At 49.4% G+C, this 54,708-nt stretch overlaps 1 long non-coding RNA gene across 1 annotated transcript; it reads right to left on the bottom strand.

Annotated features, from left to right (window-relative positions):
- Positions 1-4,694: 4,694 nt before the first annotated feature.
- LOC149351489 (uncharacterized) lies at positions 4,695-17,663 on the bottom strand. Its single transcript, XR_016290605.1, has 2 exons — positions 17,269-17,663; positions 4,695-5,091 (listed from the first exon to the last, which is right to left on the bottom strand). It is a non-coding gene; the product is annotated as an uncharacterized LOC149351489 (long non-coding RNA).
- Positions 17,664-54,708: the final 37,045 nt, after the last annotated feature.

The raw sequence follows: 54,708 nt of genomic DNA, 5'->3' as shown, positions 1-54,708 counted from the left end.
CTGTATGCTTCCCGACTGAGCTCGGCTTGCGTTCCTGTGCGGGCACTGCAGACGCCCCTGGCACGGAGCTCAAGTTTACCGTGGCAGCTGCGCATCTTGTCCGAGGATGCGCGTGCTTAAGCCTTAAACGTTGAGTTAAAGGTACGCCAATGTCTAACGCGGTTTTCGGTCGCTTCCCGACAAGTCAAAGCTGGCATGGTGCATGTTTTTTCCCTAGGCGATTCATTGGCCCCTTTTTCTGAAGGAAAGCGAACGCTAGCTGGCGTTGGGAAGAGACGGCAGGCGCAGCCAGGTTGCGCGGCCGAGACAGGTGGCCGTTCCTGGGTCCCCCGGCGCAAGGGCGGGGGGCAAAGACGTCGTTCCCAGCGGCGCATTGTGTGCGCGCCCTGCCAGCCGCGAGAGCGGCCCAAGGTCGGCCCGGAGAAACGCCGCTGTGACCCTGATCCGACACGACGTGATCGCCTGGGAAGGTTGCGCGCGACAAGGACTCCCTCATGGCTGCCGCCACCACCGCAGAGGCACGCGCCCACGCCGCCCAGCCCCGCCTGCTGGAGTACGCGCGCGTTAGGACGGTGCAGGCAGCGGAGCCGTAATCTAACCCTCTAGCCGCGTTCTTGCGCGGCTTTTCTTTATCTACTCACCGGTGATTCCTCCTGCAAGCCGTGCTGACAGGTGTAGGCCCAACGCGAGCAAACTTTCAGAGACTATAGCTTCTTGTTTCTGCAGGACTGGCCGCTATGACTTGTTGAGCAGCTATTTGCATTAACGCTTCGTTTTGCCATTGCATTCGCCGGGGCCCAAGCGCACATCCGATGCTCATGCATGAATGCAGCTTCGGCGCCAGCGTTGCATACATTGTATCTCGGGAGGATAGCCAGAACGAATGCATCATTTCGGGGTCAAAGTTCGTGACGCGCGGCAGCGGCAAGCGGACTCGTCTTCCTCGTCACGCGTGAGAGGTGCGGCCTTGGCTTAAGGAAGGACGCTTGCAGCTCTCGAGGTCAGAAAGTTGCAAGCACCTTCGAGAAATGGCCACTCGCTCGCTCGAATACACACACGAACCGTGCACCGGAGGAAGTGAAGTAAGCCAAGCCGAAAGGTTTCTGTGACAAATGCTATCTAGCTGGGAGAAAAACATCCTCCACCAATTGCAAACGAGGCCGCCCACGTTGCTTTGCCAGCGTTTGTTGTGCGGTCCGGCGTTGCGCCTCACGAGCGTGCCGCCATATATGTGTGCCACGCATACACATGAGCTGCATCGTCGCGAAGCCTTGCCAACGGAGAGAACGGGGGGGAGCAGCCACTCTCCGTGGGCATCCGTCGTGGCCCCATTGTGCAGCAACGTGCACGCGAGGCTTCGGCAGCAGGACGAACATAAGTCACAGACATTCGAGTTTGTGACGTCGAGGGCACATATAACAAGCGGTTCGAGACAGCGGCGCCAGGCAGGGATGAGGGAAGCGAAACGCCTAACGGAGCCTCGCTCGTCGCACAAAAGGCGCGCGTATAGCACTTGGCGTCTGCCGAGGCGGACTGAAGCGGGGCTGAAGAAAACGCCGACCTTGGAGCCGCCCGCGGCCCCGGCCGTTCCCATGCGTAACGGCACACAGAGAGAGCCTTTGCCGGAGAAAGTAGCGGTCGGGTATCTTTACATAACCCCAGTGGGCCCATCGCACTTGCCCCCCCGCCCGCTGCTGTTTTCTTTTCGCCCCTTTCCTGAGCGGGGCCGCGCTGTCATTCGAGACAGCCGCTCGGCGCTCGGAGGGGCTGAAGGGCGAACGAGGGCGCACGCCTTTTTTTCCGTCGCCAAAGCGCCCTGCAAGAAGAGATGCCGCGGCCTCGCCCGGGCGTTTCCGCTGAGCCCCCTTGGGCAGCTTTTAACTCGCTTAGCTGCGAGATACGCCTGCAGTGTCGGGTCAGTCTCAAGATCAAAGGAGCTCGTGTCAAATATACCGCTGCGGTTGGAACGATCTGACGCTTCCTACAGGCCTGCGATACCTTACTGTAATCTCATTTTATTAGAACTAAAAAGCTAAAGTCGGAAATCAAACACACGACCTAGACGGGAGTTGGGGCGTATTTCTGTCCTGCGCGGATTTACTTCATCCTGCTACCTTCTTTTTCCCTTGAACAGTCGGCATCTAAATAAACGGGTACAGTTTGTACTAAAAGCGATTTCAGAGTGGATGTCGTACCACGGACTCTTGTATATACCACCACACGACAAGGGTAATCAATCCCTCTTATTCAGTACACGCCAACAGTACCTGTAGCGCGTAGCCCATCACCCACCCGGAGGATGCACCCTCAGGGCGGCGGAGCAGTCTCCCAAGAAAGCTTAGTCAGACATGGCTAGTCTGTCTTCCTGCACACGAGTGCAACGACGACGCAGCGCAGCCTTCTCATCTTGGAGGCACGGCGCTCCGCGAAGCGCATGCAGGCTTCCACGCAGCGCGGCAAGCTGATCCGCACTTGGCAGGCGTTCAACGGGCGTCGACGGAGGATTATGTGGGCGGCGGACGGCCTTCGTTCCTCCCGCTGTTGATGCTAACGCTTCGAGCAAATAGCGCCGCACAGCCGTGCATTCCCGAAGGGTTCGCGCACGGCTGGAACGGTGGAAGACGAAACTGCGTGCGCGTCGTGAATGCCCGTGTACAGCCAGAAGAATTGGGCGGCCAGACTGCAGTCCGCAGGCATGGGACAGAGCACGCAGAGGCGTCACTATTTCCTCGAAATGCTCCGTCAGAGGATGAAATCTATCCGGGAGCATGCGGCGTGGTGCGAGTGATGTGAACAGCGATAGTAGCGTTGCGGATAGCGCGGATTCATTGCAGTCGCGCCTATAAACGCTGCGGTGCGCAAGCCGGACCTCCAAGAAGCCAGCAGCGACAGCTCATAAGAGCAGCGTTCTTAAACCGCCCACGCGTGAGCTTGGTGCAGATTGAATTGCGCACTGGAGGCCAGCTTGTTTCCGCTGTAATTTTTTGTTTAGTCAGCGGCTTCAGATGGGTGGGTGTCAAGTAGGGTGATATTTTTATAGCAAATACTGCAGCAGTATATGCGATATGAGACACTTTCTTTTTCTAAAATAGAGCGATGCAGAAACATTTATTCTTTCCAGAGCTACGGAGCACGTGAATTTCTGCGGCACTTCAGCGAAGTTAATTAACGATTACATCGACAACAAACTGATCTAACACAAAAGAGGCACAGGAGACGAGGTCGATGGGACTGGCACAAACCTCAACCTCGTCTCCTGTGTCTGTCTATTGTGTTAGCCAATTTATTGAGAATTTAAAACCATGAACCAACTCGCCCAGCAAGAAGTGGTTTCAATATAACGATTATATGGATTGGTTACATTTACCGCTATAGTCATAGCCGACTGAAATAGCGAAGCAGTCTGTTTTACTGCTTCCGATTGGTGAAATATGGCGGCTGGCTTCGTGGGTTACACTTCCTGTACTAAAGTTGGGAATAACAAACGGTAATTTTGTTATTCCCGTCAGAGGGTCACTTCGCGCCGTCGCTTTTAACAGCGCGTTTTCTGGCTCCGACAAACGTCAATATATGACACCCCACCTTCAATATATGACACAGGCTCGCTGAAGTCGACCTCTGCTGAACTGCATTGAACCAGAGGTGTAATTTATAGCTGTAAAATAAAGTACAACATGTGTTCAGTAGAGAAGAGCTTTTTTGCGTTTTATATCTGAAGAAAAGAGAGCAATAGCTTGGAAGGCGCGAGAAAGCACTGCTCGTCTGAAGGTTAAAATTTACATGCAGTCGAGGCTGCGGACATATACAGTATGTGGAAATTTACCCGCAAATAGAAACAGGAACTTCTTTGTTAATACACTGTGAAGCGTTATCATGAACATTTGCAATGTTATCTGTGCAGTCAATTTCGATCTTTATTTCCGTTTGGAGTCTCTCAATGCCAGCGACAGCAGCGTCAGATCGTGCTCGAGAATTTTGAACGCGATTAACGAGGAATGGTTCGGTCGAGCAGGATCAATGTCAAGCTCGATCGAAAATGACTGCGCGCAGTGGTCGGCCTGCAGCGTTGACTACACCGCGATTACAAGCGCCCTCATGACAGGGTTACATATTAGAAGGTCGGCTACGTAGTCATTTCCGGCGCGGCTCTCACAAAAGCAGCTGGAGGCACACAGGCCAGAAAATGTATTTCTAGACGACACCTATCTGAAAAATCGCAGAGGAAGTCCCGCCGTAAACCTGCACGCCGCGCCAACGTCGCCCGGTACGCACTAGCCCGCTTCCTTTGTTCGGCTTCGGTACTTCGCCCTCATAAATACCGGACTGCAAGAGAAAAGGAGAGTTCCTCAAAGCGCATATAACAGCCAGGAAAAAGGCAGCTAGATCGGACTGGGTACTGCGCTGTAGCCAAAGGTGGCGTACGAGGGTCGTGGTGAAAAGGTTAAGAAGGGGAGGATGCATGCATCCCGCCGAGGAGACCGGCTTTGCGGGCAGTGTGCAGCAGTGTCCCATCGCGGGAAGACAGTGCCAAGACCAAATCACGCGCTCGAATTCACACAACGCCAAGCGCTGACCGATCAGTTGGCGATCGAGCTCCTCAGACACAATACAACAACAAAAAAATAAGAATAAAAAAAAAGCATGCCGGAATTTCCAGCACGACCGGGTCTCGTGACGAAATGATGTGTGCACAGTTTGGTTTCACTGTATACCCTTTTATTGTCTTTGAACACGCGAATGGGCGAAAATGCAGAACATACCTACCTGTCAACGACAGCCTGCCTATCGACTCTGAAGTAAATTAATGCGATATGTAGCGAACGACGGCCACCTTCCTGTGGCGGCTGCCAGGGTGTCCCCACCGAGAGCAACCATGCGGCCGAGGCACAGCCTGCAGTTCAACTCCGTGGCGCCAGACTTTAGCAGGGCACGCAACGGCGGCTCATGCGCATGCCTGGAACCTAACGAAGGCGCCCTGTCGGCTGGCACGGCCTATCGAGGGGGCCTACGAGAAGATGACTGACGATGACGTCCATGCATCCGCGCACACAGCAACGCTCACGCACGCCCCACCACTCGGTCGGCGGATACCTAAGGAAAAAAGAAACCAGAAGGAAAGCAGACACGTGCCGTTATTGTACAATGAAAAAAAGAAAGAGACAAACGAAATAAACACGGACGCAAAAAAGCCCTGTGTACGTGAAAAATAGATATCGCGCGCACACTGTTATCAAGCTATAAACAGTTTCAAGCTCTGAATTAGGCGTAAGCATCCGCTGTGTTGGAGGAAGATGCAACGTTGCCCGATTTATGCTGTGTAGACGAAGGAAATCAGGACTTCAGCGCTGGTACCTGACCGTCGTCATTTTTTTTAATTTATTAGCTAGAGCGCGGAAATATACGTCCCACCTTGGCAGCACTACAGAACAAGTATAGCGAAGTCTATTTCGTAATGTCTTTCAGGTGGTTTTGGCGAGAAATAAGCCGGCACCAGGCGAATATAGGGACAGTTCCAACATCAGGAAGAAAAAAAGAAATACGCCCCGACTGCGAAGAGCGGTTTGTACAAGCCACGACGTGATAAGAGCATAGAAGCGCAGCGCTTAGCGTCTGTCGCGATCGGGTATACCTGCTGTGCGCAGCTGCGCGTCCCCACATCGCGGGGCCGGAAACTGCGAGGCTGCGCCGCACACGCAAGTGCGCGGCCTGAAGCGCGCGCCTGTTTTTCCCGTGGTGACGGAACGCGTCTGGAGCATCCGACCAGTCGACTGTCACATGTGTGCGCTCCCGCCTCACTTGTAACAATGCGACGCAAGGGCTTCTTTCTATACGATGTATCGCCGCTGTTGCGAAATGCCACGGCTCTCGTGGTTATCGCGGGAGAGGCGCTGTCGCCGGGAAGCCATTGCGACTGGTGCGCGGCGCCGTCCCGCGCGGGGAAGCTTCTCAGGGCGTATATATTTGATCGACCAGAGCGAAGCAAAGCTCTTGTCGGACGGCGTCACAAGGCCATTTGAGCCTCAAAAGCACCGGTGATCATTATTTACCTCCTTTCGTGTATATTATTCGAGACACAGAACAACATTTGAGCGGTTATCGCGGCGCTACTGCACGGTTTGATGCCCAACAGAACACACGCTGCCAGCGACAGCGGAAGACAGGCTCGAACGGCGTTAATGTGCGCCTCGCTGGCATACGTGCGCGGGAGCACGACAACGCCAACGTAGAATTTCGCCGACGGCCTCCTTGGCGGGGTCGCTTCGGCGCGGCCGATTCGCGCAGCGGGCGGTCGCAAAGCGAGGCCCGCTGGGCGCACGGAACACCTCCACCTCTGTCATCGCTCAACCCGCACGCGCGCCGCGGCCAAGCAGTTGGCTTCAGCCCGCGCGTGCTGCTGGGCGACGGGCCTCTTTGTTCTGGCGACCGGAGTCATTTGTTAGACGCCCTGGACCAAGGCAGCCCTCTCCGGGCACGCGCGCGCCCCTATCTGGACCAAGGCCGCCGGCCCCGAGGCTCTCCCCGGGGCGGCCGCTCAGGGAACTGGTTCGTCCGATCAGATGGGGTCGAGCTTCCTCCGCCAGCGTCGCCGCACCCCTCTGTCCGAGCAGAGATAGGGCGGCCCTCTCTCTGTCGCAGCACAAGAACTCGCCGGTCAGACACGTGGACCGCGTCGCTATAAAGCGAGTTAATTCGGGAGAATGCCGCCGGCCCGCACAGATGCATCTCTCTGCTTTCCAGAACGGTTCGACTCTGCGGCAGAAGGTCCGAAAATACGGTCACGGTGAAGGTATTCGGCGTCGCCAAATCAAACCACAAACGAATGATCGCGGCGAAAAAAAAAAAAAAACTGTCCGATCCCGGCTCGTGGACACTATTACGGAGTATACCCTTTCTTCAAATCCCGGGCGAGCGGCCCCAAATGCCGCGCCGAACGCGTGCGGGCACCGCCCCGGCGCGCCGTGTCAGCCAGGCGACGTTCACAAAGGAAAGATCGCGATGCACAAAGATCAGAGGTGGGAGGCATCCGCGGCGCATTCTCGCCAGCAGGGGCGCATCTGTGCGCAGCTGCTGCTGGCGCCGACAGAAGGCCACCGCTGGGCGGAAGGGGAAGACAACAGGCGATGACTGCGGCACGACAAAGGCGGCACAGCCAACACACGGCGGCCGATCGCATAGCAGGAATCGACGCGGCTCGCAGCTGTAACCCGAGGCAGCAGCAGCAGACGTGCCGTGCACGCGCATCCGGCCGTCCGCGGCTACCGCTCTTCCCGCGCGCGGCGGAACCCGCTGCGAGGCGACAGTGTGTCGTAACGAGTGGTCGATAAAGCAGGCCAGTACTGCCTTCGTCACTGTACGCACCCTTGCCATTAACTTCCAAACTCAAGGTAGAGGAACCGATAACTAGCTGTTTGCAACGTGGAAAGGAAGGAAGGCTGAATCGAAGCGCCTCGGAAAGAATCTCCAGGGACCTACCTTTGTCAAAGCGCTTACATTTGACAAGCTGACGCGGCAAAATGTCGCTAGCCGTTCTGAAACCGGCGCAGTCGGGTTCAACCCTATACTTCCACTTTTCGACAAACAGTAGCGATATTTTGAACGCTCACTGTCCAGATTACTGCTGCCAAATTAATGCATAATCTGAACGAACAAACGTAGCGTTTGTTCGTTCAGATTATGTATGACCAACTGGCCCCACAGTGTACTCTGTTAAAATTAATGCACCTCGATACGAACGAAGCTGGCGAATTCCGTAGACATTTCGAAGGAAAAGAATAATTCCGGTAGTTCCTTCACCGCGGTGAGGGTAGAAGCGTACTTGCCAGATATATGTGATCCTGAGCTGCGAGTTGGATGCACGGTTGGATGCACGCGAAGTCGTGCCCACCAGAGCTGTGAATGGAAGAACTCGCTTCGCGGAGCGGCGCAGTGCTGTTCCTAAGAGGACAAGGCTGTGAGCCTGCCTTGCTGCATTCAATGCCACCTCAATGAAAGTCATCTCAGCTCTAGAAAACGTTCCAAAACCTTGAAATCAGTCCTCCTGGTTTACTATCTGGATCCTTGATAGTCACTTTACTTTCTTTATTCGACAGGCGTGCTTTCTATTTAGTAACCTAATATTAATGGATCAAGTCCGCGAACTGAATAACGGAAATTAATGGCTAGCTTGCGAGTCGCAAATGAGCGAAAAGATCCGCCGCAGAACAGCGGCAGGGTCGGGTCCTCCAATAAAAACTGAATGAGATGTACTTTGCAGAAATGAACAGAAAGTCGTTTATCCTTGCAACGTGAAATGCCCGCCAAAAGGCTTGCGCGTCTAGCATGAAGGACGGCTCGCTTGCAGCCAGCCAGCGGCTGACTGACAGCACGACTGTTGCGAGGGTGGAAGAGGGAAGTGCGGGCAGAATTACGCACACGGTCAACGGTCCGTCCTTGCTTTTTTTCTGTATAATAAGAAACGCGCAACTTAGCAGCCCAACAAATCTAGCCTTCGCTGGTCAAAAAAACTTCAGTCAAAATTAGCCGAGGCGCGAGGGCGGAGCGGACAGCAAAAATGCACTCTGCGCACTCGCTGTCGACGCCTGCTGCTACGGCAACGCCTTAGGTGCTCTACTCTGGGAAAGGTTTAATCTGTTTCCAACAGGCAACGATCGTTGGCGCTAGCGGCGGTGTTCCTGACAGCGCCTCTTTCGAGTGCGTCAGCTGCGCGTGCCTGCAAGGGACGGGAAGCCAACAGCCTCGACCGGTGCATCGCCTGTAGCGAGTCCGGCGCTGCAATCACGAATAGTTCCCCTCTGCATGCGCGTCTACTGTGAAAAAAAAAAAAAGAAAAGGAGGAGAAGCGCACTACCGTCGGTTAAGCAGCCGCTGCACTAGAGCGCTAAGTCAGGCCCGGCCTCCCACAGAGGCCGCTGCTAAAGCTCGGCTCGCTGCAGTTCGTTAACTAGGAGCGGTCACCCCCCTGAGCGGCATCGCCTAAAACACTGCCCCCGGGCGCCATCGAAACTCCACTGTTGCCTCCTACGGACAAATAGGGATCGATAGCTTTGTTGTGCGGCGGCGAAAACGACCCCTGCTGCCTGATCGGGCCGGCTTCACGTTAGCGCGGCTGCATATGCACTCTGTAGCCGCTGCTCCGCTTAGTTTTTTTTTGTCCGCAGCTGCATGCGATGCACTAGCTCCCTCTCGGCGCTTTCACGCTCTGGCCTGTTGTTGGAGCCGAAACCCACTGAATGTGAAACACTGCGCTGTTTTGTAACGAGGGCCTTCTCCTCCCATCTCCCGTCACTGACTGTCGGCGTGAAGAGAAAGTCTTCATCGTGCGCGTGGAAAAAGGCAGCGTTGCGGGACGGCCGCATGGTAATATTGTTTTGCACGGTAGCGCTCGGGTGTGACACTGGCTGTGCGCACATGCGTCAGCGAGAGCGCTGCGGTGTAAAGGAAGTCAGTGTGGGCGTCTTCTGCACGCGATTTTTGCGGATTATCTAGCTGGAAGATTGCCACAGCCATTACCGCAGCCTGGAGCAGCTCGTCGCCTGACACGAGCAAGTTTGCTAAAAAGCATTACTGCCCGCCAAAAAAAGGCGCACACACAACATAAAATAGCTCAGGACACAGTCTGTATGCAAGTGAACGTTTTTATTGAAAACAGACCGCCAAGTAGCAGTCACGTGTGCGCCAAGCCAGGACAGGTCTACGTATGATAACTGAAAAAAAAAAAAGTCAATTTCCTTTAACGCATGCGCTACGGATCATCGTTTTTTGTTGTCTGGTAATTACCCTTTCGAACATGAATTACCAACAGGCTCACCATTCAGCCTTGACTGACTATGTTTACCCGACCCTACAAAATACAGTTAGGTGCATTAGGTTTTCCTACGTATATTTGTGCAAACAGTGTATTCCTAGCTATTTCTGAAACGTTATACGCTTTGCACTTGCAATGCTGCAGTGCTTATGGCTGCCTTTTAGCGGGATTTTGTGATATGACACCTTCAACGGGCCTTCTGCAGGGTAAAGTTTAAACAGTGACACTTCGTTTGCACCGTACACCACACTATAGATCGCTACGGCATGCTGTCGAATGGACGCGCCCGACGAACCTGCGCCGAAGTGGTGTACACAAGCATTCGCGCCAAAGCCACCGGAGCAAGTCCACTCTCGCCGATTCTGCTCCATCGCGCGCTGTCACGCTTCCCTTTGGGGTGGTTGATTTTTCCCTACGAGACGTGGCGACGCCGGAGTACGAAGAGAGCTGGCCGTGCCGGAGATCACTAATCGAGATTTCAGTGCATGCAGTCACGTTGCACCGCCATTTGTTCCCTAGCGTAGAACTTGGCTTGAGCTGAGCTGCGTCAGAGCACCATTGCGGTACCGCGTGGTACAGAGCAGGCGCCCTTTAATGACCTCGCCGCTAGAGGCTTTTCTTGCTGCGGAAGGAGGCTAGCGCTGCCTCGGTGCGGATGGTATACTATAGCGAGGAGCATTCAGATTAGGGGCTTTCAGAATAAAGTGACCATATATCGGTTAGGGGCAAAGGGGAATAGCGCGGCACCAGTGGGCATGCGCAGGAAAATAACCTTAATGGCGTTACTGTCCTGCGAAGTGGCATCCCGCTATTCCCCTAACCGATGGGGTCACCCTATTTCTAAAAGCCTATTATGTCCGCTGACGCTATTGAAAGCGTGCTTCTGTGTCCGAACAAAGCGCCCCGATGTCACACGTATTGGCCCCAGCTGAAAGTTAGGGTGCGTACTGTTTGCACTCAGAGACAACTTTAACGCCCATTATATGGAACATAGTGGACACCACGCTTCGGCAAACAGGGGCCATGCACCACACAAGTTTAAGACAGATAAATCCACTATGCGGACACCACATACCCCATACTGTCTGTTTTGCTTCGGCGTTACTGGGCCTTTCTCACCAAGCCACAAAAAAGGCAGGCGAGAAAAAAAAAGGCCTGCAGCGGATGCAGTAAGAACTCTGGCATTTTCATTTACAAAACAACAGCAAACACGGGCACTTCGCTAGCTCATGCACACAGTAGCCTACCGCTAGCCTCCACTCTTCTCTTATCGCACATTAAACAATCCGTACTCTGCACATGCGTTTGTATGCATGTCCTTCCTATCTTTTTCTCGCGAGAAACCTTAGTTTGTATAACGCGAATGTAATCAGTTCTGTTTGTACAGGCTGTTCACTAAAAACGTTTGATGGAGAGGTTGCTGTACAAATCCAACCGGAATGCTCTCCTCGTTAACTTCCCTGTTTTCCTTCTTTCTGTCCCTCTGTCACTGCCCAATAAATATGTCGGTGATTCCTATGCTACTCGACGCCTAATGTTTATGTTTGCGCTGCGTGTGAGCCGTCCGCTTATCCGAGGTCACCATTCCTTAGCTGTCTCGCGTTTACCAAGTTCTCACAAGATCCCGAAAACATGGCGTACCGAACTGCAATTCTGGGCACCGCACAGTCACTAGCATCCGTAGGCATCGAAGTGAGCCGAAATTTGACACCCTGAGGTAGTACACATCTTACCGCTCTTACCTAACCACCTCACCAAGCGAGCTTCACTGCAAGATAACCGTCTTGCAGGAGAAGCACACATGTCGTTATCTGGAGCGTCATGTACGATCTCACTTTCATTGCATACAAGAGTGACTCCACAGAAATTTGCCTGAAGTGAATTCAGCTGTTCTAAACTGTCATCCGCGCAGTAGCGTGAAGTAGCGCAGAACCCCTGGCTCTGGCAATGAGCTGACTGGTATCACTGGTGGTGACTCCTTCGACAGGAGCTGCGGGAATGAGCACCAAAGACAGAGCAGCCGTCATTGCTGCTGCACTGAGGCGATATTTTATTCTGGACGTTAAGCCTGGACGCCAACCCCCGCCTTTAGGGCCATGAAACTAGGCGAAAACCTGGGGCACCTTGAATGGCACTGTTCCTGATGACATGTGCCCCTAGTCACCTTGGACGTAGCGCTTTCAACGCAAAGAGAAAAAGAGTAAAACAGACGGACAGAAAGGCCTTGAGCCCACCGACATTACTGGTTCACTCATTCAGGTTTTCGATATACGCGCAAGAACTCCTCGAGAGCAACCGAAAGGTGGAATCTTCGAGCAAAAGTGCATGCAAAAACTCGATGCTCGGAACAAGAACAATACATTCGCCTGCAGCCGAAATGGAAGAATGCAACAGATTATGCGTGTCGAGGTAATTTTCGGCAAGGCAGACTGCCATGTGAGATTGATAACTGCGTAGCTGTTTGTAGGCTTCCCCTTTGGATCAGGCGGTGACAGCTGTCACCTTGACAGTAGTTCTATGACTTCTTTCTCGCTCATCAGTCCCCTGTCTCGTTCTCTTCCACCAATGATCCAAGCTCTTGATACCCATTTCTCTTTCCCGCAAATTAACTGCACCAGGGCTATTCTTATACCCTAAAGCTTCCAGCGATTAGCGACATCTGTCTTAGCACAATCAGCGACATCTGGCAGCGGTATGTTGAAAGTTTGAAGACAAGTGACGACGAACTGTTGCTTTTAAGCGAAATCGCAGATCCCAGTTCGTTTTATTGCCAAACGTAATACGAATAGTTCAATTCCGAAGGAAGGTGTGAGAATGAAGCTCAGAAAACTGTTCATTTCAGCACGCGTAAAGAGCAAACGTGATGACAAGCGTGCGCATTTTGTCTTCTTGCAAGAGCAACATTTCGGTGTCCCGTAAGTGACCACCGCAGCAAACGGCGCATTATTATGGACACTGATGGGTTCGATGCCTGATTTGCGCTGGCTGTTTTAGTCTACAGTAAAATATGGTGCCTTTTCTTTCCTTCATGCTTTCAACCTACGCGTGTAAGCTGACGCGATGTTCGCGTGCAGTAATATAAACGCGTATGTGTAAAAAGGCGACATGTGTTGTACACGAAACAGCACGCACGAAATCTCTCATTCCATTTCAGGCACTCGCCTCCCGTAGAGCAAATCGAAACAGCGACAATAAGCGCCACAGAACACTGCGAGAGGCACCGTCGCGAGCGCTCTGGTTGTCGCGGCCGCTTTGCAGAGACCCTTGACTGGAAGCCCGTGTGCTGAGACGCAGTGTGGCAGAGCCGGGCCGCGAATACGTCGGCCAAGTGATATTGCGGTGGGTGAAACGAAGGGTGAAGACACTGATGTTTGCAGGGCGCACTTTACAATGTCACATAGCACGTATATGCGAGGCCCTCAAGAAAAAAACCACGCACTTGACATGCAGTTCTGTGCAATATTCTGTTAACAAGATTCTTAGCGACTAGATGGATAGCTGACTGGCCGCCGCGTTGTATTCAGGCGAAATGAACTTCGCCGGCCTGCTATGAATTGAGTTTTTTACCCACTGACATTTCAAGCGCTGGCGTAAATGACAATAAAAGGTGAGAACACATTAAATAAAATGCCAACAGGAATACCGTGTTAAACGTTCTAGCAGCTCCTAAGACACCTTTCACTATGCGTAAGCGTCATGTGAAAAATAATACTACGTTTGCATAAAAAGCATTCAATAGATGAGGAAAAAATAGTGCGGCACGTTAGTGTCTCGATGAATAAGTTACGCTGCTTCTTATTTGAAGACGAGATAACTGATCAAATGGATCATTATATCGATACATGGCGCGTGAATGACAGCGTTAAACAGCGAGATTAGTCGAGGACAACGAATTGTTAACGTGCTTAGCCTAGCATGATTTCAAACTTTACCACCTTCGTACTTTGCAGTTCGTGGGCAGGGAATGCGATAAATCGAGCGAAATGTTTGCAATTAGCTTTTGTCATGTTGCATCTATGAACAGATCACAGGAACATAGAATTTGACTCGCGTAGGTGCTGGCACTTGGAAATCTAGTGTTGGAACTACAGCATATTCTGAATAATAATAAAAGATCGCTTTATATTGAATGTCTTACTCCGACTGTCTTCCCCGTGCTGGCGCTATGCTCTACAAGCAGCTCTACGTCACTTTAGAGCGCATATAAAAATTTTGCAGGACACGGCAGTAGCATGACTGCTAACAAAATGAAATGTTTAGGAAAAAGGTTGGTGTACTTTTGCAACCTGCGTCTCACCCCCATGCTGGTCAGACGCAGACTGGTGCAGTATGAACTTTTTCAGTGAATGTGGGGCGTCGCTAACAGGCACTGCTTGCTCGTCCATGTCGCCAGTGAGGCCGGCGTTCGGACGCTCTACAAATATTGTTCCTCGCTGTCTGCCCGAACGAGAGGGGTACTCCTTGTGCATAAACGACATACCACTGAGGCGTTGTCAGGTAAGTGGAGTTGGAAAGACCCAAGCCATGTGCGAAATCGATTCACGGGGAAGAGATACACCAGCAAAGAACGCAAGCATGGCTCTTGCAACCACCCGGCTAGCCATCGTCATGGCTCCTGGAACACTCATCTCTCTCTGTGCTCCACTCCAAAGCAACTCCTTGCAAGTACGAAACAATCGTGCCTTTTTGGGCCCGCGTGGAGCTGCAAACTTTTGCTCCGCTGAGTTTATTTTTAGTAAGTGCGTAAACACACCCCACGAGGGCTGCCCGCCATCACCTGTCAGTCCCCATACTATGACGCTGTGTTATCCGCTTTAAGAATAAAGACAGAACGGGTAACGGAACCCTATTGCCCACCGACACAGCATTTATAGATTAGTGCTTTCTGTGCGTAGCTGTTTCGCTGCAAGCTCTGAGACATGCCACTTGTATTCAATAGGCTAAGTTCGGACATGTTCGTATAGCTCTCGAAACGGCTGACGTTTTTTAGCTTGTTACGTTTCCCTGCTGGAGGCAAGCATTCTGACAAGCTTCTGAGGACAAGAAGCTACGCCCGAAGAATGTTCAACATGTAAAGTTTCGTTGTCACTGGAGAGGTAGTGAACAGTCCAGGCTATTAAATGATGGTTAACAATTCCTAGCCTGCAAAACTAAAACTGTACCTCGGAACGTGTGAACATTATAGGAGTCATCACAGAAAACAAAGGAAGAGTGTTTTTCGGTTCATAGGTTTACAAAGTGACCCCTCATGGGACCTAACCAAAGCGATGTCGCCTCCTTTGGTCGCCCGCACATAGTAGACAAACAAAACAGCGTCTGTGAAAACGCGGTTGCCCCACAATTTGATGAGACGGCATTTTCCGCGCCTTCCCTAATTCACTAGTGGACCGAAATGCATCAGCCGGTTCTCGTTTTGACGCCTTCCCCGAATTGCTTGTCATAGATACGCAAAAATGACGTCTTATAATGCTGTTGCATTCGCCTCATCGCACATGCACGTGACGACATTTTGGAACTGTCCTTCGACAGGATGGTTTTCAAGCCGATTCGATGCTGGAGGCGACGAGTCGAAAGGCTCTGTCAAATATCTCTTACAGGATGCACGTCTTCTATGAAGCCGTGCATATCACCCTCCAGTTCGGGGCGGTCTCATTTCAACGACGCCTGGTACCATACACGGGTCATGAACGCGATGCTCGGCCGGCACTTCAGAATATGTCTTTTCGCTCAAGGCGTATCGTAGTGACCTGAGTGGCCAACTGAGGAGCTCTGGACGAAAGCCGAGGGTGCGCTGCGATTTGTGAGCTGGCTTTCGGCTGTGCACCGACTGTATACCGACCTTGGCAGCACAGCAACTCTCTGGTGCTCCATAACTATACAGCGCTTCCACTGCCAAACGACGGCTCGGTGCGCCTGCTTGGTTTTCCTAAGCCCAGGCGCGGGAATACCACACGTATATGCACACCTCGCAGGAATTGGCTGTTCATGACATATGCTGAGGTCTAGCTTTCTGAAGCTGGCTACCTGTTGCGAAGAAAAATGCAGATTAACGCCGAAAGCGCCAGGATTTCAAACGCACTTCACGCTACTAAAAAAGCACGTTGCCAAGATAAGCATCGTCTATTACGGAATTACCACTGGGTGGTGCATCCGTAACAGGCGGCATGCTCAATGACACGTAACTGTCCTTAGCTATCAGCCTATCACAGACAACAAACGCCTGCTACTCTCAATCACATCGTCAGTATGCTGAGAACGTTATTAACAAGGTAGCAAGTACTTTATTTTGCACACGGCTGAAAAGAAGGCAGCAGGGCACGTGGGCTTACTTATTTACGTGAGCAAATGCGCCTGGTTTCAGCGCTGTTTATCTTTCGAACTTATGCCGCCAAAATCGGATGAGCCCACATTAGCGAAAAGATTTTAAGCCCCGCTGTTCTGCTGAGTGTAGAGTTATTTGCTCTAAAGGTGCTTTTTGAATGCGCGCAACTTTGCTGGTGTTTCGATGCACGCACGCGGAGCTGTATATGGTGCTTGATTCAAAGATTTCTAGTCTTTGTGGACAGATGTGTCGCTTTGGCTCGAACAAAAATATTACCCGGCCCTTCGACAGCGACATCAACGAAGTGGCACTGCAAAGCAGCATTTCTGGCGCCGAACGTCGACAATTATTTCAGACACGATCCGGTACCGATGACGCAGCAAAATTCCATGACACATTCAGACTGCTACGAACAAAGCGCTGCAAAGATCATGCTCCTCGCTCATTACGCTCAAAGGCCATGATATTATCTGTCCATTTAAGGAAATGAACAGACAATTCCACGGCGCCGAAACAAGACGCGGGCCCCTGCACCCAATAGGCGGAGGCCATGGGGGTGCCCGCAACTTGGCGCGCTGTTCGGTCCGGGCCACGCGCCCCTCTAGTGTGACACTGGGGGCATCTGGGCGCCAAACGACGACAAACGAGGCCGCGCGCCTTCCCTGGCCTCTTCGTTTCGCGCAACGCTTTCCTGCTGTCGTGTTGGTCGCTCGGCCCCGACTGAGAAGGAAACACGTTTTGGGCGAGGTATTTTTTGCTTTCTCCGCTCTCCTCGGGGAGCCTCCTCGCCCGTGTAAGAAGCTGTTTCCTGCCCCTCCGGGCGGCCTCCGATTAATCTAGCGAGATGCAAGACGAGAATTCCTTTCGCAACGCCTTTCCCCCTCGGTTGCCTTGAAGCGTGCTTCACCGTGCAGCGGCGGCGCTAGGCCTAGCAGCGCTGCAGCGCGGCGCCGCTCGGCCTCGTGTGCGTTTCGGGCGCCGTTCCTCGCCGCGTCAGCGGACAGGAACGGCGGGCCCGCCTCGTGCATCTCGTGCCCGCGCTCCGGCCTGCCAGCCGCGCGGCCGTGACTGGCAGAGGCGAGCGATCGCGAAGCGACTCCCATGCCAAAGAAGCCAGCCCGCTGGACGTGCGGTGACTCACCTCGGCGTTGGCATCGCTGACGCTGGGCTGGCGGCGAGTGTCGACTGAGTTGCATTCCATCGCGAGCATGGTATGAAGTTCCTACCTGGGTTTGACTCACAGTAAGAACTCCATACCTCGCTCGCGATAAACCAACGCCCTTGCAGGGAAGCCCATCCCGGAGAGCGTGCCGACCGGCGAGGGTGCCGTCCGTGCGCATCACCAACCAAGACAGTATCCTGGGCGCAGCGGGGAGAGCATCCGGGCGCGGACACTTCGCGTGTCGACCGTTTTCCGCGACGTGCCCGAGAGAAGACAGCACGCGTGAGGCTGACGACCACGATGACGACGCTAGCGTCCGTAGCGCCGCGTTGCGAGCGTCGGGAGCGGGAGGCTGAGCGCTTGCTGCGCGGACTGCGGCGTCAACACTGACGTAACGCGCCGCCGGGACTGTTGGGTCGTTAGGGCGGCCGCCGGCACGCCCTCTGGTTGCCACATGCGCCCAATGGCGGCGGCCGCCCGGGCCACGTCACGCGCACCCTCTCCCCTCGTGGGGACAACTGCGCGCCGAGGCAAAGGGTTGCCAACCTGTGCGCGGCGAGGGAAACTCATTGAAATTCCGGCGTCGTCCGAGGGCCCCCCAGCGCGGGCCCTCGGCGCCGCTTTTCGGTGTCGCCTGTCGTCCCCGCCGCGCCAATGGGGCCTCTTTGTGCCGCCGCTTCCTGTCCGGCGCGCTCACCTGCTCCCAACGGCGGCGCAAACAATAGCGGTGGCAACCGTTTATTTTCCTCAATGTTAACGCCTTCCTCCGGTTTTCCTCCTTTCTGCTTTTTTCCTTGCGACGGGTAAACCTCAAATCAAGTAGACGACAATCTCAAAAACGGCAGAGCTCTGACGTTCACTGAAACGCGCGATTGTCGTAGCGAGCGATGGCAGTAGTGAGTTCCCATCGTTTTCTGCGCGAGTGAATGCCCTTTGCTGAAAACAAGAAGAAAGTAGCACTGCAGGGGCAGTATTGTTCAATACATTTTGCAGGCGATAGCAGCAAGTACTTGCCGCATTCTGTGCTGTATGCATTTTTCGAGCGCAAAGTATGCAGGGCTTTACTACTCAGCATTTCATGTGAACTTCCGCTGTCTTAAATTATAAAGAATTTCGCTATTTACAGCTCGCTTTCAATAGAAACTTTTCTCCCGACTTCTTTTGCTTCTGACGTTCTCCGCGCTGAAGGCTCGTTTCTGTTCTTTCTCTGTCCTGAAAAAAAAAAAAAAGCGAAATTAAAGCATTCTAAGCCTCTCACTTACACTACATTTCCATATAACAATTTTCCTAGATCACAATCACGAACCAACCAGCCCCATTACAACCCTATTGCAGCATATCAGAGGCCATGAAGTCGTTTCTCTTGTTGCTGCGTACGTCGCAGTAACTGCTGCATGTTCGACAATACAAATCAGGGTGGCGGGGAGGCGCAAGCCTTTTTTTTTTTTTGCTTTAATTTCTCGCTGTTTTCTTGCCTACTTTTTTTTTTAAGACACCAGTTCCAGACCATCACTTCAGTTATATCATGGCAAAAGTACTCTGAAGACGACAGTGATCTGCCAGTATTAATACGAGCTTTTTTTCTTTTCCTCGCCAAGCCGCGCACTTCTCACAGTGTACTGCAAGGCGTTCCCGACCTTGACTCAACGACGGACAGCACAAGTTCGGCATCGAAGCCAGCACCCTGAGAAATGTCTTCTTGGTCTTATAACTGATCACGAGGGTGAATTCACGGCCAAAGGAGTTCATGGTGAATTGTAAAGTCACTTCACGAAGTTGTTTTACACCGCGAAAGTATATGACACGGAAGGGCTGATCGCAGTAATAAATATGCAGGCGCTTCACACGCTCACCTCCTTGAGTCAATGGGTTCAGAGAGCTGAATTGGAACAAAAACAAAGTTACACATAAGTGGATGTCAGCGTTTGTTTATTTATTTATTTGCTTATTTTTTATTGCTCAATCCACAGCACCTTGAGGCATTACATGGGGGAGGGGGGAAGTAAAATTAAACCGTGACAATCGATAAAAAGTAGGTAAAGGAATTAAAAGGCAAGCAAGTAAGGAGCAGAATATACAACCCTTGATGAACCGACGACTGAAGTATAAGGACATAACCAAAAACAAAATGGTAAACCAAAAAAAAAAAACGAGGAAACAACATAATTTACAGCCTTCTAAAGGTACAAGGGTTTTTCTTTCCTTCTACTTTCCCGAACCATTTGTTTTTCACTCGGAGGGGAATCGTGTTGTTGAGTCGCCAGAGTGCTTACAAGCCGAACAAAATCGTTGGCCTTAGAAATAGTGATTTTTTTTTCAATTTATTTTGCTTTTTTCTTCTTTGGCAAGCATCTCGTGACGTCAGGAAATTTAATTTTAAAATACTTCTTAAACATCACGCTCACTTGCAGGCATATTTATTCTTTCTATACATTTTTTTTTTCCACTCTGTCGATGGGTGTCCGCTTAGCCAGCATATGTACTCTGAAGGCTGTGCTCATGAGATTAGTGTGTGCGATCGCAGTTACAGGAATTCGACTCTTCAAAATTGCCATCATCGCGACTTCAGTATCGCTTCGCTCTATCGCAGTTCATCGCGTTGCCACAATGCAGACAATTACGCGCAAGCAAAGAAAATTGTGCATAGGGACAAATTGGAAGGAAGCTGCTGGGTAAAGAGCGAGGAAAGTTGCGAGCAGCGACGCTAGGAAGGGGCGTCACATGGGGGAAAATACGGGGACGCCTCGATTGCGGCGTATGTAGGAAAAAAGCAGTCGGCTGGGAAGGAGGAGGGGAAGACACGCGCATACAGAAATCTTTCGTCGGACTACGTCAAATGGTGCCTACAGCCGTCCTGACGAATGTAACGGATTCGACACAGAATCGTCGAAATTGCGGATCTATGCAAATGGAGGGCGAATTTCCGCTACACTGCGAGAAACGCGATGAGTTGGAAAGCCAAGAGAGAGGGGAGCAACATGAAAAAATAAATAAAAAGTAATAAAAGAGGTATGAGGTGGTTGTTTTTTTTATAATTTTTGTAAGACAAGCAGTTCGTTTTTTTTCTTCTTCTTCTTACCGCGAATTCAAGCCGTTGGCGCAAATATAGATGCACCTACAGGGCTGGCTGCTCCTTTATTACGTAATCCCGCTGCACTCGCTCCGTGGCCTCCTTCAGGTGCGGCGCCGCAGGCTGTCCCGGAAAGGCCACAAAGGGTGCGAGACGCATGCTCCAGAAGCCAGGCCGACCGCAGCCGTGGGAACGCAGGTTACCGCGCGGGCGCCCCGGGATCGCCGAGGGCTAGACGCTGCACTCCACTCACGTCTCGATCCCTCGGCTCTGGCGCAGCGCAGCTCGGTTAACTGCGCACGCTCGGTTGCTTATACTTCGCCTCGCGGACTCTTTTGAGGCGTCTTGTTTCGCGGCAATTTCTATTCCTGTATTTTTTTTTGCTTTCTCTACAGATGGCCTCCGGGATGGTTCACATCGCTTCCTCCCCCCTTGGCGTCTCTGTGCTTGCGGCGTCGTCCAAGGCGTGTACCACCTTATTTTTTTCACAGGGAAGCTTCACGCAGAGCGCGTGTTTTATCGCGTTCGTCTCTCATTTTGGACCCGTAAAATTTAAGCGCCCATTTTTTTTTTTGACGTATCGCGCCATTGCACTATGTTTAGAATTCTGTACCCACGTGATGCAGTTGCATATCCAAACAATATAAGATAAAATATAATAAAAGGCAGCCTCGCTTATGTTTGTCTGTACGATTGCTTCTCCCCTTCAGTTCCATTGCTTCTTCTTCTTCCTCTTCTGTGATCCCTGCATTCGAAGGCATCGTCAGCTTCTTCTTTGTTCCGGCGGCAGTTTCTTAGCTTCCCCTTTCCCTCCTTCCTATCTTTTGAGGCAACCTTCTTAAACCCTGCTATTGAACGAGTAAAAGGGTTCGAGGATAAAAGAAAACAGCAAGAAATACAGCAAAGGAGGCCGTTAGAGCGCAGCGCTCCAACCAAGGTTAAGGTCTAGGCGTCTGGGGAGAAAGCAGATCGGCCCCATTGTGCCGTCTATCCGTCCCGCCGCGCTCTTTCAAGACGCCGCGGTGGTGTTTGCCCTTGCCCGCTTGGGCGTCCGCGAACGCCTTACATAAAACCTTCTTCCCTCGCTCCTTCCCGAGAAGGGGACGGCCGATCCCGGGCTGGGAAAGGGTTGGATCGCGGGCGCGCCCCGGCGTGTTGCATCACCACCACCTGCTCCCGTCTCCCCCCTCCCCCCCGGCCAGTGGGGGAACACATCCTCTCGGCGACCTGCCCTGACGCTGGAGACGTCGCTTCCCGACGGCGCAAGAAAGCGGCCGCATTGAGGCCGGCTTCCTCCCTCGGGGGATCTTCCACCGACGGAGGGAGGAAAGGGGGTCTCTGGGCGCTTTTATCTCTTCCGGGGCCCCCTCGCATGCTCGCAGGCAGCAGGAGCAGCGCCAAGGAGCTTCTCCTTCGGCGTCGTTTCTTGCGTGATGCTTCCTTTCTGAGGGCGCACTTTGGGACCGTTTGTGAAGCCCTTTGGAGACCGCACGGATGGCGCGCGAATGCTGCGCTGAGGGCGACGCGTACGTGCACGCCGCTGCGAGAAGCAAGGCAGCGCCCTCCGTACGGGATGAGAGCAAGGAAGGGGATGCGAACGCGTCCTATGCTGGCGCGTTCGTTTATGAGCGCGTTACATAACGTCCCCTGCATTTCAGTTCACTTTCCTTGCGTTTGTTTGCGTGCTGTAGATCTTACGCCATGGGGAACGACGGGTTCGGGTGGGGTGGGGGATCGTCAACACACAAAGGTATGAAGGGCACCTCTATTCGTTTTTCTTGTGTGCGTGTGTGTCTTCGTGTTCACTTGTTAGCTGCATGTTTGTGCGCCGCTAGTTCTAAGCCTTGGCGTAGCAGCTACAATTCCAGGCGGAGCCGCTTTTCGTTCCTTCGCTGTCGACAGACACTTTGAGGCGCTGGATTTATTATTCATTTACACTGCTTCCTTCCCAAGTGTTCAACAAGTTACTTTTTTTTTATAATGTCTTTGGTACAAAAAGAAAGAAATCGCACTATGTCAGGCTATAGTCTAGCAGTTGCATTATACGCACGGTGACCACGAGTAGAAGATTATCGGTACTTTGATAATTAATTTGAATAACATTTATCGTTACACAGCGATGACAAAGGCGGTCATAAGTAGCGTGGTGAACAGGTGGTTTCAATCGAGAAATTATCTCCTGCTTTGAGAAAAGGTACGAAAAATTTTGCCCACACTGCCACCTGTAGGAATGCTCTCGAGGGCAGTAAATTAGTACTGTAAAGCAAAACGAAATGACCATCCAATCCCAACACGTCGTAAACCACAACTGAAAAGCGCGTCCACCCGAAAGCCTTGAGAGGCAGAAATGACGTTTTCGACGGCGGTGCTGCACCAGATATACTCATGAGAATTATCCTATCTTACCCACTTGAGAATTCCGTAATATATTATCTATTTTGTTGTTTGGACATAGCGTCGAACCGCACCAATTGAAGAAAAGTTGTTTTTATTAACGCTGAAGTGTGCATATTCTTTTCTTCTGCTACCCTTTCTCCTTTTGGCTGGCCCTATACTTTACTGAATGTAAACTGCTAAGGATGAATAATGTTTTGTTAGACTAAGTTTCCGACACTGGTGCGTACGCCGTCAGCAATGAAATGACAAAGTAACAGAGTTTGTTAAGTGCACATTGGTTTTGAGAAAAGCGGCTTTCCATGCCTGCTGTTACATTTCAAACAGTAAAAAGTTTGAAGCTATTCCTTTTATTTTTCTCTCTCTCTCTCTCTCTCTATATATATATATATATATATATATATATATATATATATATATATATATATATATATATATATATATATATATATATATATATATAGAAGGCTAAGGGCCGTCACCAGTCCTGTCCTTCTGAATTCCCTCACACAAACCTACTGTATATTTAAGGCTATCGTCCAGGGACTATACATGCTTAAAAGCTGAAATTTCGCGTGTTGCCGACTCTCTACGGGTGCGGACTACATAGGATTTAATTTTTTACGATCGTTTGTCAGAGCCGAAGACGTCTAGGGGGACTGTCAAACAAAAAAAAAAATAGCCCGATTGCGCCTGCCAGAATTTACCGTGTACGCCGTTCTACGTCCAGTTGTTGTCAACGACTTCACGAAAACCGGGCTAAAAAAAAGAGACGTCAGGTTCTGAAGGCGATAAAAGGCATTGACGAGCCGTTCGTCGAATCCGAGGCGAGAGACTTGTTTTATTGCGACAGCCCTTGGGAAAGCCCTTTTCTGACGTCTTTTAGAACTGACTTCTATGCGGTGTAATAAAAGAACCAGTGTTTCACTGCTTAACAATAAAAATCTTGCTTACCGACTGTATACTGCATATTGCTCGCGGATAATCTAAAAACATTTTTCAACCGCAGTTTGTCCCTGGGGACTGTATACACCGGGTGCGGACCGTAGTCCGGAAAACACGTAATCGTACGGGAATAAGCTTATCCTCAAGACGGAAATCAAACGCAGTGTGCTTCACCGCACAGCACCAGTGTATAAAGAATTCTTAGAACTTGTTGAAAGTGAAGGACGCCGTATGTATACGTCGCACAGAACGCGTTGCATGCGCAGGACCACCTCGACTGCACGTTTTGATGAACAACACTGAGTCCAAGGGCACCGATGACTTGATAGTCAAATACTGTGCTCGACTAATTACTCGGAGCGGACTCATACGGCAGTAAAAGAATGATGCTCAGGATTGCAGTACGGATGAGTACAGGGAAGTTGGTGGATCAACTCGGAATGGCTTTATGAATATACGTCTCCAACGTACAAATCTTTTCCTACAAATCTGTCAAGAGAATTTGTCTTGTTACTAAATAATCACTCGTGATACCTTAAGGAAATTCCCTTTTTTCCGTCCCTTTTTTAATTTTCCCCTCTCTGCGCCGACTAACACTTCCCAGCACAGGAAACACACTGATGCACCTGAGTCAAATTTTAACCCTCGACTTCAGTTCACACTAATTTGCCCCACGTCTTTGTGATTTTTGTTTTAAATCCTCATTTCCCGTTTATGAAAATGTTGGTACATAGCGCACATAAGCAGCGCTTGCAAATAGCTTGCAAACGCTACTTCCCATTCGAGCACCACTGGTATATCCCATGGGATTTGTTTATTTATCTCTTAATACTTGCCCTACCATAAATTATAATTCGCCCTTCAAACCACCATTTCTTGAATATATTGCTTCTTGATATTTGCTCAGCTTCCTTTTGTTTCGTTCTCATTTCTGTGTTCTGCTTCTATTTTCGGTTACTTCTTACAGACGAATCGTCTTATCTTTCCTGGCCCATCAACTTGCCCGTCCATCGTATTTTCGGCCGAGGGTTATTATCGGAAGGTATCGCGCCGTACCGTTCATTGTATGAAAAATGAACGAGAATTGGCTGCTTTCCCTTGAAGCAAGAACCTCGGGGGCGTTTTTCTTTTTCTGAAGTTTTTTTTTTTTAACCTCTAAAGCTGTTCGTACCGCTACGCTTCATTTCCTTTATGTTTCATTAGTTCTGCATGCGTTATAGTGTTGCTGGCGAGGGATTCGTCCCATATTTTATGTACGTTGTTTCTCTCAATCGGCAGGCAAATCTTCTGTACACGGATCATCTGTACACGGGAGGCAACTGTCCAGTTGAGTACACTACAAGCACTTGCGGACAGGTATAGATGTAGGGAAAGGGTAGAAAGTCCTGCACATCGCGTTTGTAGGCAACAAACAAACAAACAAACAAACAAACACCCCATTGTGTCAGACAGCCAGTCAAGTCTGTTGCCTTCAATTATTGAAGCACTACTTCGGTGGACTTCTGGGCTGATGAAAGGCGCAGCCAATGTCGCAAAGCCTTGGCTTCCGCGAAGGGACGAGGCGGTGAAGTTCCACTTCCAGGAGAGCTTGCTGAGCGTTGAAAAGGGGACGTTGAAGAGAGGAGGCATACTAGCTACCTTGGTCGCATCCTCAGTGGTCGTACGTTAGGGAGTCGGTCATTCCAATGCGATGTGTAAAGGGCGCTCCCAACCAGAGGTGACACAGCAACGTTGCATCGCATCGAGAGAGGCCGGGCTGTGGCTGAAGTCGCTGGGAACTAATACGGCGGGCCACGAGGGCACTGGAGTGACTTCGACCATTACCCGTGCTTCTCCTTCGTTTTCTTGAGCGCATGTGCGTCAGTTCTTTAGCCGGTGCTTTCATCCTTCGCTTCTACGGAATTACGACGGCATTGCTTTGACACTTTGGAGGATTGCCTGCCTTCAGTTAGGAAAGACAAAAAAAAAATAATGCACAACCGCTGCACAGCGAAGTACTTCGAAAGATGATATGACTTCCCTAAGCCTGATATGGCGATCATATATGTTGCGTTCAGAGGTGGGTCTTTTAGGTTTGAACTGAAAAAGAAAGAAGTAATAAAAGAAAGGCGAATTCAATTTTATAAATTCATTTTGAACCTAAAAAGATCAGTCTTTGATATGCGCACCAGCTGTTTACTGAGTGGAGTTGAACTCAGTCGAAGGATAAATTAACAAAGTACGGAAGCCAGGGGCGTGGTAGACGTTAGTACTATTTAATTAACGGAGTTGTGTGTTTGGAGGCATTCAGGCGTTTCGCTTAACCCAGCGCAACAATTTAACACTAACATGAAGACCCAGTTTTCAGAAGTAACCTTGCACGTGTGCTTTTCTTTTCTTTACGCTTCCCCATTTCAGTTTCGCTACCTTTTTTTTTATTGGCGATAGCACTCCCTTCTACCAGAAGGGATCTAAGTACGAGTATCTGCATGTTAATTACTGGCAAATAGGCTGCGCGTGCTGACAGAAAGGAGACGATGAACTGTAAGTGACCTATGACCGCACAGGAATACCACATTTTATCTCCTAAATAAGCCGGTAACTGACGCGTAGAAAATAATATTTGCTGGAAAAAAATCTGCGTTTTGAAACAAACAACAATGAAATTACGAAAAATTTTAAAAAATAAAAACCGAAAAACTGGAGAAATAAATTATTTTGTAACTGCGGGAACTAAAGCTGCCTTCAAGATTAAAAAGGGTTGCGGAAAATCAAAGAAATAAGCAGAAGAAACAGCAAGAAACGAAAGGAAAACGGCTTTACTCTCGATTTGAGCTGTGGTGGAGTTCAGAGGTGGTGTAAGGGGGGTGTTTCCATTTGCACCAAGATATGGACTTTTTTGGTTGCAAAGTGGGCTTCAGAATGGCCTTCCTGTGTAAAATTTCCCGCTTGGGGTGGGGCAACCACCCTACCCCGCCGCCCTCCCCCTCCCCTTAAATCCGTCCCTGACCTCGAGCGAAAAATTTTGCGTAGGCAAATCACGTGGAAATCAATTTTCAAAGAATAAAAGTACAAGAAAAATTGACAGGATGGTTACCACTGGGTAACGCGAGATTCAGCGACAGCTGTTACGGTGTTTATACTTTACGATATGTTACGGTAGAGAATATGAAAGCAACCTCAAATCTGTATAGTTCTACTGCGCTCTTTTTAGTTCTCCGCACATAGTCGTTTCTCGCCTCGGTCTGCTGTCCAGTCCGCTGCTCTAGAAGTGCAGCGCGGCACGTTTCGCAGCGGCTGCCGGAGATGGACAGTGCTACAATCCTCCGCACTCGCCATACCCTTCCTCCTCCTTCCACGGTAACCACGTTTCGGATGGTTACCGTGGTACGCCTTCCTCTCTTTCTTCTTTCACTCCCACCTTCCTCCCTTCTCTTACAGCGCGGTTCAGGTGTCCGCCGAGATATGTGTGTCCACCGCGATATTCCCTTTCCTCAAAAACTAGAAAAACGCCTTCCTGCATTCTTGCCATAACCCCCTCCTCTCACCGTACCCTCCTTCCACGTCAACCCTCCTTCTCCTTCTAGGGTAACTACCATCCGGTTGGTTCCCATGGCAACCACGTACCAATTGCGCCTTCTCACGTTCTCTCCATAACCACCTCCTTCCACGGTAATGATCCTCCGGTTGGGGATTTCTCCGCTCTCGCCCCACCCTCCGCCTTCCACGGTGACCACCTTCCCGACAGTTGCCGTTGTAACCATCCTCTGGTTACGCCTTCTTGCGCTTTTTCCATGCCATAAAGCCTCCTTCCATGGTAACCCTCTTCCTCGTTCCAGGGTAACTACCCAGAGGGTGGTTCCCATGGCAATACGCCAACCGGTTGCCCTTTCTTACGCTCTCGCCATACCCTCATTCCATCCTCCGGTTGGGGATTCCTCTGCTGCTTCCGATGCGCTCCTTCTTCCACAGGTACGCATTTATCTGGTCACGTGATACCTTCCTCCTTCAGTGGTAACCACTCTCCCTCCGAGTGGTTCCCACTGCAACGCACCCACCGGTTACCCCGACAACGACAGACTACTACGACACGAAACCCAGGAATGGGCGCTTAACAGCTGTCGCTGTAAAATGCATTATTCAAATAAGATCGCCCCCCCCCCCCCCCCTCCAAAATCCGGCCATGGGTGGTTTGAAGGTTGAGGGTTTGAAGGCTTATTACGCAAACATTATTATAAGTGCATATTAATAAATACAGAAGGAGGTCTTAGAGTCAGAGACTGAGGGGGACCTCCTAGAAATAGTTACACAATGTAATAAAAATCAAAATCAAGGAGCAGCAAGCATGCAATACGCACTGAGTTTATCAACAAAGGAGAACAAACAACTGATCAAGAACATGATCAAAAATTACTGAGCATAATTTTTACCAGGTTATATTTGGTTTTACCGAATTGCAGATAAAAAACAAAACAAACAACCAAAACAACTCATTCGAAAACATGACCAGAAAAAGATATTTTTAATGCCAACCATTCGGCTGAAATCAGAATAGAAATTATTTATAATTACACACATTAACAAGAAAAATTATCAAGTTCTATGTGGAGCTCTTTCAGCTTACGTTTAAATGACAGACCTAAAACAACCTCTTTACCTGCAATGGTAACGAGTTGCAAAATAATGAAGCATTTAATTCAGCTGTGAATTTTCTGTAATTAGTTGTAGGTTTTGGCAGCAAGACATTGCTGTTAAATGAGAAACGGGTGCAACTATATATGGTTAGGTATTCGATTGACATGAATTAGTGGATGTTCACTCGCGCACTGGAGGCTACACAGGTTGGAATGTCCGCGTGCAGTCATTCAAGTCGGTCTCGCTATGTTTACTGTATCATTCACCCTGAGATGCACACGCTGGCTGTGCGCTGCTGTCAAGCTTGTTTGTCCGCACTGTCGCATCGCGTGTGCCTATATACGTATATGCGTACAGCGGCATCCGCTCCGATCGAGCGTGCTGGCACATGGAACAGTGGAGTCTGTACAGCTCACCGAATAAAGCGTCACTATTTGTTATTTTTCTACCAATATCGCTTCTTCCACTATACTGCACATTATTCCCGCATTAGAATCAACTGGCACAGCCTGGACGCATATCTAAGGAACGATAGTCCTGCCGACTAGAAGAGGCATGCAACGAGAAGAAACTACATAAGCGACAGATTAAGATTACTTTTCTCCTGAAATAAAGCTGTAGTATTTTTAGAGGCCTTGTGACCAGGCTATCGAAACGGATAATATGAACCACGCTTCCGTTTTTAAACTTTTGTCGTAGCGTTGTGGAAATAGAAATGTCTGCCTCCTTTATGTTCAAGGGCAAAAATAAATACTACTGGGGTATGCATTAAATATCCATCACTTATCACTATAGGTAACACGTCAGAGGACTCTAACCACCGAAGCATGGTCCATATTCTTCTGTCTGCGACTCTACTTTCTTCCATTAACGGGTAAAATGAAGCGTCGGTCTCGTCGCTGTCAACCACTGTCGGTGCACGATGGTGCAAGCAGCAGCGATTATGTGTTGCCCGCAAAGCTGGAGACCACAGTCATAGACCGCTGCACGGAATGCCAATTAAACGGGCTGCGTTAAGCCTCAATGTTGTCGGCAGCCATTCCGCTGAAAGGCGCGGCAATTTCTCGAAAGGTAACTTTCGAAAACCACATGTAGTTCATTTAGTTGAAACTTGGTTCGGCGCAAAAGACGAACACAGAGAAAGACACACACGAAGCGCTATCCTTTCTCTGTGTTCGTCTTTTGCGCTGAACCAAGTTTCAACTGTGTCCTACCAACTAGCCCAGCACGCAGTTTTGTTAAAGTTCATTTAGCTTTGTTCGGAATGAGCGCACTCGATAAGAAGTGTTCTCGCTGTAGCACAGAAGAGCTTTTTGGATTCGTGCGCGTATACTAAGAGTACAATGGGGATGGCAGTGCATACAAAGCGTATACGCACTCACACTGCTTCGTATACAGCCGCTTCGTATATGACACCGCCATTGGAGTGACTGGAGAAGTTGGTGTTCGATTGTCCAGTGCCTGACATGCTATTTAAACGAATCGGCTGCGTGCTGAAGTGTCTCGCGCACTTCCTGCGAGTTACCGCGCACATCACAGCGACGACGTTTCATTTCACCCTGGAGGCACGCAGATCGCGTCGTATAAGTCTGCGTGCTGAGGTAAGTTGCAGGCTTTTTGGTTGTCGCCGTTCAACTGACGTTTAAAACTCGCCTGTTAATTGCGGTGGCACCCAAAGCCTTACAGCTCGAGTAGCAGGTCCCTCGTTGCGGACTACATCCCAGCGCTTCTATTTCTCTCTCCACTAGCCCGTCGCGCCTCTGGCAGTGCAAGGCGGGCAATTTTCTTTTTAGTTCTTTTTATGCGAAGCATACTACTTTAGCTACCACTTCAGCCCTTCACCGGGGTTATGCGCCTCCAAATCACGTGATACATGACGTCACACCACGTGACACGATGACGTCACGACAGTAGAGAAACGGGGGCCCACCTCGCGCCGTCGCTGTGCGCCTCCAAATCACGTGATACATGACGTCACACCACGTGACACGATGACGTCACGACAGTGGAGAAACGGGAGCCCACCTCGCGCCGTCGCTGTGGTTGTGCGCCTCCAAATTACGCGACACGATGATGCTTCGCATTCTCCAGGCTTAACCAAGTTAAGCCTCAGCCATTTTTTTTAACTTCCATTCTGCTCTGACTTACTCAACTAAGCCCGTTGTGCCTTAAAGGGAGGGTGAAATGGTATTTTGACAATTCGAGGTTATTCGAGAATTCGAATCTATGGAGCTTCTTGCTAGTGTGTGCATTCTGCTCTGACTCACTCTACTAAGCCCGTTGTGCCTTAAAGGGAGGGTGAAATGGTATTTTGACAATTCGAGGTTATTCGAGAATTCGAATCTATGGAGCTTCTTGCTAGTGTGTGCATTCTGCTCTGACTCACTATACTAAGCCCGTTGTGCCTTAAAGGGAGGGTGAAATGGTATTTTGACAATTCGAGGTTATTCGAGAATTCGAATCTATGGAGCTTCTTGCTAGTGTGTGCATTCTGCTCTGACTCACTCTACTAAGCCCGTTGTGCCTTAAAGGGAGGGTGAAATGGTATTTTGACAATTCGAGGTTATTCGAGAATTCGAATCTATGGAGCTTCTTGCTAGTGTGTGCATTCTGCTCTGACTCACTCTACTAAGCCCGTTGTGCCTTAAAGGGAGGGTGAAATGGTATTTTGACAATTCGAGGTTATTCGAGAATTCGAATCTATGGAGCTTCTTGCTAGTGTGTGCATTCTGCTCTGACTCACTATACTAAGCCCGTTGTGCCTTAAAGGGAGGGTGAAATGGTATTTTGACAATTCGAGGTTATTCGAGAATTCGAATCTATGGAGCTTCTTGCTAGTGTGTGCATTCTGCTCTGACTCACTCTACTAAGCCCGTTGTGCCTTAAAGGGAGGGTGAAATGGTATTTTGACAATTCGAGGTTATTCGAGAATTCGAATCTATGGAGCTTCTTGCTAGTGTGTGCATTCTGCTCTGACTCACTCTACTAAGCCCGTTGTGCCTTAAAGGGAGGGTGAAATGGTATTTTGACAATTCGAGGTTATTCGAGAATTCGAATCTATGGAGCTTCTTGCTAGTGTGTGCATTCTGCTCTGACTCACTATACTAAGCCCGTTGTGCCTTAAAGGGAGGGTGAAATGGTATTTTGACAATTCGAGGTTATTCGAGAATTCGAATCTATGGAGCTTCTTGCTAGTGTGTGCATTCTGCTCTGACTCACTCTACTAAGCCCGTTGTGCCTTAAAGGGAGGGTGAAATGGTATTTTGACAATTCGAGGTTATTCGAGAATTCGAATCTATGGAGCTTCTTGCTAGTGTGTGCATTCTGCTCTGACTCACTCTACTAAGCCCGTTGTGCCTTAAAGGGAGGGTGAAATGGTATTTTGACAATTCGAGGTTATTCGAGAATTCGAATCTATGGAGCTTCTTGCTAGTGTGTGCATTCTGCTCTGACTCACTCTACTAAGCCCGTTGTGCCTTAAAGGGAGGGTGAAATGGTATTTTGACAATTCGAGGTTATTCGAGAATTCGAATCTATGGAGCTTCTTGCTAGTGTGTGCATTCTGCTCTGACTCACTCTACTAAGCCCGTTGTGCCTTAAAGGGAGGGTGAAATGGTATTTTGACAATTCGAGGTTATTCGAGAATTCGAATCTATGGAGCTTCTTGCTAGTGTGTGCATTCTGCTCTGACTCACTCTACTAAGCCCGTTGTGCCTTAAAGGGAGGGTGAAATGGTATTTTGACAATTCGAGGTTATTCGAGAATTCGAATCTATGGAGCTTCTTGCTAGTGTGTGCATTCTGCTCTGACTCACTCTACTAAGCCCGTTGTGCCTTAAAGGGAGGGTGAAATGGTATTTTGACAATTCGAGGTTATTCGAGAGTTCGAATCTATGGAGCTTTTTGCTAGTGTGTGCATTCTGCTCTGACTCACTCTACTAAGCCCGTTGTGCCTTAAAGGGAGGGTGAAATGGTATTTTGACAATTCGAGGTTATTCGAGAATTCGAATCTATGGAGCTTCTTGCTAGTGTGTGCATTCTGCTCTGACTCACTCTACTAAGCCCGTTGTGCCTTAAAGGGAGGGTGAAATGGTATTTTGACAATTCGAGGTTATTCGAGAGTTCGAATCTATGGAGCTTTTTGCTAGTGTGTGCATTCTGCTCTGACTCACTCTACTAAGCCCGTTGTGCCTTAAAGGGAGGGTGAAATGGTATTTTGACAATTCGAGGTTATTCGAGAATTCGAATCTATGGAGCTTCTTGCTAGTGTGTGCATTCTGCTCTGACTCACTCTACTAAGCCCGTTGTGCCTTAAAGGGAGGGTGAAATGGTATTTTGACAATTCGAGGTTATTCGAGAATTCGAATCTATGGAGCTTCTTGCTAGTGTGTGCATTCTGCTCTGACTCACTCTACTAAGCCCGTTGTGCCTTAAAGGGAGGGTGAAATGGTATTTTGACAATTCGAGGTTATTCGAGAGTTCGAATCTATGGAGCTTCTTGCTAGTGTGTGCATTCTGCTCTGACTCACTCTACTAAGCCCGTTGTGCCTTAAAGGGAGGGTGAAATGGTATTTTGACAATTCGAGGTTATTCGAGAATTCGAATCTATGGAGCTTCTTGCTAGTGTGTGCATTCTGCTCTGACTCACTCTACTAAGCCCGTTGTGCCTTAAAGGGAGGGTGAAATGGTATTTTGACAATTCGAGGTTATTCGAGAATTCGAATCTATGGAGCTTCTTGCTAGTGTGTGCATTCTGCTCTGACTCACTCTACTAAGCCCGTTGTGCCTTAAAGGGAGGGTGAAATGGTATTTTGACAATTCGAGGTTATTCGAGAATTCGAATCTATGGAGCTTCTTGCTAGTGTGTGCATTCTGCTCTGACTCACTCTACTAAGCCCGTTGTGCCTTAAAGGGAGGGTGAAATGGTATTTTGACAATTCGAGGTTATTCGAGAATTCGAATCTATGGAGCTTCTTGCTAGTGTGTGCATTCTGCTCTGACTCACTCTACTAAGCCCGTTGTGCCTTAAAGGGAGGGTGAAATGGTATTTTGACAATTCGAGGTTATTCGAGAATTCGAATCTATGGAGCTTCTTGCTAGTGTGTGCATTCTGCTCTGACTCACTCTACTAAGCCCGTTGTGCCTTAAAGGGAGGGTGAAATGGTATTTTGACAATTCGAGGTTATTCGAGAATTCGAATCTATGGAGCTTCTTGCTAGTGTGTGCATTCTGCTCTGACTCACTCTACTAAGCCCGTTGTGCCTTAAAGGGAGGGTGAAATGGTATTTTGACAATTCGAGGTTATTCGAGAATTCGAATCTATGGAGCTTCTTGCTAGTGTGTGCATTCTGCTCTGACTCACTCTACTAAGCCCGTTGTGCCTTAAAGGGAGGGTGAAATGGTATTTTGACAATTCGAGGTTATTCGAGAATTCGAATCTATGGAGCTTCTTGCTAGTGTGTGCATTCTGCTCTGACTCACTCTACTAAGCCCGTTGTGCCTTAAAGGGAGGGTGAAATGGTATTTTGACAATTCGAGGTTATTCGAGAGTTCGAATCTATGGAGCTTTTTGCTAGTGTGTGCAAAGTAGTTTTGCGCTAGCATTTAAAATTGCGACGCAATCATCGATTAAAGCCACGACGATGTTCAGGCTTCTCCTCACTGCGTTCGAGAAGTGCGGGGAAACTCGTGGTGACGTCATAACTGTCTACATTTCAGATGTCCACTGCATTAGCGTACATGCTGCCAAACGTCTTCCGATGCCACCAAACAATGCTTCATGAGCTTTACCTTCGACGGCATTCTTTTTCATCCTTGAAACAACCGCTTCTTCGCTGGAAAATTAGCGCCGTCGTATGTGACGTCTACACTGGGGCCTCTGCCTGTCGCTGTGCACAGCAGAGAAGCCTGAACACCGATGTCCCTTTAGTCGGCGATTACATCACCATTCCAAATCGCAGCGCAAAGAGATTTCGCATGCTTTACCTGCAAGTGTCAAGCATTCGGCTCGGCTAAAATCATCGAATTCTAAAAACTCTTCAGTTGCCTTTTAAGCGATGCGGGGCGGGCCTTATTATTTTCATTCTTTTTAGGCTGCCAAATCTAAAATCTCTCTCTCTTCTCTCTCTCTCTCTCTCGAAAAAAAAAAAAAACTGGAGGCGACACTTAAGTTCCGCCTTAAGGGTACGACGCGATAGCATTAATGGGAAGCCCATAAATGCGCAACTGGTCATTCTCGACCTTGCATTCATAGATCGCTGGGAGTCCTCGTACCGCTCCTGGCGCAGTGGTGCAGCGGTCAAGCGATGCGCCACTGCCCTGCGATGGCAGGTGCTGCCATCGGTGGGGTCTGTCTGTGCGACACAGGTTGCTCTCCCCGAGCAACCGCTCGCGGCCAATCATTAATGTAACGGCCACCTCCCACGGTGTTCAGTTTTCTCACAATGCGGTGGGCAGGTTGTAATGACGCCACAAGGTCACGTGACCTAGGTGGTCCACTATAGGCTTCTTCTCCGGGGATTTTTCTCTCACAACACCGACGACGACGATGGGCTTCCTTTTAAAGGTGCGCTAAAGAGTAATCTGAAATCGTCTGTTTACCACGGGAACTCTATCTATACTCTCCGAGCATTCTTAGAAACTTCGAATTATTCACCTGTGCTGCCGATTTCGCTGCCAAATCGAATTAAATGTCAAATCTTTAGGGGAAACCCCCAAGGTGGAGTGGAATTGTAATAAGGGAATAATTATACTCATTGACATCCACTCGAGCGCAGCAATATGGCTACAAAGGAAAGCTATACAGCTTTCTCAAAAACTTCGTAGTTAAAGAAAAATTCGTCCTTGTCCGGGCTTCGAACCCGCGGGACCACCGCTTCACCAGAGCAGTCGCTCTACCAATTGAGCTAACCGGGACGGCAAGCATATGGTAGGGCGAGAGCGAATTGATCAATAACTCGAAGTGGGAACTGTGTTGGTAAAATGTTTAGGGGAAACCCCCAAGGTGGTCCAGGCTTCGCCTGTGTTTTGTGAACTCACTTTCGCAAACAGGAGGACTCACCTTCGAAAACAGGAGGAGCCTTCCAGTCGCGTGGCGGCTTCGCTTTCGTTTTTATTATTTTTTTCTTGTGAATAAATAGTTTCAGTCGAAGACTACATCGCCGCAAATTAGGCCCGCGGAAATAAAAATACGCATGGACTCTGCTTTCGCCAATCGCTACGTATCACTCCGCCGACGGCAGAGCGGCAAACCGCCACGCGGCTGGCTGAAAGGCACTCCACGAGTTGGCTGACTCTTCCTCTTTTTCGGGGGTGAGTTCAAAGAAAGAAAAAGGCGGGAGCCGGGGCGTTTAATTCGATTTAATACGGAAATCGGCCGCACAGGACAAAAATTACAAGTTACTTAAAATTCTCGGAGCGTGCAGATCGAGCTCCCACGATAAAAACACCAGCTCAAAATACTCTTTAGTGAACCTGTAACGCTATCCAGTTAAAATGAATCGGTTTCCCCTCGTCTCTTCCTTTTATTTTTCATTGCCACGTAACTGCAGACAAGAACCTGCACTTGCTCTGCCGGTGCCTCGAAGGTCTCGTTTAACCCTTTCAAGACCTCACTCAGTGGCTATGCATGTGTTCTGCAGCTGCTGAATCCGAGGCAAAAGTCGAAATGCAAAAGCGCCCCCGGGTAGTCTAAATTCATTCGGCACTCTCCTCTACGGCGTTCTCCATAGCCCACGTGCAAGAAGCATCGGGACGCTAAACTTGACATGCCGCGTACCAACCCTTTCAAGTGCTGCTGTAAAGTGTGCGACAGTCTTCCTTGCTGGCGAGCCGAGTCAGCCGCGCCGTTGCTCGCATGAGAGTTATGCCCGCTATTTTTCCGACAGCCGTGAGAGGACTGCTGGCAGAGAACACTCAAGTCAGTCAGCGCTGTTGTGCTATGCGTTCGCCTCGCGACAGCGCTGTTGCCCCCCTCTCCACTGACGAAGAATAGCACGCACGTACCCGGACGTATGACTGAATTAGCGAATGCCGTTTCGTGCTCGGAAATTGGCCCTGCGCGGAAGGCGTAATGCGGGCGTCGCACGAAACGAACACTGGTGGACCACACGAAGTCTGACGCAGTCGGCCGGCAGGGGTCTCCCGTTTTGGCCGTGACTCTTCACCCCGCAAGAGCAAACACGTGACTGCACTGGCATGGAGGCGGTGGAAAGCGTGATTTGCCGAAGCCGTATTGCCTCTCAGATAATGCGCTCGTGTGCTTTGTTAAATTTCCGGATGGCGTCGCGCTACGTGGTGCCCCAGGCAGTTGACATATCGCACGCGAGTAAACAGGCGATTTAAAGATTTATGTACTTTTGCCGAATTTTTTCTCCGTCCTCTTGGCGCATGAGCGTGAAATTAGTTGCCAGCTGATTAGTGCAAACTTCACTGCACAGCATGCCTCTTGCTTGCAACGATTCTCAAGTCTCGTAAGCAAAACCAGACAAGCTCATTCTGACATCGCTATGCATCGGACGGTGAAAACTAACTGTTGATTATTCGCAAAGTGCCCAGGTGTAGCACACCTAATGACGGGCTGCAGGCCAGCCTGCTTCTATGGCCGAGCCTCATTCGGAAACACTGCAAGAAAGCAGGTACGAATGGCGGCTACCGAGGCAGGTGTTAAAGGTGCCCTTGGGCCTTGAAAGTATAGAGCGTCATGAGTGGTGCAGCAGAGAATCGTGCCGTATAGGCATGCCGTGTCCGAACACTAGTACAGTTTGCGAGAGGTGGGGGGGAAGTACAGCCGGCCAAATCTTTAGCTGGCGTGTGCGACGGCACCTCTTTCTGCGCTCGTGCGCATTATTACAAAGCAAACTTAAGGAAAGCTCAATATCAAGCACCTGCTTTGTGAGCCTGTGCTTAGATTTGATATTTTCGCAAATTTGCTCCGTGATAAGCTGCTGGAGCATGGAAAACGCGGCCGTCACGCAGGTGAGCTAAAGATTTGGGCGGCTGTACATTTGCTGCTGGCACGGTGCGCGAAAGCTATAGCTTCTGACCATGTTCATGGCGGGCGGGATTTCGTCGGTGAAACGTTTCAGCATGGCTGGTCGGACGAATGGTCGCAACTTTCTGCAAGTTTACGTTATGGGCTGGCCTATTGGGCAAGCTCCCTCAAGGTCCTTCTTTATGCATATGCCATTGCACCGTATTTTCTATGTAAGTATTCCTCTCACTGCCTTCCACTTTTTGTGTACCCCTCTTCGCTGCAATAATGACGAACTGGATGGTGTTAGTATTGCACGAATAAATAAAAATGCCCGTTGGAGTAAAAAAAAAAAGCACTTGAGTGAGACTACGTCAACTGACCACATTTTTTGAAGAAAGAAAGAACCATTTAGCAGCAAATTCTGTGTTTAACCCTTTGGAACTAATTAGAAGTGGTTATTCGCGCACCGGCCCCACTTGAAGGAGATGGTGGCTCTCCAAATTCCTCGATTCGAATTAATGTGTGTCCTGAAGCGGAAATAAGCTTCAGCAGCGCAGAACACTTGGGTGGAGGCCCTCGATCGGGATATACGCAAGCGCGAACGATGACAACGACAGTCTGAAAGAAGTGAAGTTGTTGGCAGACAGATGGAAGTGAAATCGAGCGAGGGCCATGAATATATATTTTTGAAGAGCGTTTCATGAAGTGCTCATCTCCAGTAGAAATGCTCGAGAAAAAAAAACTTTGTCACAGCATTTGCAGTGCACCGTGCACAACGCACAGCGCTATAGGCTGGCTTCATTATACTCATGTCAAAGAAATATGTTCTTGTTACAGGTTGTATGTTTGTAGCTCGAGAAGAAGAAACTTTTCATCTGTGAGAGATTTGGCTCCTTAGTTGCATCAGTTTCTGACGACAAATCGAGATCAGATCACGATCCGTAGTACAATTAACCAGGTCATTATGTGTACATGATACGCGTTTTTCCGAACCTTGGAAAATCCCTTACTCACGGACATGTTTTGGTCAACAAATGTTACGTCATTCTCTACCAACATAGCTAAACAAACTTGAATAAAATCGAACTGACATTAGCCGCACTAACATCTCTGAAATAAAGTTTGCTCTGTCTGAATAAGCATCAGACAGCTGAATCTGATTGCCCAAATATTTATTTGCCATTTTTTATGTTGGCAGACTGCCCTTATGACTATGTATATATAGTTTGCGTTGTGATTAAGAAATAGTTCCTTGTTCTTACTTTACATTTGTTGTACTTTATATAGAGTTGTATAAATTCTGCATGAGACATTTTAAGAGTTATTTCTTATAGTTTCACTGTTTTGTACTGTTCTGTTCTGCTGTGCTGTGTTCGCCTTGTACTGTAAAGTGCAAGTGTGCATGTTGTTTAGTGAAATAATAACCTGTTGCTACTGTATGCCATAAAAAGGGGGGCTCGAAAGCAATCAAGTGAACTTGCTTCACTTTTTGTTCGAGCCTCTTCCGTTGTTTCTTCCGACGGAAATAAATTGAATTTGAATTTGAATTTTAATTTATCGCTACACCTGGCGTCCGCAAGAAAGACAACGCTATACAGTGTCGCGTAAGTTTGGTGCGAGACTTTAAGCGATCCCGCTACTGGCCGCTCATCGGGAACATGAAGGGAGGCCGAACAATGCTTGTAGAAATTCGCAGCACGATGCAAGTTTCTCTGTGTGCGTAGCACACGTTCCGAAGGTTGCAGACGGAGACAGCGCAGCACTGTGCATGGAACGCCCCGAGGCCTCGGAGAGAGAGCTCTCGGACAACTTTGCCGCAAGGTGAACCTGCGTTATGCATGCGCCGCAGGAGACCTCTTCTCTGAGCGACATGCATAGATCTGCATTAAAGCAACGAGCACTGGAGACGAATGGCGCCGTGTTTTGCCTAGCCAATGCGTAGCGCGGAGGTCGGGCAACGCTAACAATGCTGCTGCCTCAATTCAATCAGGCTTTCTTAGTGGGGCGATCTTTGTACAAGGACAGATGTCAGAGGTGCCTTTCACGATGCAGTTTCGTGCTTAGCTTTGTGAGATACATTAATTTTTCTTTTGTTCTGTAGAAGCAGGCAGACCACCTATCCGTCTCCTGGTAATTTGGCAGTCTGTGTTTCCATTAAGTGCCGATTAAGTTGAATAGCATGAAGGGGCACGATGCGCTTTACAAAGGATTACATGACCCGGGAAAACAGGCTTTTGTGGCTATTTTTCACAGATGCGCTGGATACCCCATGCAGGTTTCTTTTAATCAGGGAGTAATTACTGATTGACATCCACCCGAGCGCAGCAATACGGCTACAAAGGAAAGCTATACAGCTTTCTCGGAAACTTTGTAGGTAAAGAAAAATTCGTCCTGCTCCGGGGTTACAATTCTACTCCACCTTGGGGGATTCCCCTAAACATTTGACCAACAGGTTTCTTTTAAATGTGGCAGCAACCTTCGTGAGTTGTCCCTGAGGGCTGGTCAAGCCTCGTGCCTTGCGTAAATTCTACGTATTCTCGCCGTTCAGAGCCCGTAGGTCGACTCCGGGACAAGTCCTGGGCACACAGTGGGAACGGACAGACACAAGAGCATCCTTAATTCCTCTTCCGTTTCGGCCAGTGCGGCTGAAACAGGCCGCGAAATCACCCGAGCAAGGCACGGTCGACTGGCGTGCGGCTGCCGAAGGCGGGTGGCCGGAGGAGACGCTGCGCGTGTCCGAAGAGGAGCGGCGGCGACCTTGGCTGCCTCGGCGCGGGGTCGGCCGTTGACAGGGCTCGGGGCGCTTGATCCATTAGGGCGCGCCGGATTAATGATAAGCGTCCGGCCGGCGCCTTCCTCCGGCGCATCACCTCGCTACGGGCCACGAAAGGGGATCGGCCGCTGGACCCACGTGCCTAATCATCCCCGCTGTCTCGAACGCGGCTCCAAATGGATGGCGCCGTGATTACGGCTAAGTGGCGACGTCGCGTTCCCCCCCAGCATCACGCCGTTTCACTCCTTCCATACAAAGGGGCACCGTTCCGGCGAGGAGCCGTGCCCGCTGGATCCTTCCGGGTCTCAGACGGGCCACTGCGGACCTGACCGCGCGGCGAGACGACGCGCATGTTCGGAGGACTAAATGCCGCCGGTTGCGGCGCTCATTATCATAACCGCTCTCGGCACAAGGAGGCCCCAGTACACGTATAGACTTGGTGTCATTTTGTACCACTCACTTATTGTTCATGTTCTTTGTCAGCTTTAGGGTTTGTATTTTCTCTTCTTCAAGCCCGACCATTGGGGCTAAGTGGCGAGGAGATGCGCCGCACAGCTGGCAGGAACTGGGGGCGCCGTTTTACGCTGAAGCTTGTCACTCGTTAGGAACGGAGTTGAAATAACATGCCCGCTCTGTTATTCATCTCGGACGTCACATAAGCATGCGCTTGATATCTTTATGTCTGGCCTCACGGCGCTCTGTTACTACGCATGTGGGTACAGATGAAGTACAAGCAGCCACAGATTGTGCGAAATGCAAGTGGCGAGCACGATTCGCCTTACAGGAGACCTTTTGTTATAAAGGAGCGTTAGACTTGCCGCTGTGGCTCAGTGGCTTTGGCGCTCGGCTACCGATCGCAAGGTCACGGGATCGAATCCCAGCCGCGGCGGTCGCATTTCGATGGAGGCGGAGTGCGAAAACACCTGTGTGCTGTGGGATGTCAGCGCACTTCAAAGAACTCTAGGCGATCTAAATTGACCCGGAGCCCTCCAATGTGGCGTGCCTCACGGCCCATGCTCCTGGGGACGTTAAACATAGCATAACATAGCATAAAATAGCATAGCATAGCGAGAAATTGCTGCACTAACGAGGGGCAAAACAATTAGGTCGTGGGTGGTCGACAATGTCTTTACTTAAGGGAGAAGCCCTGATTTATTTTGTAAAGGTCTATTTCAACTTTTTTTTCTGAGAGTTGAAATCGTGCTGTTTGATTGGTTGATTTTAACTTTTCTGAGAAATTTACACATGCTTCGGAAACCATGTTAATTTTTTTTTTAAATTGCGCGTTTCTGTGCGCTGTCTGGACCACATTTCTCGGGTACTATAGTGTCGTCATTTCCAACCCTTGGGAATAGCATATTCAACCTAGGCCCGCCGACCGGAGCTGCGCTATAGGTCGGCGCCCCCTCAAGCTTGTTTTTCAGCTTGTGTCCCCATATGTGTCACTGCATACAAGTTCGGGCGAGAAGGAAACGCGAAACACGCGTCTGTACCTGACCACACCTAGAGTTTGCACTTCTCCCATGAGCAAACCTGCATCGTCCAAGTTTTGATATGAACTCCCTAACACAATGCTCGTTCGGCAGACCACTGTACACATCGATGTCACATAACCAACTCGAGCACGTCCGTGCGCGTTTCACTCCGGCCCTATACATGTACGCAACCGCGCTTCGAAAGGTAAAAGCGCTAGTGTGCATCAGATACACTGCCCGATGCATGGCCTCGGCACCGCAAATGGCCGGGGGTGAGAAGGTTGGCGGACGCCGTCTTGTGTACGTTCCGCGCATTATCCGTGGCCTTCTGTCCCTCGCTTCTACCTTTGCACTCACTTTCTCTCCATTTTAGCGGCAGAAGTTGGCCAACCGCGATTGGTCCTGGTTAACCTTATTGCAAGAGTTACCGGGCTAGTCGGCTTGTTCCTTCTAAAGCCATGAAGATTTACGAAAAAAAACAAAACACGACACAATGTACTCGCAATGTTTACAGCGTTCGCTCTCTCTTGCTCTAGCCATACAAACTGATATGGTGAAGTGGCTCCATGCGCATGTGAAAGGAAGGTATACGAAACTTAAGAGGGAGTAAAAAAGCGTGAACAGGTTAATGCCCATATATGGAGACGGTCATTCCCTACTTTGCATTCATAGATCCCTGGTAGTCCTCATGCCCCTACTGGCGCAGTGGTGCAGCGGTTAGGCGATGAGCCACTGCCCTGCGATGGCAGGTGCTCCCAGCGGTGGGCTTTGTACGGCCTTGGGTTGCTCTTCCCGAGCGACCAGTCATTTATTTAACTGTCCCGTGCCACAGTGGGCAGTTTGCTCACTATCCGGTGGGCAGGTTGCAATGTGACCTATAAGTGGCCCACCTGCCTCCTAGGTTGCTCCCTGGGCACCACCTGCCAGAGTCATGCTCGTGATTTTTCGCTCACAACGCCGACAGCGCCGACGCCGGATTTTCTGCGTAGCGGGGCTTTCCACTTAGTTTTTCTTTTCAACTAGCTTTAGATTAAAATACAGTGCTTAGTATCGAGTGTGTGCAGCCTGTAGAACTCTGGAGCTCTTAGACAGACCATGAAAGGCGCGATTTTTGCTTTTCCTTTTTTTGAGACAAATTTTTAACGACACTATTTTTTTACCGAATGGGCTTCAAAATAGCACGCACACACTGAAAAACATTAGGAGCGTGTAAATATATGTGATCCATCGTCGCATGCCCCGACATTTTCGCAGAACTATGGCACAGGCATGCAGAATGAAGCACTACATTATGATCTCAAAGCATTGGCCTACTCGCATTTTATATTGCTAACATGTAGCTAGACGACACAAAGCGAGTTTTTACGGCTTAGAAAGTGCGTTTATATGAGCACAAAACAGCTACATAAAACTGAGTTCATTTCGAGCACCTTTGTAATTAATCTACTGTCTAGCAACATATATGTTTTGCGTAAAAAGGCACTTATATATATTTGGCAACAGACGGCGTCAGTGAAGCAGCAGTTGTAGCCCATAACCCGATATTTTTAGAAGCCTTAATGGCTGACATTTCCGATATTTCCTCGGTGTTCATTAAGAAATGCTGATTATAGTTTTTTAACATTTAATGTCCAATGTAGACATTTGTAACTCCAGCCGCTTGACATCGCATTAGTGAACGAAACTGACTGGGCAGCTCTAATAAAGGATTTCGCTTAAAGTCACTTCTCAATGCATTTTCCTCCGGCGGTGCCCCGGTAAAAGGAAAATGAGAAGCACCCATACCGGCCGCAAAGGCTCCGGCATACCTGTACGAGAGCTGACGTGCGCTCGAGGCGCGGCCGCGGCCGTACACCGATTACCTTGAAACGTGCCTCGTATACTCTGAAGCCATGTATGTGACGGTATTGAAAGCGTATGGTTAGGTCCTCGCTTCAGAGTAGAGTTTCGGAGAGAATCCTGCCCCCTTCCCCCACCTCCTGTTTTCTTTTTTTTTTTTAAGCACTTCAATAAAAGGCAGGAATGTCTGCCAAATGAGTCAGGGGCTAAAATCTATTTCGCGAAATTTGTGGGTTTTAGTGACATGTTGCCAACAATTTCAGTTTATCCGGGAACACTCTTCTTTCCCGTCGTAAGTGTTCGTTAAGCTACACAGTGCGATAAATAACTCGAGAACAATAACTCGTGGACTAGGCCGGGGTAATACGCGTATGATTAATTTATTTTATATTCTTATTATTTTCGCTCAAGTGCCGGCACACTTGCCATCGAGGTCGGCTTCTCAGAGGGACACGTGATAATGAAGTACAATTGGATTTTAAGAAAAGTGCAAAATAGTGACGCTGGCAATTGCAGCGATTAGTTATTTTTGGCATCTTGCGCCCGTGAAAAAAAAAGGAAAAGTTTAGTGTGGCATCCACGCGGCGGAAATCTTTTTAGTACTAATGTCTACTGTAACAAATACTGCTCCGGATGCTTCTACGGCAGCCACCTGAGTCAGAAAAGCGAATTCCAGGCTCTAAAATATGTATTGCGTACCGTTCAGTGCTTTCCCTCATTACTGGAAAACTCAGCTGCATTGTAAAGCCGACACATCGTCATTATTCTCTTTTCTCTATTTCTGAACGGCTAGGAAATAGGAGTTCATAAAGCTCACTCTTTTTTTTTTTTGTGATTCAGTTCGACACGAAATTCGGCGGAGATGCGCGCGACCACGTAAGTGTCAGTAGTTCAAAAACGCGTGCGAGGTTTGAATTAGCGCGCTGCATCCATTAGCGTCGGCGTCTGAGGCCATATATGCGGGAGGAATAGGCCCTTGGTGAGGACGGGAATATGATGGCCGGAGTAGTTGACACGACTAATTCCGAGTCGGTCGAGGTGACATGATTCCGAGATCGCTGGTATACGTGACGAGGATGGGTGGTCCGCAGATATAACGACGACGAGCAAAACAGGCGGAATGCAGTGGCCAGGTTATGAGAGAACGATGCTGGCGTCGAGAACGCCCGAAGGCGCTGCGTTGAGTTATGCAACGCTACACACTACAACACTACAGCTACTATGCAACATCACAGCAGGGCTCGGCGACGTCACGACTGAAGCAAGCAAGCAAGCAAGCAAATCAACCAAGAAAAAAATAGAATTGCATGACTATAGCTTGCGAAAGAAAGTTGAGCTGCGTATTATATTTTCCGATAAGCCTTCGGGCAGTCACAGCCGTATATATATACGTATCCGGTGCAGCACTAAAGCTGTTGGGACAGTTTCCAACCTACTGCTCTTGTCTTTACGAACATGTCCATTCCCAATACTTCAAGAGCTCCTTACAACCCTATAGCCAAGAACGGCTTCAGATCGGGCTGAATCTGGCTTTACAGAAGCGGAATGCTATTACCCGCAATGTTGCGTTTAGGATCCGCAAAGGTTCGGCAGCTTGTGATGTTCATCATCTTTATTTAACACCCCGGCGTTCATTACGCCAATTAATTTTTCTATTCGATCAACTGTTTTCGGTGAAATACTGTGGATGACGTTGCATATAGTCACCCACTGCATTGCACTACATTGTTTGCTATCTGTTGCATTACGCGAATTTCCAACTTGAAGGGTCATTCCTTGCACGTTTCCGTTCGTCTTTGCGACAAACGCTATATTTAATAGCCAGCCAGAGTTTTTTTGCCTTAAATATTAAGCCAGAATAAAACAGCGCGAAAAGACGACGACGTTTACACACACAACAACACGAGCGCTGTTTTTTTTTTCTTTTTTTTTCTTTACACGAGTGATACTAACATGGCGGGATCATTAAAAGACACACACGGTGAAAGGACGGAGCCCAGGGAACTATAAATGATATTAAGAAGAACAGAAAGCTGGGCGAGTTGGTTGTTATCCATTTTTTAACAGCGCGAAAAGACGACGACGTTTACACACACAACACGAGCGCTGTTGTTGTGTGTGTAAACGCCGTCGTCTTTTCGCGCTGTTAAAAAATGGATAACAACCAACTCGCCCAGCTTTCTGTTCTTCTTAATACCAGAATAAAAGTTTTGTTCCATTCATCACGGTTATCTTTGTTCTTAGTAAACAATAATTGCCTCCATTCGATGCTAGAATGAAGGAAAATAGCAAGCAGAGCGAGACTAGGGATTAGCCCGCGAGTTCATATGGCCGACTGTGCCGGCAACTTTGTGTTCACGCGCATCAGTAACAGTTTGGCTCAGGCATGGCAGGGAAGGAACGCCTTCTAGTTCGTTAGTTCGGTTAAACGGGGTGAGTGATCGCGACCGGTGAAACGCTCAATCGCAGGACGTGGTTGAAGCATTCAATGGCGAGATGAGCCGAAAGAAAGCCGACGGGAAGCATCCGTAAAAAAGAAAGAAACAAACAAAAGGACAGGAATGATGTAGAAAAAGGGAGAGGGGGAAAATTGAGCGAGGGGGTTCTTCGGGAGAAGCCCGATGTCGTTGACCCCCGAGGGGTGTCATTGGCAGTCCGGTCTTGTCTTTGGATGCATCTGCGCCTTTAGGTGCGCAAGCCTTTCCCCATCGGGATCTGCGAGCGCCGCGCTTTTGTCTGACCGGTCGCAATTTTTTCACATCAACCCTATCCAACCCCATCGAACCTTTCTCGAGCTCCCCGCGTCACCCTCCGTACCCCCCCATCCATGCCATTCTTGGTGTTGTTCTCAGTCTTTTATGGGCGTTTGTTTAGGGACTTCCTCCTCTCTCTGTGGCAGAAAAAAAAAAGAAAGCTAAGGGAGGCAAGGAGGGGCGCACCCCGGACCGGAGACGGGTGCGTGATCGCAGCGGGGCCTGGCGTCATTGGCGGTTCTTTGTTTCCTATAACCTTAGTAGCCCCCCTCCAAACCGCCCGCAGTCTGGAGGGAATCGGAAGGCACCCGCGGATCCCCAGCCGTTCATTCACCGAAGCGCAGCGGCGTGGGGCCTCCTGGTCGCCCTCTGCGGATGCGGCTGGATGCCTGCAGTGGTGCATGGGCATGCCGCTGGCGCCCAGTTGCGCTCCATGCGGCAGGACAGTCCCCTGCTACTGCCCCGTGCATTCGCCTGTGCCTGTGTCTGTGCTGCAGTACTAAACGTCTACACTCAGAGCCTTTGTTCATGGATCGAGGCCCAACTTGCATTGCTTTGCAGTGTTATCCGGTTCGGCGAAAACAATCTTGGAGCTCACACGGTGTGATTGCAGTGGAAAACGTTTCGGCGCCGTATCTACGCATGTTCCTGTTCACGGCGCAAGGCTTGTAAAAGACACGGGGCACGTGTTTTCTCTCTGAACGTATGCATTCTTACGCTCTCGCCATACCTGCCTCCTTCAAAGGTTACCACTCGGAGTGTGTTTCCCTTGACAACCACCCCCCAATTGCGCATTCCTCCCATTCGCCATACCCTCCTTTTTTCGCGGTAACCCTCGTTCTCCTTAGACGGTAACCATCCTCCAGATGGTTCCTGTGGTAAACACCCTCTGGTTACGCATTCTTCCGTTCTCGTCACGTCCTCCTCCTTCCACGGTAACCACCTTACTGGTGGCTCCATAGCAACCACACACCGGTTACGACTGCTACTGCTGCCACTACTACTACTACTACTACTACTCCTACTACTCCTACTACTACCACTACTACTACTACTGCTACTACTGCTACTACTACTACTACTACTACTACTACTACTACTACTACTACTACTACTACTACTACTACTACTACTACTACGGCTACTATCACTACACCGGCGCGAAACGCAGGAAGGGGCGGTTACCAGCTGTCGCTGTAAACAAATAATTTGGAAACAAACCCCCTAGTTTAGTAGTTCAGCGAAGCGCTTTCACTGCACTGCAGACATGGGCAGGCACTTCGCACACACGCATGCTGTTGGCGACACGCTACAATAATCGTAAGTGTTCGGTTCACGAAGACGTTGTTTTGTCTTAAAGGCCAGACTGCCGGGGAAGCTCGATAGACAGGAGAGGGAGAAGTAAGCCCAAGCCATCCAAGTGTGGCATTCCACAAGCGCATAATAAAACTACTCATTCCTCGTGTGTACATTTGCCGTAAATGTTACGATCCGTTTATTATGCTTTTATCAGGGTTAACACGCTCTTTTGAGGAGCGAGAAACTTTAAACGACTAATTTTACCCTTTCGAAAAGATTCTTTCTACAGGTGGTCCACGCGGTTAAGTAGAACGACCTAGCACCTAAGTTTACCTAAGATGTTTTTCATTGTCAGTAGCAAATAATTCGCTTTTTTTTTTTAATTTCGCGTTTTCGCTGCATGTGACTGCTATAATGAATACTTTATTACACATATTTTGGTGGCCGAAAATATGCACGGAGTAAGTAGAAATCTTTTCGCAGCCTGCTAACTATGGCCATGTCCTAAATTTCCTGCCCCCGTATATCTTCCTTTAGAGAAACAGCCTTGAGATCCGTGAGTGTTCTTTTTTGGTTGTGTCGAATTAATTTATTCTTTGCTGTCTCTTAAAAATATAGGAACTTTAAAAAAAAAACTAATTATGCGTATCTATGGTATTGATGTCGCCAACTGACAGGCACTGCCCCTTAAGGCTTCATTTGCTTTGGCAGGCCTGAGTTTGTGCCATGTTCTCTGAAAAATAAACAGATTATTATTATTATTCCTCCTTCCGTCCCACTTTTCAACAGTCTGTTTCTTAATTAATGAGGAAGTGAAGTCACTGAAGCATTCAGCTGTTATGTGATCTCAATGGTCAACTAGAACTTAAAATCGCAATGTTGCGAGCACATCAAACTCCATGGAAGAAACTGGATTTCGGCGCAGTGCTTGCTCTGTTTGACCGCATTTATCCTCAAGTAACGCAACTCAATGTGCAAATGTAGCGCTGTAAGCATAAATACTGCACTCGGTGTAGGCAATGGAAATACGGCTTGGGGCCAAAGTGCACAAGCGCACCGAAAACTGAACTGCGGCACACGCGCCCATTGCAGTAAAGGAGCGGTGCAGTATACCACGTACCGAATAAACTGCTTCTCGATTTCGGATATTGTTTTTTAGAGCGCAGCTCTTAGGCGCCCGTTCCTGCATTCCACGTCGTAGTTGTCGGCGCAACTGGTTGTGCAAGTGGCAGAGCGAAACGCCATCTGGAATGTGGCTTCCGCGGGGAGATAAAGTGGCTAGCTGCGTAACACTCCCCCTGCTAGGAGTGGTAGGTGGTGTGTGAAGAGCTGGGCTCAAATCTCGCATTACCGACTATCGTAATTCTCTTCCATTTTTTTTTTCTCTTGTAAAAGGAAATTTACTACTCTTAAAATTTAAAAATCATAAGAAGCAAGCAGTATTACGCATTTTTATTAAAGGTACACTGAAGAGAAATTGATGTTGGCTTGTATCCATAGAATAGCAGGTCCTAACCACAAGAACACCACTGTTACTGAAAACAAAGCTCTTGTAAGGTAGAGCAAAGCAAGAACTGAAATACAGGTATCGCCGCCACAGGCCAATCTCTCGCAAGTACAAGCACGATGTCTCATTCCCCAAAAACACACATCTCTGAGGCTGGCAAGCGTGCATGAAGGTTACGCGTTTGGATATTGAAGTATTTATAAGTTTTTTTTTTTAAAGCGCTAGTGTACTTTAATCCCACGAGGAAGACTGAAAAAAAGACAACCTGAATGTTGTAAGTCAAAGAAAACCTGCAGTTGGCGGCGCAACAGGCGGCCAGCTGATTTTCGGTATGTTTTGGGGTGCTTCGCGGCTATGCACTTTGCGTGCCAGCGTGGTTTCGTTTTTGACGCGCCTCGATTTGCAATTTCGGAGCAGCCAAGAAACTCCAATTGCCCCTTTAAGTGATCCTCGGACGAGGTTCATGCTGCGGCACACACCTCCGACGAGAAAAACACCTGTGGCTAGCAAAATGGTGCAACATGTATGTCGTAGCAAACGCACAGCTCGGCGTGTTCGCCCCGTCAACGTACCAGGAACCAGCGCTGCCAGTGCTATTGTTACAGAATTTAAATAAGTCCGTACGTACCAGTCTCTACTTATGAGTCGCGACGATGGCTCGGTGGAAGCCACACCAGGAGCTTGGCTTGCTGCCGACTCCTCGGCGCTCGGACTACCCTGCCAGACCCGCCGCCACAGCCCTCAAAAGCATCGCACGCTGTGAGTGACTGAGGTGGCTGAAGCGCAGGCCGCAGTTATTTGCGAGAATTTCGTTGTCGGGATCGGTAACGGTATCGATCGTAACGCTGGTGCAAACGTGAACGAAGCGACGACGTCTGGCAGCGGCCTTCAACGTCCGGCCGGTGGTAGTTTTCACTTCGGCTGCTGCCAGGCTAGATAGGCTGCACCGCTCGCCACCAGCAAACACAGAGTCCACATTTACTACAGTTTACGTTATTATCTTTTATTTAGTCAGTTTACGTCATTTTCTCCTATTTCGTCATCAGAGAGTCCAGAGCCTGAATCAGAGCGGCGGGAAAAAAATTTTTCAACTTCGAATCCTAATCTGTTAGCAATAAGTGCATATTTCACTTCCGGACAAGCGACAACAAAGCCACAGAATGCCGAACTATCGTATTTTGATAACAAGAAAAAAATGACACAGTTGTCCTTAGTGTCCCTTTAAAGGGAAACTGCATATGTTTTAGAAATCAACGAGCTTAAGAGGGTCGAATATGTGAAACTTGCAGGTAAAGCATACGAAGTCTTTTTGGGCTAGCACTTGCAATAGTGAAGTAATCACCGATTAAAATCCAGACGCCCTTCAAGCTTCTCCGCAGCGCACAACGCCAAGTGGGGGGGGGGGGGGGGGGAGGTGCATGATGACGACATCGAAGGTATCGGTACATTTCCAACGCACAAACGCCTGCTTTGAAGGAAAAGACCAACGCCACCGAAGGCAAACATTGCCGAGAGTTGTTTAGCAGCGTCTAACGAGTTAGGGCAGGGTGTGGCTGACGGCAGCCGTAATTTGAAATCATACCTTCCGTGACGTCACGCCGAATTTCCCTGAACTCCTCCAGTGCATTGAGGAGAAGCATAAAATTCAATCATCGATTACGTCACTATTTTAAATGCCAGTGCAAAAAAACTTGGCATGCTTTATCTACAGCCTATATATATTTTAATCCTTGAATATCGCGAAATTCTCAAAAAAGTGGTGCAGTTGCCCTTTAATCCTTACCTGGACGCAGCATTCCAGGGTAAACGCGTCTTCTTTTCGCAGTTTTGGGCATAATTTTACCAAAAATTAGTTGTCCAAGTTGTTTTCAATATTTGCTGCAATAAAAACCTGAGCCGGAAAAATATCGAAAGGGGCACTGAAGTCAATGTTTTTTGAGAAATTTCTGAATAACTGTCATTTTCTGTTTTTTTGCTTGAGTAAAAGTAGCCCATAAATTACTGGTCACGGGGTGGTGAACTGCGGAGTGGGGAACGGCGCTGACTTAGGCTTACGAAAGAGAACTTTGACAAGTGATACAACCGGTGATGAAGCACAGCAGAGAACACAATTTTGACCGGGAAAAATGAAGAGAAAACAAACAGAGAGCCCTTCTACAAGGTCATACTGGCGACGCGAATGTTTAGCGCACCCGCGCACAGGCATATGGCTGCCAAGAAAATGAAGTACACCAGTCGATGAGACTCTGGCCTCAATAACTGGAAAGGGGGTACCAGTTTGGCAATGTCAGGTTGCTGGGTCCGAGGTATTGCCCGAAGGTGTGTCAGAATGGAGGGAGTACCGTTAAGCAGCAACAGCAAGTGCATTGCTAAGCATCGCCAGCCATTACACACATGCGGAGCAATTGCCGACAGACTGCTGTAAGGCTAATCCAGCCTGTACACAAACACCACCGCCACCACCACCGTGAGCCATCATGGAAGACAAAGATGTGTGATGAAAATCATTTGCTGCGGTTTTTGAAAACAGCATTTTCCACATCACGCCCTCCCGCTCCTGTTTTCTCGCCGTGGACAGGTAAGAAGGAAAGTAAAAGAGCAACTGGTGAACGTTAGAGGCATGGAAGGTGTCTGGCCCGCGAATGTGGAGCCGGCTACCTGTACGTGTTTCATATATTCTACTAAAGCAGAGGCTGCCGCCACAGGCCCCGAAACAAGGAACAGTGTCGCAAGACAACAAAGGGTGAGTGTTCGAGAGAAATATTTTATTATGAGCAAAGTTAAGGAGGGAGGGCAATTTTATTCTCTGGAGCCCAATACTGAAACATATATTTTACCTGTTCCTCAATTGCCAATAGGCCGATAAATAGCTCACTGTAGACCACATGACTGCACACACACACAGCACACTGAACACAGGACACACTGCTATTCACCCAGTGCTGCGACTATGGGACATGTAATAAAACGTTGTACCGAGCCGTGACCGAAGGCTGTAAATGCGTTCGCTCGAGATTTCGTCTTCTTCAGGAAGATTTATTCGTGCGTGTGGAGGAACGCTGCTGCAATACTGGCGTTGGCCACGTGCTGAAAATTTGTTGAGACTGACTTAATATATACGGCGGCCTCCTGTCTGTAACGTGTATCTTGTCAGCTTATTTCTGGCGACGAGAAGCGTGTCTGGAAAAAGGATATTTTATACATTCTTATAATTTCTAGCAAGAGAGCACCGCGGTGTGAGTTTTTACTTTGGACTGCAAACCCTTTGTAGGGCATAGAGCAACGTTTCATTTGCACTGCACTTTTAATAGAGCGGCTAACTTTCAGTGGTTTGCAGAACTCAAATGAATTAAGTACGAGCTTTGAGAGCAGTATCGACTCAAGTGTGTTTTAAAAGCTGGGCATATTATTCTTCTTAACCGTGACGTTCAGAAAACCGCACGTGACTGGAGCCGCCCATCCTTGGCCCGAGGGCAACGCATTGTTTGCCGGGAAGCTGAGAAGGCGCTGCCGGCAAAATTGGCGTGGCCCTCTTTTTGTCTCGCGCGCGTGACCGCGACGCCGACCGGCAGAGAGTAGAGAACGCTATAGAGTCGTTTACGGGAAACAGAGGGGGAGGCATCTCCGTAATGGAGAGGAAGGCCGGCCCCGCGGCGAAGTTGGTGCTACTTTGCACCGCAGGATTGATTGTGTGCAAATGACTGAGTTGTTTCGCAGAACACGAGGCACAACCACCCCGCCGCCTCGACCCGGAACACAGCTAGCGAGTGCAGGTCACACACAGCGACGCGTGCGGCATCTTGAAACAGTGAGCGGAAGCAGTAGGAAGAAAAGCAGAAAAAGACCCTTTTTGTAGAAACCTCTTGGTTGGTCACACGTCCGACATGGCACGGAAAGGAAGTTCCTGCCTTTGTCTGTGCGACGCAATGGCCAGAGGATAGCGCACTCACGGCTAACTGGTTGAGGTCCGTAATAACCGTGGTTCGTGGCGCACAAGATGTGCGCATTTCGTACAATGGCGTTCGCTGCCTGTGTGGGGAGCGTATACTTTGAGAGTTGAGTTCCTAGACACGAACCATGCGCAGAAAGGACACTAAAGCCCCATGTGTTGCAACGCAGCTGCAGTCATGTGTTCCTCCTCTGTCCGCCTTCGCTTGCGCTGTGGCACTAGGCTCTTAATGAAAGCTAGCTTGCCCAGCTTGTCACCCTTACTGCGGCTTAGAAGCTCCGGCTGAGCAGGAGGGTGGAGCCAGTCGGCGAGGCCGATGTCCCGGAGCCGCACGTATGGGCTGTGAGCGACGCCGGCTCACTTTCGACGACCACCTGAGGTTTTTCGACGTGCACTGACATCATGCATGGAGGGTTACTTGCATTTCGCCCCCACTGAAATTCGCCCTCCGCGGTTGGTGTTCGATCCTGTGTCCTTGAGCTCAGTAGCCGAACCCTATAACCAACTGAGCCACATCCCATGAGTTAATCCTCCGTCATACATTGACATACATTACTATGTATGGTATTCATCAAATGAGAAAATTCGCACGCCTACCAAGACTTTTCATCGGCACTCCCAACGCCATTAAATTATATTACAATAAACTGTCGGTTATGACAAAGGGAGGACCCCTGTTATTCCTTGTTGGCGCTGGTTTTTACGAACGAAGGACTTGCAAGGAGAGAGTGATTAAAAGGAAGGAAAGAAAAATGCTCAACCAAACGACCCTGTAGGTCTACGCCTTGCGCTATGGGAGGAAACAGGTAGGATGTGAAGAAAAGCGAAGGATATGAAATAAAAATTGGTCAAAACACGTGCGTATAGAACAATGAAGCACTGTAAAAGGCTCTTGGACAGGCCTTCAGAAAACTCAGCCGTGCCTTACAAGTTCTTTGAGGGCTATAGCAAATGAGCTGTTGGCCTGACGTTCAAGAAACTTCTTTTTTTTTTTCAGACTGTGAGTCGCGCAGACGCCCGAGTATACTCTGGAGAGCGATCGTCGCTCTGAACTGTATACAAGAGACAGTGGCCATGAGGATGGTCCATGATTTCTACTCAGCCGCTGACGTCACAGGCAGCATACACTGTCGGCTATCTCTGTTACGTTATTGAGCAGGTTGAGACGCCCGAGCCGCCACGATAAGTGCTTCTTGGCGAAGTAAAGACGTAAAGACGGTCGGGTCGGAGGTGAGGCTGACGAAGGCTCGCTTTAGTGCCGACTCCGGCCTATTAGAGAGCGGACGGCAGAGACGCTTCGCTTGGTGTGGGCTCTGGCCTGGCACCCAGTCTACTGGCCCTTCAACAACTGACAGGTCGCGTCGAACAACTAGAGCAGAATCTCCTCTCCCTCACGTCCTTTGCCCATTCCTTTCCCGACACCGACTCCACTGCTCCTCCTCGCAAGCGTGCCACCCTCCCTCCAGTGCTAAATCTCGATACATTGGAGGAGCACCGCCTTGATGAGGGATATAATGCAACAAAACCTCGCCCCGCAACCCCCTAATTATATGGCACTGGAATTGCCGCGGTTTTCGCAGTAAGAAAAATGCCCTCTTGCAACACATGCGAATTACAGGCGTCAACCCAGACGTTATCGCGCTTCAAGAAGCACACCGTACCTTTCCTCTTCTGGGTTACAACCACTTTGCTCTGCCAAGTATTGCCATGAAGAGAAAAGGGCTTTAAACGCCCCAGCCTCAACCGACTTTGACGGTTACTTACGTACGGCGCACCGTCCCCACCATTCAGGAAGACACATCCCACCTCAACTCCGGGACGAAGGAGC

The sequence above is a fragment of the Amblyomma mixtum genome, chromosome 3 (assembly GCF_055824585.1).
Source record: "Amblyomma mixtum isolate Tamu chromosome 3, ASM5582458v1, whole genome shotgun sequence".
NCBI classification, from domain to species: Eukaryota; Metazoa; Arthropoda; class Arachnida; order Ixodida; family Ixodidae; genus Amblyomma; species Amblyomma mixtum.
This window is presented reverse-complemented; position numbering and strand designations above follow the sequence as displayed.